Source organism: Convolutriloba macropyga, chromosome 12 (genome assembly GCF_964194025.1).
Source record: "Convolutriloba macropyga chromosome 12, txConMacr16.3, whole genome shotgun sequence".
In the NCBI taxonomy this organism is placed as follows: Eukaryota; Metazoa; Xenacoelomorpha; order Acoela; family Convolutidae; genus Convolutriloba; species Convolutriloba macropyga.
The window spans coordinates 21,721,714-21,793,802 of record NC_134479.1 but is presented as its reverse complement, the minus strand read 5'-3'; the positions used below and the strand labels follow the sequence as shown (position 1 = coordinate 21,793,802).

The 72,089-nt window shown below is 34.5% G+C and overlaps 4 protein-coding genes across 12 annotated transcripts in view; 1 reads left to right on the top strand and 3 right to left on the bottom strand.

Moving 5' to 3' along the window:
* Positions 1-9,836, bottom strand: part of LOC142350926 (uncharacterized) — a 137,720-nt gene extending 127,884 nt beyond the window's left edge. The window contains exons 1-2 of one of the 9 annotated variants that reach the window (XM_075402951.1): positions 9,367-9,836; positions 8,671-9,083 (exon numbers count right to left, since the gene is read on the bottom strand). In XM_075402951.1, coding sequence (XP_075259066.1) covers positions 8,671-8,748 — 78 coding nt within the window. In that variant the 5' untranslated portion in view covers positions 8,749-9,083; positions 9,367-9,836. Of the gene's footprint in view, positions 1-8,670; positions 9,098-9,351 lie in introns of all 9 variants that reach the window. The other 8 variants (XM_075402949.1, XM_075402948.1, XM_075402947.1 and 5 more) reach the window with 8 other exon arrangements.
* A 10,818-nt stretch (positions 9,837-20,654) lies between these two features.
* On the bottom strand, positions 20,655-35,370 carry LOC142350297 (uncharacterized). Its single transcript, XM_075402101.1, has 11 exons — positions 34,907-35,370; positions 31,577-31,730; positions 30,782-30,877; positions 30,251-30,439; positions 29,262-29,423; positions 27,474-27,748; positions 26,211-26,421; positions 25,692-25,888; positions 24,994-25,095; positions 21,439-21,530; positions 20,655-20,917 (listed from the first exon to the last, which is right to left on the bottom strand). Exons 1-11 carry the CDS (start codon positions 34,976-34,978, stop codon positions 20,731-20,733), a joined length of 1,737 nt encoding a protein of 578 aa, XP_075258216.1. The 5' UTR covers positions 34,979-35,370; the 3' UTR covers positions 20,655-20,730.
* Positions 35,371-39,061: 3,691 nt separating this feature from the next.
* Positions 39,062-41,515, bottom strand: LOC142350421 (uncharacterized). The gene is made up of 2 exons (XM_075402268.1): positions 40,315-41,515; positions 39,062-39,927 (listed from the first exon to the last, which is right to left on the bottom strand). The coding sequence occupies exons 1-2, from the start codon at positions 41,513-41,515 to the stop codon at positions 39,062-39,064; spliced, it is 2,067 nt and encodes a 688-aa protein (XP_075258383.1).
* Positions 41,516-44,421: 2,906 nt separating this feature from the next.
* Positions 44,422-48,273, top strand: LOC142350740 (uncharacterized). Its single transcript, XM_075402692.1, has 2 exons — positions 44,422-44,510; positions 47,504-48,273. Exons 1-2 carry the CDS (start codon positions 44,475-44,477, stop codon positions 48,155-48,157), a joined length of 690 nt encoding a protein of 229 aa, XP_075258807.1. The 5' UTR covers positions 44,422-44,474; the 3' UTR covers positions 48,158-48,273.
* Positions 48,274-72,089: the final 23,816 nt, after the last annotated feature.

Here is a 72,089-nt window from a genome sequence, read left to right as displayed (position 1 = left end):
AAAAAGAGTGACCTTGTTGTGTTGCATGATCTAGTAAACAGCAGCATCTCGAGCAACAAATCGAACAATTACAGACAATCTTGCGTGCAAGAGAACAATGTGACTACGATTCAAAACAGACCTCAAGCAATTGCATACTGTCAACGCCCCGGAGTCCCAGATTTTTTCGAAGAGTTACTGTCACTGAGCACTGGAATAGTCTACGGAGTCACGAAGTACCCAAAGTTGATGCGGGAACAGAGACGACAGCTGGAGAAGCAGAGTGTGCTTCATCCCCAGGAAACGGCACATGACACCAACTCCCTGGATTTTGTTCTGCACCACAAAGAAAACTGACAAATTTTAACCAGTAAAAAGTAAAAGCAAGAACCTTGAGAAACGACAGAGGAATGCAAGAGCATAGACGAGTCTAGTAAAAAAGTAGCATAAACCAGGGTATATCTCCTGAACAATCGAATTTTGCTGCCAGGTGGAATTGAGTAAGCTTCCGTAATGCACGAAATTTTACCACAATCATTGCTTAGGAACATTTTCAGGCATAAAAAGATTGTTAAAAGGAACTTTATGTCAATTCTTCGAGTAAGTTAACAAGCCATAATCATCGGATAAATTACCTAAAAGACAGTAATACTAATGATAGTTTTACGTAATTATGACGCTCTGAATTGAATTTTTTCGAACAAGTGGTGCACAGTCTTTAGCGTAACTTCATAGATGAAGAAATGAGCCGTGCGGAAAAAGGAGGTAAATTGTTTGAGAAAAAATTTGAAAAAAAATATGGCATTCGCGGTACAGATGTGACAAAAGGACTAATACCATCATCAGTTGAGTACAACCTTGGAAAGGAAAAGTGATATCACTCTGATTTGATTGGTAGACTACAAACTGGCCCAGCTGTTTGTAAGACAGAGCAGGACTTTGCTGAATTCTCCTAAAAAACTAATGTTACGTTGTAATTTTTTGAAATTCCAAAACTTGTTCTGGACGTCTCATCGTGAAATCCATGACAAAAGTAATCTAAATCTAAAAAGTGCAACAGAAAAAAAATCAGAAAGAGAACAAACTGGAGTTCCATTCAGCAAGTCTCAGAAAAGTCGATGAATACTTCTGAGTCCGGGAACGAAAGTTCCACATCATCTACAAGAAAACCCGGGTTGACCTTTCTTGGCAACCATATCCAAGAACCATATATGGTTCCATACAGGCTATACAAATAGTTCCTTGCACAATCGTGCCATGATTACCAAGAATTGCCTGGGAACATTTTTTTGTTATTCTTCAAACTGAGGGTTTGGCATGCATGCCTGGGTCAATTCAATGATTTGAGTCATCTATCTCAACAAAGTCACATCCATGGTTCCTGTATGGCATCCAAGAAACGATACATAGCATCCTAATTTTCTAAGGCAAATTCCTAGATCCACTTTTTTGGGTTTTTGAGAACTCGGTTCGCACTTGCAAGTTTTAACATGCGGAAATGAACAATAGGAGGCGGTATCTCGTCTTCTTTTGAAAGTGCTACAATAAACCTGGCACCTGCATATGGCGAGTTTTTCTCCTGTGTTTTTCTCATGTAATATGTAAGGCAAACGAGTTATGAGACATTTTAACAAGTTTTGTCTTATCTTGAGCAGCTCAATCCAATAGTTGTATTTTTTGAGGAATAATTGATGGCTCGTTGACAGATAAATTAATAGAAAAAAGATGACTAGCCGGCATTTATCGGAATGTTCAGAGCACCACAACATAACAAACACAATTTTCTGTGTCTATGTTGGAGGAGTTGTTAGTTTCGATTGACACGCAAGTGACACAAATGATCAGAAATTTTTTTAGATCAAACGAAAAGGCCGAGTTAAAGAGACAACTTGACACATAGCGAGAGAATTGTCTGTAAATTTAGGGACAATACGTGTAGTTTCAAACGTTTAAGTCATGTTCAAACACGTAATTTGATCAAATTAATTATTGCGCGAAGGTATTCAACGAAGTGGCAGTTCAGTTATAGCGTTTTTCATGATTTTTTGCAATTACCACGTTTTTCGAACTCAAACAAACAACCGAATTGAAAGTCAACGGTCTCAGCAAACATCAGTTTGAAAAATAGTTTAAAAATGAACAAAAATTGCTTTTCGAAAACCTACAAAAACGACATCAAAGCCGGTGTTTTTTGGTTTTGGGTTGCCTTGATTTACGTCTCGCACGTGTATTGTTTAGGAAGCTTTTTCGAACCAGAAGCTGGGGAGTTTATTTATGATTGCCGCATCTATATGAATTTAAGGAAGCAGTTCGAAGTCATGTTTATAGACTTTAGGGAGTCAAACACATTCTAAACGGTTGTGGCTACGAACAGACCCTATCCAGTAACTCATTAATTGAAATTTTTTTTCGATTTTTTAAAAAAATTCAGTGCAACCTTTGTGATATATTAGCGTAAAAAGCGAGTGTAGTGATGCTTAAGTTCGATCAAACAGTGGCAAGAATTGGGTAAAAAAACAGAAACCCAAAAATACATTTCATCTGGTGTTAACAAAAAAAACAGTAGAAAAAGACAGCTAAGTCGTTGACCGATAGACTTTTTTATATGACAGTTTCTTTTACTAATCGTCATTAGATTTTATTTTAATTAGAATCTTTATCAAACATCAGAACCGAGCTAAGGTTAGAGAATAGTTTTTTATTCAGAACAAAATTTGTGTTTGGCAAGAACAAACGGAGCTGAGAAGCTGGTACCGATTTGTCTTGGTGAGACCAAATACCGACCAACCTTGCAGCTAAACCGGTATAATTGGAAGCTCACGGATCACAATAACCTCTAGCACAAATATATACTTTGCCTTCTGTACTTCGCCTTTTGACTAAGGTTTGATTCAAAGATTTTTTACAATTCATGTTTTAAGAAAAATTCAGAGATAATTTCAATTTGGCTGACATTTTCAGAAAGCGTACCAATTCAATAAAGCTTTTAATCCTTTTTACATTTAAGAAAAACAGTGAGAGGTAATGTAATTATCAAAATTAGTAGTAATCTGAATTCATTCAAAATTTGAAAACGTTTTTGTAACAACAAATTCAAAAAAAACTCTATGAAGAATTTTGTTATAAAATCTGCTGACCTTTGCTGAGATATTATAGAAAACTTATAAAAACTGTAAAAACGATGCGGTGTACTTAATGTCAAAATTAGCAAAAAGCGCAAGGAATTATTATTAGAGCTCTGATTTTTGTTTAATAATGCGTATTATTTGATGTTTTTAGTGTTTCCGGAAAAAATTTCAGGTGTGCATTGCTTTTTGGGCAGCATTTTATAAAGTGTCAGTGTTTTCTTCTGAGATTCTTGACTGCTTTTTGTTTTTGTTTTCCATAATATAATCCAGAGTGATGAGCTGTTAAATTTACAGTCGCAAATTAATGTTTAATAAAGTCGGTCATTTATCAAATAGATACTTCAAGACCTTAATCTGAAGATTTTCCAATTATTTTTAAAATCCTATTTTGTTTGTCTTGGAACAATAATTTTTTTGCGCCAGCTTTACCTTAAAATTGATTTTGCATAGCAAAAAATGTGACCAGTGCCAATTCAAGTGAGCACTGAACTGACAACGAATCAGAATAAGTTTTTGACAAAACTGATATAAACATCATTTATCAACCTTTCGCAAAACTTCTTTTAAAAAATTTTAATCTCAGAGCATTGACTATGACTGTTTCTGCAATATGATAGCACGAAGCTGGTTCTCCGGCCCTGCCTTCAACGGGGTAAACTAAATAAAAATAATTTAAAAAATTGCACATGTTTTATAATTGACGTCTAATTTTTTTATGGAAGAAGGACGTTTCATGTATTTTTCTGCATATGGATTGTACTGCAACAATCATTTGTACACTCAGCATACACTTGTTATTACATAAATTGTATCAATGCAGAGTAATCATAGTCATTAAATTAAATAGTTTGGAAGGTTCTGATGCATTTTTATTGCTCTATTTTGAAGGTGAAGTTGCTTCATATAACAAAGATGTTGATGTTTTCATCATATGTGATTTTTTCTTCAGCTTCTCGGAGTTAAATTAAATTAGTTCTCAAAGCGATTTCAGTTCACGGCAGAAAGATTTGATGAATCGGCAGATTGATCTGCTTTACCAATTTACCAATTTAGCATCGATTTCCAGGAATTATCACAAAATTGTGACAATAATTTTCCGTATTAGCTATATGATGACCTTTTTCAGTAATTGTTCCAGCATTGTTTTCAAAAATGGGGGAATATGTATGCGAGGCTCGCGGTTTTTTCTTCAATCAAATTTTCAGTTTTTGTTTGCGCATCGCAGAGAAAAAAGAAAAACACCATTTTGTAGCCCTCGGGATTTAGTTTTGATTTACATAAAAGTTTATTAGAAAAATGAAAAAGGGGGAACACTTTCTTAAGAAAATTGGAAAAGGAAAAAAGAGCCGATCGCGGGATGATGGAGGGGGTGGGGTGACAGATCGCGTTGAAATTACAGAAAAGAATGAATGGCAAAATTTGTAGTACAATTAGATAAATTGAAGGGTGTTTCCATTGTCAAGAGTAATTCTTAACAGTTTACAGCTAGCCTAAAAACGATTTTAAATATTTGGCCAAAAAATAGGCCAGAAAAAGTTATTATTTTGTTTTTTTTTCCTCAAAATTTTGTTTAAAAAATTATTTTCAGTCTTTTTGTTTTCTGACTATTAGAACGTACTGTAACGACAAATGTTTCTCTGTAAGAACCAAAGCATCGAACAGTTTTTTGGAAAATAGATTTTAGGTGCTATTTAGCTTTTATTACTTGGCATTTCATGCCATATCTTGACCAATCTTTCTTCTTTTATCTTGGTTAGTTTTATTTTCGTGACAGAAAGATCTCACAAATGCGCAATTAACAATTTTTCTTGTCAATTAGCAAAATTTTCTTGTCAATCAACATTCTGACTACATATTAGCTAGATTTTCTAAATCTCACTGTTATTGTTCCGACCCCCACTTTAGTGGGAAGGAAGGAACTATATACTCAACTGGGTTTTTTTTGTTCAGTCAATTTTGGCCAACCGATATATTCATCGTAGAGAATTGTGAGAGGTACCGTTAGAAATCCCGTCCAGCGTAGAATACGGAATTAAAAAGTTTTTTTTGATTTTTGTGTTTTACAGGGAGTTATCGAGGTTTAAAGTTTTGTGAATATTGGACTGTTTTTGTTCACATTTTCAGTAATTTTTGCTAAAGTTTGGCGCAATTTCGCTAATATAACTCAAAATAAGTTAAAATTTTTAACGGCAGAAGGTGGTTTTTACCGTTAGAAATAGAAAATCGTTGCTGATTTGTTTGATTGAAGTTTGTTTTTGGCTCAAACTTTTGATAAAATTTCAAAATTCAAACTTCTTTCATCAAAAATGGCACAAAATATGATTTTTTGGTCCACTTTGCTAAAGTTTGTCACACTTAGTGACCTAAAAACCTTAACACAGACTCCTTAATCCTAAAAAGAGCGCTAGTTGTAGTTAGGTGCCGTATGAAAGTCTTCTGGAATTAAAACTTTGCCGTTTTTTTGCAGATTTAACTCGATAATTATACAAAATCCATCTTTTTTTTCAATATTTGAAGAATTCCACTCAGCTATTTATCTAATTCGCAAATACTTGGAACACTTGGTCGGCTTACTGGACGCGCAACAAAATCAGGAAGCTGTACGATAATATCATGGACTCTTAGAATCAGAGACTTTTTGGTTTCTATTTTGAAGCTGCCTTTTTTCAGAATATTTTGCTTTTGTTTTTTTAATGTTAATTACTGAGAATATTTTTTATTCACGGCTCTGTTAAGGACAACTCCATTTTACGTAACCTTGAGACCGAATGTAGATACAGTTTGTTTTCAGAGAACCAAAGGACTTTATGGCTTTGAGGAAGACTTTTAGTAAAATTTAACTGAATTCTTGTCTTCTGCCTTCAATTGTTATTCTTTTCGCAGCCTGATTTTAATTTTAACCACTCAAAGATCAAAATATCTTCCTCAAGAGGTGCAAGTGAATTTTTTCTATTCATTCGGTTTTTTCCAAATGTCTCTTATGTTATTGAATGTATTTGTTTTAAGGGATTTTCTGTGATTTTTTGATCTTGTAAATTTTTTATATTATTTTAGTCAACTTTTTGCTTAATCTCAGTAAGGACAGGTCAACCTTTCCTCTCTACAGAAAAAAACTAATTTTGTGGCCGATTGTTTTAACAGAAGGTTTTCTTGCTTTTGTTAATACGAGTTTTTTTACAAAATTTTCTGATTTTTGTGCATAATTGCCCATTTTAGCTGTTATTTTTGTTTCTTTTGTAAATTGTCACATTATTTAACAATCTAACTGAAAAAAATTTCACAACGTTTGAAATTGAACAGAATTTTTGTTTTCATAACATATGGTTTGAAGGGCTGCGACACCGTTCTCTTGCAGAAATTGGTAGAGGTTTTTTCTACACTTTATTTGTTATTTTTTGTTGTCATATGCCAAATAATATGTATTTAAAGGTCTCAGTGGCCAACTATAGATAAACAAGTGAACTTAATAACTGACACCGGTAAATAGCTAATGGTTGTTTTGACTTTCGAATTAACTTTCTAAAAAAAAAGAGTGATAGTATTCTTCAACTTATCCCTTTTTGTTCTGGTTTGCGTTTTTTTTCGTATTTTACAATGTTGTATCAATTTCGTAAATTAGCCTCCTTATTTAGAGCTCTTTTTTTGTTTTGGTGAATCAAACAATAATTTTTCTGTTTTTTAAACGTTTTAAATGATGTCTTGAGGGCTTAGATAGTTTGTTTCAGAAGAATTCCGTGAAGTTTAGATACTTTTCAGTTTTTGTGGTTCTTTTTGTTGTCATTTGGTCATAGTCGTTTTACAAAAAGACGATATGATGATCAAAGAGGACGCAAATGGAGATGTTATGTTATCTTGGTTTAATATCTTCGAAATTTAATGGCTTCAAAACTGCGGTTTCATAAAGTTTTTTGTGAAACTTATTAGTTCAGCTTGTATTTAATGTTTTTATAGTCTTATGATTTAGTCTCATTAATAACAGTTGCAATTAGTTTTCCAAGTATTTGCAAGACAAACCATCTACTCTGTTAGTAGGGAACTTTTGTTAGCTATGAATTTTGACAATATTTGTTTTTAATAAAAAAAGAGGTAGATTTTTGAGATCTGCCAATTTTGTTACTGTTAAATTGTAGCTAAGCATCTCTATACACAATTCACATTTATCTTTTGAAATAAAATTTCTCTTCATAACAGTTTCATTTTCCTCAAATGGTCTTTCTTCTTGGAACAACCAGTTTTCATAAAACCAATTTTCGCGATTTTTGCAAATTTGCCCCTTTTTTGTAGATTTTTGATTTGTTTTCACAGTATCACAATAATGGGCATCATTTGACTTACAAATGTTGTCACCTGCAAAAATTGCAAAAGAAGATTTTTATTGTTTTAGTGATCAGCTTAACTTTTAATTGATTGGGGGGACATCATTTTCGTGAAAAATTTGTCGTGCAAATTTTTCGTTTTTGCCTGTATTTGTCGTTCTTTTTGTAGTCTTATGACATATACTGGATAATGAAAGGCCTCAGTCGCTCTCTATTGAGGTTTAAAAGACTCTCTCAATGATTTCATTTGATGCGTAATGTTTCTAATCAGTTCGAATTTAATTCTTTTTTTAAAAAAAGCAATGTCTTAATAAACTTTTGCCGCTTTTGCTCATTTCTAGTCGACTTGTTGCCAAGTCGCATTGAGGAAAAGTCCCATATTTTTTTCCAAAAAATACCGGTTAATCTTCTTTGTATAATTTTTATCTGATGCCCTTTTGATTTGGTTATTAGTGGTTTTCAAAAAATGGACAAGGAGTTTTGGTCGTAATTAATATTTGTAACTATTTGATTTTTATTGCCGTCTTTTCTGGAAGACAACTAAGTGAAAAAAGTAGATGAGCGGGGTCGGAACTTAATGTGCGATCGCACGTTACTGAGCCTCCTTGTTCCTATAAAGACTACTGTTTGGCTGGCAATACTTAGGTTATCTGGACTTTGCCCTGTTATCGAACCGTTTTGGATTAGTTATCGCAAAAATACACGGATACTATAATAACATAAATAGTGTGGTTGATTGGGATGGGGGAATGGTGTGGTTTTTAAGGCGAAGTGTAGAAGACGTGGGTGGGACACAGCAACTACCAGGCTGAGTTCTCAGACTCAAGCAAACTTTGCTCAGTTTTTAGACTTTACCCTCTGCTCAGACCAAACCAGACCGAGGTGACCTCTGATCAGACTTTCCTGTGACACAAAAATTAGCAAAAATTATGCGACCAAAAACGTCTTGGATGAGACCATGACAAACTCACGTGACCCCTGTCCAGACTAAAGTCATATAAAGAAATTTATTAATAATAATATTGCCACAATGGTCGTACCTTTTATGATGTCTTGGTTATCGAATAAGGATCAAATTTGATGACCCAAAAATCAATCATTGATGATTCCCTAGCAATCGTAATTACTAAGAAGTGGCAACCCGGGTAGAATGATCAAAATTCCCAATTTTTATTGCAATTTTTGCCTGGATATAGGATCTCAGCCTGAGTTCTCTGATTTCATGACGTTATGAAACAGACTCTTACCTTGACAAACATCCCATTGAGAACCTGTCGTTGTTGAATTTCCTCTTTTCGTTCCAAAGTCTTCGATTTGAACGACATTCTTCTGATTAATTAACTTACTAACTCAATTATTAACTTCGGTTATCCCGTTAAGTTGATCGAGTTAAATTATATTTAAGAAGGAAGGGATAAAAGGTTAGAACTGAAACATAAGCGAAGCAATAAGTTCATCAGAGAAATTTAGAATCTCGTTTTTTTTTGTCAAAATAGTGATGCGTATTTGTTTTGAGATAAAAAGCGCTGATGTTCAATCTGATCTAATTGGTCAGCTTTCTAAACTGTTTGTTTGACAGTATTTTTTATCAAAATGAAGAGATTTTACAAAGTTTGCTTCAAGTTTCTGAAAGTTAATCGCCCGAGAAAGATTTCTCTCGCTATTCAATAATTGCTTGTAATTAATTTACAGATGTGCGTCATTTTTCGTCCGTTAGTAGAACAGTAGTATGATCAAAACTGGTCATTAATACTAAAAATTACGTAAACAATCCAATGATTCAGCACCTGCTACGTCAACTGTCCAATCATACTGGCTATTACGTAAACTTTTCAATAATAGGTAATATTATAGGACAGTTATCTTCAGTATCAACGAACACTTTTGTTCGTACGAGTTTTTTCAATGCATGAAAAAAACGCACACACTTGTAAATTAAGCACATTAGTCTACTATTGCTTTCGACACTCGTTAATTAAAGTGTGTTTCTCGTAAACATAAAATTGATCCGAATAAATTTGAGAAATCTCGAATAGCTATTCAACAAGTTGTGATCAAGTCAAATGTGCAATTCTAGAATATAGACTCAGTGAACAATCTTGAGTGTTGAATGGAAAAATATGTGCCCTTCAAAATAATCGAACAATGGTTACTCAAATCGTGTATTTCTGCAAATCCTCAAATTGTCAAAACTTTGTAAATCGTGCAAAGTTGAATAGAGTTAAACCCAAATTTTATCGCATCCAACTAGTTACGAATTGTTATAACCGAAGCCGTAAAGTGAACTGATAACTGAATTTAAAACTGAATTAACCCGAGTGAAAACCCAAAAATTTATATGATCGGGTTAAGTAAAGACGGATTTAGAAAACCTTTTGTGAAAGTTAGAAATTTACAGGCCCACGAGTTAGTGCGTAAAGTTTAGAGACTTAATCTAAGATTTGGTTAATTGATGTATGCATGTGTATGTTTGTGAGTTTAAACCCGGGTCAGAATGTCTGAGTTAGGACGGATTCTAAAACAAACTTTTTGTTTGCTAAGAAGACCTTCTAATCAGCTGAAATCTGTCAAAGAAGAATGTTTTCATACACAGACTTGAACAGAGTTACAAAAGATAGAGTTACTGTTAAATGTACCAAACTTCACTGTTCATTGGGATGCAGTTTTTCAAAGCCGAATAAAGCGGAGTTCATCAGATACTGCAAAAAACTCTTGCTCTTGTATTTCAGATTTTCTTCTTATGCAGATTTCTGTTAAGAAAATTGACACGAGATCTGCCGAAAATTAGCGCAAGCAACCTGGAGGTCGGGGATTTTTTTCGAAGGCTCTTTGTGCTAGCTCTGATAGAGATCACATCATCACTTAAAAAATTAACACCGTGCTTAATTTTCCTCCCATCTGATGTGATAAGTTACTTGACAGCTCTTATAAGATATTAATCTAATTTTTCTTACAAGTTATAATAGGACACATTTCAGATCTTGTTAAATCTCATCAAAATAATAAAAGTTTCCTGCTATCGTGAGGTCTGAGCGTGTCTGGACAAAAGAGTCCCAGACAAAATAGTCCCAGACAAAACATTCCCAGACAAAATAGTCCCAGACAAAACATTCCCAGACAAAATAGTCGCAGACAAAATAGTCCCAGACAAAATAGTCCCAAATTACTATTGAAACGATTGTAAATATAATTTATAAACAAATATCAAACATAATCTATGAGTTACGCTTCTGAAGGCATTGATTTTAATTGATATTAATAAGGATTAAATTGAAAACTTTTTCCAAAATATATAATTTGCCAAAACTATGATATAATCAGGCTAATCCTTAATCAATGATATTGAATCGATGAAAAATGTCAAGACTGTCTATTTTAATTGGTGTATATATGTTAAAATCTATGTTTAGTGGGAAACATTTCATCTGGTACTGTTTTTGTCTGCTATCATGCAACTGTTGCCTGGAAATCTTTTGCCTGGCAATATTTTGCAATTCGGGACTGTTTTGCCTGCGACGTTTTTTCTGTTCAGCGGTCTGACAATTATCGCTCAGCAAAAATAGCCCAATGTAGGCGCTGTTTCATTAGTTGACAACAGCGTCTACATTGCGACTTTATATTTTTGCAAAAATTTAATTGAAATTTATATAGAATTTACAAAAACAATGCCCACGGTCAGTCATCGGTGAAACACCTTGACACCTAGCATGAAATAGTTTCAAATCAAACATCTTATACACCAATTTCGATGCTAACAATATGCATTAAATTTGCGAAGCAAGATCACCTACACGCCTTGTTTCACTCTCGTTTTTTCTTCTTTTTTTAAACTATTAGCTGATATGTGACAAAAATTTTGCCAAAATTCTGGAAAAATTTTGCAAAAATACTCAATTATTTGTTGTTCATTTTTGTGAAACCAATGCTGAATAATACTTGATCTTCACAATTGAGCCTACAGATAGATTGACGGCGTGGAGATTTTTAGCATGGAGGTGCATCTTCACCAGCGATATTAAAAGTAAGAGGGTTTCTTTGCGGCATCGTAACAATTTAATATTCAAATTTCCAATATTTTCAAGACAGAGCAAAATTGGGATTTAGATACCATAATTTAAAATTGGGATATCTTGGGAATTTGAACTCTAATTATCTTAGAGGTTCCAAAATTATATTCTGATTTATAGCAGTACGCTTGAATTGAATTACTGGAGGCTATTCACTGGAGGCTATACTCTTGTAGATATCGGACAATTTTTTAAGTCTGGTAAAAACTGCTTCGCTTGATGAATTATTGTAAGAAACTATCAGAACACAGTAAAAACTATTCCGGAAATAGAAATTTTTACTGCGTACGGTTTGATAATTGCTGTCGTGTGAGATTTAACAAAGTGTCGTAGTGTCAACCGCAACAAACTTAGTCAAGTGCAGCAAAATCTGCTCAGGTGACCTTGTAAGATTTGGAATATGTCAAAGACAGAATGATGTCTCAATTCATTGTGGTTATTGGTAAAAAGAATGGTGCCTTTGGGAAGAAGTTCTTAAAGGCTATTTACCATTTTTGGATCATTTCTGTTTTTGCCCTAGTAAACTATGGAACCCCAGATACAGAGCACGTACCACTAAAAAAAGTAAATATTTTTTTACAAAATATGGCACTTGCACATGTGGGGCGCAAGAAGATAGCGACTGAATATGAAGCGCGTTCTCTGTGGGAGCGGGAGCCTTGAATTGATGATTCGATCAAGTCCTTTTACGAACGAACTTATAATCTGATGATCTGTTTTGCAGTAATTGCAACAGCCCACCCACATTGGGCTGCACTAATGTCACTTGATAAAAAAAAGTTCTGCAAAGGATAATAGCTTTCAGAAATAGCTGCCCACAGCTAACACAAATAGATTTCAAAGCTAAAACGAAATGATTTAGTTTGGTTGAAATATCCTGATATAATAAATATGGCTGTGCAAACAATCTTTTAAGAATTTTTTTATTAAATGTTGTAGACGTTACTGTATTCTTTTTGCTCTTCACGATAGAATGAATTATCACTCTGTGCATGAATGATGAAAATCCCGAACTTTAAAGTTATCATCTCAAAAATTATTTAGTCATATATGATAATAATTTAATTAAACTTCTCCTTAGATAAATAGAAAACTCAAAACACTGTTTTTCAATAACGATTTTTTTACTTTTCAGTTTTTGAATGAACGGAAATAATTTTTTTTTTTGAAAATTATGTATGTATAAACTGTGTAAAAAGTATTACTATAAAAATAAACAGAATTTGATACAAGAAACAGTTATTTGATATACAGATAAACAGATATTTGAATTATAAATACGACAGTGCTCACAGTTTTGTTCTTCCTTAAAAAAGCTGGAATTTTATGCTGTTACTTATCACAAAATTTAGGCAACTATTTGATTAGCTTTACGCGCCAACGACAAAAATATTCATGGTAAGAGTTTTGCAATGTCTGATAAGAAAAACTTCTTGCATCTTACTTAAAGGGTCAAGAAGTCGAATACGCTCAACTTAATGTCAAATGCATATGTATTTTATATCTTTTCATTGGAACATTTTTCTGTTTTTTCTTTTAAAATTTGTTGCACGATTGACTTACAGATATTCCATTTTGATGTTCAGCATGGCTGTGATAGCCAGTTTTAAATGTTGCCTCTACTTTTCCAACACTATTGGCGGATTAGAATTTGCCCTGTCCCAAAAGGTTGCGATCCTAAGAACTGTTTTATACTCTTGATTGAATTCACAATGTGGTGAGTGTTAATCCAACACTACCAATATCTAAAATGGGCCTTTATTTGACCAGCAATAGTTTCGCATTCGTTAAATGCAGGAAGAAAAAGGGTTTCAGTACAAGAAAGAACAAGAAGACTGTACAGCAACTTCACTGTTATCAAATTGCACTTTAGCTATAGATTGCTTTGGGGAAATTCAAAGGTACTGGTCAGGGGGTAGACGGTGATGTCGAATTGTGAAGTTATATAATATATCAAGAAAATAACTTAGCTCCATTATCAATAGATAACTAATGTATAAAGAAAGTTTACTATGATGAGAAACGGCACTTGGATTTGTTGATTACCATATCGCTTTTTTGTTTCTTTTTGATTATTTTCCTAAGAAATATAAGTATTTCTCGTTGCCAGGCCATTGGAAACCCTCAATTACAATTCAGTTTGTATATTACACGTTTCTATGTAACATTTTGGGCAATTTCTGAGTTTCAAGCAAAACATTTTTTTCATTTGTGAAAAAAATCAAAAAGAACTTAATTAGATTTGTATTATTCATTTGCCTATTAGTTTTCGTGTTTCATAACGATTTGCAGTGTGTTCGCTTTTACGGGAAATCATGTAATATTACACTAGACATTTTTAGAGTTTGTAAAGAGCTGTTTTCTCTCTATAATGCAGTTCGGCTAATCACTGCATTTTCTCACTGAACACTTTCAATTTGGACCCTAAAAGTCTGTCAGACCTTGGATTTTGAGTTTGCATTACCTTTACACTCTGTTAATCTTACATGTGCTAAACAATGACTGCAATACAAGTAACTTCTAATTAAGGTTGAGTTTGTGAGAAAGTTACCCTACACTGAGCAAACCATAGTGGGTAAAACTTGCAAATGATGACAGTTTCTAATGAAGTTCGGGTTTTGTTGGTACTAGAGCTGGATTGCTTTTGCTCACAAGTTTTCTAGCTTCTTTGAAGATCATTTATGAGAAGCTTGTGTGTGGTATGTATTACTGATATCAGAACATGAAACTGATTACGAAAACCAAATTTTTTAAAGCTAAATCTTGAAATTGGAGTTGATAGTTTGACAAGGTTGATGAAAATTTCCAAAAGAGGAAATCTTGGTTAGCGACATCAGCAGCTCTCTTGGATCTTTTTTTCCCGTTATTGGATGTTTCCATTATTGACCACTCTGAGTATATTATGAGCAAATTATGATGTATCATACAAAAGTGCTTTTTAAAAAAATAATTACAAAACGTTGTGCGGGTGCTTTGGGGCTGCCAAATTGCAAGGCATTTAAATGGTCCATATCGACCCTTAACTCAACAAGACGAAGTTTTCCTGAAAAATGTACATAACTTTTAAAACCGTTCATTTGACTGGCTGCACGTGTTGTTAATGGATAGCCGATTTATTGGAAAGTTGTTGTAGTTTTGTCATGCACGTCTCTAACTGTAAATTAAATTCATTAGACTACAAATTTTTTGTCAGTTGTCTTCAACGGTTTCAGTCGGCCTTGAAACACTTACGTACAAGTTTTAGAATGACAGATCTTAACAGTGCCAGATTTTAGAATACGAAATCTTCCTTTGTACAGAGCCAGATTCTAAAGTTTTCAAACATGTAAAAACGTGCTTTTCATTTGATATTGATTATGCAGTTGTTATAAAGAGCCACAATAAATGTGCACAAGTTGAGGATCTTTTTCATTTGTGCCCCCCAGCTTAGTGGGCGCATATTATTTGCACCTTCGACGCACGTGCCTTTTTTTACACGATGACTTACTATGCAATGGCACGTGCTCTGTAACTGGGGGCGCATAACTTACTGGGGGCACAAACGGAAAAGATCCCTTTTTCATATAAATCAATCCTCTCTAGAGGTTTACCAGCTATCGAAATTTTTCAGAAGTCGTTTCAGCCAGTTTTTATCCTTGTCTGCCATCTCTGATTCAGGAAAATTAACCCTTTTTATTTGAAAAAAAACAAAGACAAATGCATTATATACGAATAGCAGAAATGAGATCATTTCCACTTGGGCACCACACATTACGGTGTGTTCCCCAGTTATAGAGCTTTCTCTATTTTATTCTGAATCACTATTGTTTAATATGTCATAGGCGTCTGGCGGTTGCAAACATTTACCCACTATGCTTGGGGGACAAACGGAAAAATCCCAATATGATTTAAAAGCAAAAATTCAAAAACGGTTCATCAGAAGAGTTTCATTAGGAAAAAAAAAGGCTGACTGTCTGCAAAAGTGATTTTATTTGTCTGCAAAAAAGGATGTATTTGGTCACCCAAATCACCTACAACCTGCCCTCCAATACGGTGCTTAGCGTGGCGGGCATGAGAGAGAAGTTATAATATGTGGGTGTAACTATAAAGAACTAATTGGATAGATGTAGACCCTCAAAGTCGTATTCTTTTCGCAATCAAAAGTTGTAACCACTTTTGCAAGTGAAGTGTTTTTTTACTGAACTTAAACAACGCGTGGTTCAAATTGGTTACGTGCCTCTGCTAAAGTCACTTCAAAACTCTGGCGAAATTCTCGAACTGCTTCGCAGCTCTCAATTAATCCCAGACTTTCTCAGCGACTTCATCAGAGTCACGTAACCTATGCATCTGCCTGTTATAATTTATTAAAAATTCGGATTTTTTCCTTTTGTGCCTCTTCAGTACGGTATGCGCCACCCGCACCGTTACAGAGCACGTACTTACCAAACTAATCGTTATATAAAAATATTACACGTCTTGAGCGATAAGGGCGTTGAACATTGGGGATAGGTGGAAGTGGGTAGGTAGCAAAGAGGTGCGAACAAAATTATTGGGGTGAGTTTCAACTTAATTGAAGGGTTGTGTGTTTAGCATACGGGTGAGTTCTGGGTGGGGTCAAATGAGTGTGTGTGTGTGTGTGGTTGTGATTGTGTAGTTGTGTGTGAGTGTGTGTTTTTGTGTGTATGGGGGGATGATGTAATCAGGTCGAACTCCAAGAATTGCCTTCACAAAAAGGTTGTATGTATTGCCGCTTTACTTGTTTATCAAGCTTTTGAGGACGACAAGACAAATGGTTAAACAAAAAAGTCGGTCAGTCGAAAAGTCAGTAAGTAGCACCAATAACAGCATAGAAAATGACCAGCAGTACAAATATAGTTGATATAGTTTTGACAGAATTTAAAATATAGATAATTTTTGTTGTTAGGGCACTTAAAAACAACGAACCTTAAAAAACAGGAGAGGAAGTAGTTGAAAATTATTATCATCTGAGAAACAAATACTTGACATATAGGAGACAATCAGGGAACCGCCGAAACCTCAATGAAAACAACTGTCGGAAAAAATGACTGAACGAAAAATTTGCTGAAAGTTCTTTCACTCAATTCTTCGAAACCAATATTATCTTTCAAAATTTCAGCCGAAACCAGCTGCAAGCTCAAAATAGTTTTAATTGGTGAAACTAATAGGAAATAAAGTTGATAATTTGTCGTATCTTCTTAGCCCCAAAAAGAACATTTGAAAATTGCTAACAGAATACTGTTGGGACAAACAGTGACAAACAGTGGCGAAAACCATCATAAAATTTACAGAAAATGTTGAACAAAAATATATAACGTCAACATTTCGCGATCATTTTTGAAAATAAGCTTGCGCAAATACAATCTAATATATAGCCGCTGGCAGTCATAAGAAAAATTTAATTGGCCAAGGAATCATAAAAATATCATAAAAACTTCAAAATTATCTAGGTTTTTTAAAGGTTTCATTTAGCCAAATGTGGTCGAAAAACCTCAAAAAGAAACGTAAAAAGCACATGAGTTTTAGGGATTGTTAACAACAGCGATCAGTTGGGTAGAACAATCAACATAACAACTATAAGAATCAACTATAATTTTGTCTGGTTATACCGATTTCAGTCTGGGACCTCATCCTGGATGCCCAATTTTTTTTTCAAAGTTTGATTTCATCAAAAAAGTGCGAACTTCATCAAAAACTGTGCGAAACTTCATAAAAAAGTGCGAACATAAAAGTGCGAACTAACTGGTATAAAGTTACGACCTCGACTCAATCTCACTAGTGGAACAATTTTGACAACCGCCCGAGGAAACATCCAGAGTAAACAACTCGAAAAGGAAAATAAAAATATCAATGGCAAATAACCATGATAAATGATCAGATCCTAGAATCAAAGCAAAGATTCAGTCAGACTTTAATAGCTAACAAAAACTTTAGCGGGCAGATGTGGGAGCAATTGGATCAATAAAGGGAGAAAACTTGAACATTATCTTGTCATTAACTGTGAACTGAAACTACCATTTACTCTTAATTTTGCTTCATCAGAAATTGTTGAGAGCTATCATTAAAAAGACAAAAATAAAGAAGAAAAATTATGACTTGCAGGACTAAGAAAATCACTATATTTTTGACAACAAAAATTTCTAAATTTTAGGCAGGATGAGCGTAAAGCTGAAAACATTAATCAAAACTTATTAAGTTTTCTAGGAAAAGCAATGAAATTTGTCATTAAATAGAAAATTTAACCAGGAAACAGAGCTTAAAATTTCAATATTCAGGTCAAAAATTACCGAAAACAAGGTTTTAAAGTCATTAACACCAATATGTACGAACTGAAAAATTACAAAATTTTAGGTTTCATTGGAAAGCTGCTGACAATTGTCAGTGATGATGCTAAATGGCAATGCAACGAAAGAAAAACTGATTTTTTCTTATATGCCCCTGTTTGTGCTCTCTGGGCACTTTTTAATTGAGTCCCCAGTAGCAATATATTTACATAAAGGTTTACTATGTCATGGCATGTGATCGGTGATGCATAATATATTCGGGCTGGGAATGGAAAACATCTAAATAATCATGAGAGACAATTAGGGGCATCGAAATCTTATCTATTAACCGAAATTATTTGCATTGCTGACGTAGGTTTGTTTGAGAAGCCTATAGTACCTTAATCAGTCTCAGAGAAAAACGAAAAACGCAAATGGGTAGAATCGAGACTTCGATAATTTTTCATAAGAATAGGTTACCACAAAGCCGTAAAAACATCATATCAGCTGTAAAAATTGCAAATTGTTTGACTAACATTTCATTGCAAGACCCATGGGAACTTCCATTGATAGGACAATAGTGACAGGTCAACAAAAGGAAAAATTCAACGTCAAAACAAATTGGTTCGAAAAACCGTATGAAAACAAGTAGTTTCAAATTGATTAAAACATGAAACCATTAACCAAGGAAAAAAATTTTAACACCTTTCAAGTGATTCGCTTTTTTGCTGCTTTTCGTTTTGCCATCATCACAAAAATTGTAAATCCATTTTGGTCACACTAATACTATACAATTGTTTGGATTGTAAAAAAAAGGAGCAATTCAAATTATTTTGATTGTATCTAATGAGATCAAGAAGTGCCTCTTTTTTATTAACAGCTAATGGAAACAGAATTTTGCATTTTTTTAAACTCTGTGAACCCTGATTGCAAGGTTTTGTACGTTAATCAAAATCGGTTTCTTAAATAGGTAGACTGAAAAACAAAAAATGAAAACTTTGAGCACAAATTTCAAACGTTGTACGTATAAATTTTGTGTCCCGAAAAAATCATTAATCAATTTTCGAGATATCTGTGAAACAGATAAGACAGATATGATAATTTCCTCTATGTCAACTCTGAATAAAATAAATTTACAAAATACTCTTAAACGCGTAAATTGATGAAAATTGACCAGTAATGGATTTGGCTGATAGTTTTCTCTATGGCTGGTTCAAAAAGTACTTCTAATTTAAATATTTTCTTTTTTTAATGCAATGATTTTTTGAACTTCTTAGTGTCCCTTTCAGAACATGGGGATTTAACATCAGCTTGTGCTGAAAAATTACCTACCTGACGATCAGCAGAAACGGTCAGTTTTTTAAGCCTTTTCTCAAAGACCAGTGTGCTGTCTGTCTCTCTATTTTTTACTCAGAGAGCGCGTATTCAAATTATACTTCATTTGACCAAAAACGGTTTCCCCGGATATGAGATAATTGTAAAGAAATTTTATTATTTGGCGATAATTTATACGCCATTTGAAAAGAAGGCTAAAAACAATTGAAGGACTTTTGTAATCAATATTCATTTCATTCCTTATCTATTGCCATAATGCATAACTACAACATTTTTGGCGAAAAAAGTACACCAGCATGTCTCGCGTAGCAGACTTGATCAAATTAATTCAAATTTTCGTTTTTAATCTACGTCAATGACACATCCCACTTTGCAAACTAAAAGTCAGATAGTTCTTTTTGCCGGCGATACGGCTCTTAGTGGTAAACTAGGCGCTGACACGGCAGAAGATTTTGTAAAAATATTAAACTGGGTGGCTCGAAACAGCCTTTGCCTAATTAAAACAAAAACTAAAACACTTATTTTTGGCAAGGCAGCAGGCGCCAATCAGGTTAAGCAGTTTGTTCCAAGTACTCAAGTACTGACTTCTGCAAAGTGTTTGGGTCTCGAAATAGACCAAAAATTGAGTTTCAAGGAGCATGCAAATCAGTTGCTGAAAAAAACTGCCGAAAATGTTCCGTTGCTGTATCAACTCAAAAAGTTTTTGTCTTCTTCGGCATTGTTTAGAGCATATAAATCCTTTTTTCAGCCAATTTATCAGTAAGGCATTCTGGTGTACGGTTCTGATAAAAAAAAGTGACGGAAAAAATTGATAGTCAACAAAAACTGTTGATAGGAATTATTTTTTAAAAAAGAAAATTCGAATCGACACTCAATTAGCTATCAACATACACAATACCATTAGTGAGGGAACTTCATATCTACAAGCTTTTGAAGCTTCTGACAGCTGTTTTAAGACAAACACATGCCCATCCAGAGGTTAATAGCTACTTTAGCCCCAAAGAAATTCACACACTTTTTGATCCGGAGAAAAGAAATAAATTTTTTGAAAACTGAAATAAGACTTACAAAACAAAATAAAAAGTCCATTAAAGTTCGCGTCAGGATCCTCTGCAATGTTTTAGTGAAGTATGACAAAAGTCTATTAAAAATATTTTAATAATTGGCAAAAAACAATTAGACTCTTATTTGCATGGTATTAGAGATGTCTAAATATCTAAAAATCCAGAATTACTCGCTATCTTTTGGTAACAGAAATGCTCTCAAAATATATCAAGACACCTCAGAACGGACAGTAATAGTCTAATGGTGCTCTTGCAAACTGATAATAGCTTACTGATTGTTAGTTTATTATGTCATTTTGTATCAGTTTGAGAACGAATTTATTATTATTATTTGTTAACCCTAAATTGGATTCTCTGATAAGGCAGGTAACCAAAGCGTTCTCTTGAAGGTCTGAAAATTGTTGTTGACAAGTTTGGTCCTTGACATCACTATGAGTAAATCAGCTGCGACTTTGGAGCTAGTTCCTCTTACATGTATTAGACAGCCTTTAAAATAAATATACATCTGGCAAAAACAATTCATTATTTGCCAAATTTTTGCAGCGGACTTTTAAATTAAACTATCAATTTAATTATAGACATCATCGCGGAGTTTCATCCGAAAACAATCGTGTAATATTTTGAACTAAATCTCTAACATCAGATAGAGTTTCTCTAGCAGTTTCCTGTGATGACATGAGCAGGGATTGGTTCTTCTCTATTGTAGATTGGAGATCATGGATCTCTTCCGATGTCTTGGCTCCAAGAATGCCAAGGTTCCATGCGTTCCTGAATAACGATCATAAATTTGAATAAGTTCTTTTGTAAGAGTCCTCTAGAGATAAATTTGTCTCCTGTCTTATTTTCTGTTTTCAAGAACAAGTTTGAAAAACTATCGAGCAGTTAGAAGATAACGTTCTTTTCAAGCAGGCTAACGATTTTAACGTTTGACAGCTCCAAAAGAGAGAAGCTTGATGTACCATCGGTAAGAAAAATTTGATGACTTTTAGGTAATAGTAGTTCAAAAACGGTAGATATAGAACTTAAATTAATTAAGTTGAACTTTTATCTGGTTTATTAACTATACTATCTACTAATATTGTTTGCATAATGGTCATACACGTTAACGCATATTCCTCAAATTTTTAGGACTGTTCAAATTTGTTGATAACTTTTGCTAGCTTTAATCTGACACTTTGACTGTTTTTGACACTGTGCTTGTATTTGAAGTAACTAAAAACTATCTCTACCGATCTCAAATCTCTACGAGATCTATTATTTGAACGTCTGAAAACCTAATTAAAACTGACTTTGATTCTTTGTTGAGTTTGTCATCCGCGTTGATGAAAGCGTGACTGATCATCGGAAATTCTCTCTCGATATCTCTGCACACTTTTAGCACCTGCAACAGAAATAAAAAAGTATCTTGCGTTGCGCTAAACTGAATCAACCAGTTCTCAATACGGAATGTAAACTTTATAAATATTATGGGAAAAAAGAATGACTAAAAAGTGGTCCAATCAAGTACCCAGTGAAGTATGTTTTACAATTTTTTAAATAGCAACAAGAGTTGATTAAAGACATTATCACAGGGTTGCTATTGCCTTCTTGAAGTTATTCCACAGTTAGGCTAAGCCTTGACGTTTGATAGCCTCTGAATAGCGATAACAAGGGTGTGCAAATTAAATTAAGTAGAAAAAATATTCAAAAGTCTGATATTAACATTTTAAAACAAACATATTAGTTCAACGCTGTGATTGAAAACTGCATAAAAGTTGTTTTCAGGTTTGCCTAGTTTTCATGACAAGTATTCAAACATTGTCTTAAAATACTAATGAATAGGGAGAGTTTTTAAAAAAATTTTTTTGAATTTCAAGGTTTTCAAAGTTTGCTAGGAAATTTGCAGAATACGAGTTTTTTTTTTGTAATTTTAGACGACAAGCTCTATGTACTCTTTTCGGAAGATTTGAGATTAATCAGCGATTTTTTGTCGTCTCTGGTTGGCCTCCAGGATTCAGACAAAAATTGACCCTCTAAGTGATAGCTTTTTTCATTCAATCGCTTCTCTTCTCCATGAAAAAAAAATAAGATGAACACGATTGATAACAAGACATATAGCGCAAGCTAAAATCTAATATTTGAGTTTTCTCCCACAAGAAAAGATATGAGCTATTGGAGTATTGAAAAAATTGGGGTAAATTACAAAACTATGCAAAGTAAGGAAGAACGTGAGAACTGCAATCATTTTATACTTCTGGTGTATCCTACCGTTTAGCAGGAAGTTTGCAACATGACCACTGCTTTTTGCGAAATTGTTCCAAAAATTTAAAAAAAATTTTGGCTTCTATCTACACTTTTGTGGAAACGATTGCGCATATTTACAACTCAGTACTTAACAGACAAAATTACTTTGGGGCATATGAAAGCAATCACATTTTGAGTTTTGGCTGTTGAAAAAATAAAGCACATCTCTTAATTTGGTATTTTCTAGTAATTCAAACCCCACTCAACTGGGCTCAGCGCTTTGGATCATTGCTTAGTGACTTTTAAATTTCGTGCTTCGTTTACGCAATTTTGTTGAAAAACAAGTTTGATTTTTTAAGAACTTTGGAAAAAATGTCCTCTCTTTGAAAATTTGTGTAATAATTGAAAAGTTTGACTAGAAGAATTGTCCATAGTTAATGATAACCAACCTCAAGAAATGGTTTTCAAAATAACACCTAAAATTTTGGCAAGCACACGCTACTATATGTTTTTCAAGCCTCAGTTTTTATTTTATAAAAAATTGGCTCCTTGCTGAAGTCGATTTTTAGATTTAAAACTTTTGTGTGTACTCTACATGTCTCTTTATTTCGTTTTTGACACAAGACAGCATCTGCCTTTGGATATTTAAAAAAAATTCCTTCACGTTAATTGGTGAAGATCAAAAATACAATTTCAGAAAAAGTTTTTTTAATTATAAAAAAAAGAATTCATTCGAAGAGGAGTGGTCGCACCGAGTTGTAAAGGACGACATGCGCTAATGCAACTCAGTTTGACATATTTATTTGCACTTTTGCATTTTTGCATCTAGAATACGCGTTCCTAGTGAAGTTAAGCATATTAGAGCGTTAGTTTCGTTTTTCATTTCTTGTTTTCTGTTACACTCGTATCGATATACTCCGTTTTCAGCCAATTTTATTTTCAGTTTACTAGTCGATCCCAAAGCAGATGTTTCAAAAAAGGACCAGCAAAGAATCAGCAGTTGGATATTTTTTATCGGCATTACTCTGGAAAAAAATAGCATTTATCGGGTAAAGTTACATAGATATATTCCAAACCTTGATTTAGTCATTAATTTGTTTAGACAAAAATCAGTGGTTTTATATTGTCAATGCTTCCATGCTCATCGTCAGTATTGCCTGCTCTAGCGTATGTTTATGTTTAAATCACCTACATTTTACATTCTGTTAACCGTTTCCCAACAGGTAGAAATCAAACAAAGGACAATAGTTTTTTAATTTAAAAAAAGTTCCTCGCGTTAGTAATTGCGGTCAATACAAATAGCATATTTGCCCCTCTTCACATCTTTAGAGAGCTAATTTTTTCACTGATTTTACCTGTGAAAAATTTTAAGAAATCCAATGATAGGCAAATTGAAAACGTTTGTAAAATAATTTGTGTGGAAATTGGTTAAGTTTTTTAAAAAAACTCAAACAAGTAAACTAAAATAACCATGTGGATATAGTTGCGTGTTGTTTATATATGTATATATATATATATATATATATATATATATATATATATATATATATATATAATATTAAATAAAAAACTTTTCCAATATCTTTCAAAAACTAAATGAAAACTAAGGTTTGGTTTCCTGTTTTGTGAATTGTTTTAATAGAAATAATTTAATTTTGCATCTCTTTTTCTAACGTGTTTTTAAATTTTGCATTTGATTTTTCCTTCCTTAGAGCCCTATGAAGTTTCTTCCAATTTCAAAAAGTGTTCTTTTAGCTGAATTATGACTCCATATGACTTACATTTTGTTGCGCGAGAAAATTTTTAGGTACGTTTGTCTGCGTTAGTTTCAATGTTTGCAATTATTTGGAATTTTTTGTCGTCAAATTTGTTGGGTAGTTGAATATTATCAAAAAAATCTCTTTAACGAAGTTTTTATGCGAACTTCTACATAGAAATTTTTGTTTTCAAGAAGTAGACTATGAACAGTGTCATATAATTGGTTCAAAAGTAGCAAACTTTTATAACCCATCTAACTTGCTTTTTTCCTGCCAATTGAGTATGATGGTAAACTTTGAAAAAAATATAGAACTAATAATCTAAACAGGACGAAGCAAATAATCTTAGAAGATTAAATCTAGCCTTTAAAGGTATTTGATGTCGAACCAAATAATTTGATCTGATGGCTAATGCCTTTTTTGTTGATTTTATAAAGAAATTTTTGTTATGTCAACTCTTTATCAAGAATAAAAATTAAATAAATGCAATCATCATTTTGTGTCAGTGAGTAACCCTTGAATTGACTGTTGGTAACTTACTTTTCTTGAAAACCAATAACTCCTTTTCTTTCATTTTCCTTCAATAAGAGTTAACTTATTTAGTTGCTTATATTGTTCAGTTTCCATCAATTGTTTTTTCAGCACTAGCTTTTTTTCTGCCCCAATTTTTGTAACCCCTAACTGTATAACTGAGGGCTGAAGTTCGTGCAACTTTTGACAAAGTTGTGCAAGTTTAACGTTTCGATTGATCACTTGAGAAACACGTAAAATGAGAAGATGCGACAAAGTAATGTCGCAGTTGTCCACAACAAATCAAAAGTGTGCGTTTTTTGAAGCAGCAGCTTCTGTTAAAATGCCATATACCTGTGAATTGAGCATGTCAATCAGATTTTTGTACTTTTGCTCTGCTGAAGATGACAGCTGAATCTCAAGTCCCCCAGAAGACCCTCTGTCTTTTAATGACATCTGAAATCACCCCACAATGAGTTAAAAATAGCACAGTAAAAGACTGAAGTGTACTGAGGAGATAAAAGTTTTCCGAAGAAAATATTTTAAAAAGTTTTCCCCAATTGTGTTTTCCTCCGTAAAATTTTGAATATTTTAGGTTTGGTTGAAATTGACAAGGCATCATTTTGAATTTACGGTTCAAATATAAATGCTAATGATTGGGTTATAATTTTTTGATAGAAATTTACTATGGTCGATTAAAGTTCCCATTTTGAACAAAACTTTCGTTTTCGAAAACCCATGTGGACCATTTTTTGAGCTTTATAAGACGTGCAACTAGCCATTACGAATTGCAAACACCATTGTTGGTGTGTACAAATTTTAATCACGGGTGGATAAGTTCCATTGGAGAAAGGAAACTGGATCTATTCTGTTTCGGCCCGCACAGTGTGTTTTACGCCCCCCAGTTACAATTTATATGTTGTTATATAGCACGTTACTATGTAAGAAAATAGCGCGTGCGCCTGGGGGCGTAAAAAATATAAGCCCGCTAAGCTGGGGGGGGGGGGGGGGGCGAAACACTATAGATCCAGGAAACTATACCAAAAATTGACCTGAGCTTGGACAACTGTTTGATCACGTATTGAAGTGACACACTGCAATACTGAGGTGCCTTGAGATTTCACAACTCCACACTCGAAACAGGTTTCGCTGAAGTTCACTTTCTGCTTCTCGAACCTCAATCGCATATCTGCCACACGAACTAACATTGGCTCTGTTTGAAGCAAATAGACGTCGAGATCTGTCAGACCTAAACACACACAAAACCGAAATGAAGTACAAAAAAGTTTGCACAACTATATAGCAAGTGAACGTTAGAAGAACCAAATTTGGGAGATAATTATGTCCTCCCAGCTTAATGGGCATATAATTTTTTACACCACCTGGCGCACAAAATATATTTTCACATTGTACCGTGCTATAGAATAAATGGTTATCTTGCAAGATTCTGGCAGAATCTGCCAGAATCTTGCAAGATAACCATTCGAAATCGACTGGGGTATGTAAATAAGGTACATAATATGTTAGTGGAGGTAAGACAGAACACGTAGTAAGATTTTAATTTCAACAACCTGTTAGAATAAATTGATGCTGCACACTAGCTGGCCGATTTCTGGGAGTGACAATAGTGGCCAGAAAAGACTCGCTTTGCAGAAAATCACCGGACTCTTTTCCATCTTCGGCCGTTCTGGTTGACCTCGGGGTCGAGAACTCGAGAGTTGATGAGGTCAGGTTGAGAGCAGATGATTCATCGGGCGAGGCTATTCGGTTGTTAGAAGGAGGCTGCAACAAAAAATGAAAGAGATTGTGAAAGTTTAAATTGCGACTTTTTTGTAGCAAAAATTGTTAGAAGGTTGAAAGAGAACAACTTAATGTAAATTGTGCATAAGATAAGCTTGACATAGCTTGACAAGAAGCTCTACTTGTTCAACGTATACTTGGCTAGAGAAATGAAGCCTTGAGGAACAAGAAAGAACGTAAGAACGGGTTATAAGAGATGCCCAAGTTCGAGAGCTTAAGACCAGTTGGTGTAATTGGGTAGCACACTAGGCTTGCAAATAAGAGATGCTGGTTCGAATCCAGTACTGGTCCATTTTCACAGTAGTTGCACCTGAATAGACCCCCTAACAGGTTATGGGCCCAGACCCTAGTCTCTGAGCTTAACCGCAAAAGAGAGACAATATAGTTAGAAACTGTGAAAGACAGGATGCGCAATTTAAGGGGGAGTGTTAGAAGGTTGAAAGAGAACAACCTAATGTAAATTGTGCATAAGATAAGCTTGAAATAGATTGACAAGAAGCTCTACTTGTTCAACGTATACTTGGCTAGAGAAATGAAGCCTTGAGGAACACGAAAGAACGTAAGAACGGGTTATAAGAGATGCCCAAGTTCGAGAGCTTAAGACCAGTTGGTGTAATTGGGTAGCACACTAGGCTTGCAAGTAAGAGATGCTGGTTCGAATCCAGTACTGGTCCATTTTCACAGTAGTTGCACCTGAATAGACCCCCTAACAAAAATGTCATAAAATACTAAACATGGATAAATATTATCATACATGTTTAGACCTTAACGGATGAAAAGACGGTGCCCGGCCGAAAAGTTGCATGCAAAGACCTGCTCAAACCAATAAAATTATTTTTGCTCGGCCCATGAAAAAACTTTTCCTTGACTTTATCAGGAAGCTCGGCAGTGCAATTTGAGTCAACAATGACACTCCCTATTAGAATTTTTGAATTATTTCAAAAGTCGAGGTATAAACATCGGCAGCACCATGATTGTTTCTATTACGCATAAAATCAGCTAAAAAACAGTAATTACTTTAAAATATTACCAACTTTGTTGATTTTTGGCGGTTGAGTTGGGAACCCTTTGCTAGATTCTCCTTCGACTCTCAAGTTATTTTTCAACAAGTTTGCAGCTCGTTTTTGGATTAAACTCTGGAAAAACTGATCCATACATGATGCAAACTGTTGATGGGATGATTCGTTTTGTCGCGAGATGGCCACACAATCTGTGAATCCTTGTTTTGTAGCTGATGATCTGAATTTCTGCGCAGTTAAATTGAGTTCGTCAGGGTCATCGCTCAATCTGGTCAGATCCAGCTTCGTACCTTAAAAAGACATGCATTGGCTCGCACTTTGCTTTATTTCACGCCGATAAACGTTTGCACTATATCCACATCGGCACCAGATTTTACGCAAGAACTCCGATTTTCCATTTTTATAAAAAAAAATTTCGGAGAATTTTTCAGTAGATAATTTTGACACCTTAGTGCAGACTCTTTCAATCCCTTGGATGAAATTATGAAATTTAAAATGTTATCAACAAACACTTGAACCTGAGGAAACTTCATTGTAAAACCTAATATAATTTTTCTGAAACCTTGTAGGCTTGTTGGTGAGCCAGTAGAATCCATTAATAAAATGTTGAGCTCCCTTAGCCACTTGAGCTCCCGTGCTTCTAATTATTGTGAAGTTAAAGTTAAAGCTAAAGTCCTCATGGATATTTTAGACTAACATCACTAAATGACCGGCGTTTGATTGGCAATAAAAATTTTTCTAAATCGAATAACATTTGTCAATAGGTTACTCAATGTTTGACAGTTATTTTCATCAAGCCTCTATGAAATTTGGGGACACCAATTTAGTTGCCGTGAACAAATTGAACCTTTCAATTTTTCCCTCGAATAACAGACAATGGATCTGAGCTTCTACCTGCACTTGAAGGAGAGGGAGGCCGCGTGCCTGTCTTTTGTTTTGGTTTGTGGGGTTGAATGAAATCTTCATATTAATTCCCATTCGTATTCATATACCTATTTATTCGTTTTTTCCTACTCTTGTTTATTAAAGCTTTGAGACCAGTGCTCGTCCGGCAAATTTTTGTTAATTCTTATGTATTCTTCGGGTCATTGCTTGTGAAGGAATCGGTTGGTCAATAGTGCCCATTCTGGTGCAGTATTTCTCGTTTTTTCGAATACCCTATTTTGTTTGATTTCGCTGTGATAAGTAATTTCATTATTGTTCAGAAGCAAACAATTCATTATTATTATTACAAATGTCCCCTCTCTCCTCTCAAACCGTGGCACAGTCCAATGATGCCAATGGTCAAAATATTTACGTTCAAATTAATGCTTCTGAGTGCTTTATGATTTTTGAAATTGCAGTTCATGGTTCCGTTCGAACTTATTTCTGTTGACTTTGCCATTTGGCAGGCGAAATGAAAGCGTTATTAAATAAGTAAATAGAATTAATTTCTCAGAATAATCATTCAATACATGATGGGAAGATTTTACATCAAATAATCTAACTCTTATAATAATACCCGCATTGATTCACAGCACCAATTTTTAAAGACTCATTTATATCAACTTAGTGACTTGAATTAATTTGCTCCTGTCTGATTAAACTGTTTAATTAAACTTTCCAATATTTCTAACTAAGTTTAAGACTAGTTTCAATCGAAATTCTAAAATGTATTAACATAAGAAAAATGAAATCTGCTTACTCGCAAAATTTCGTACCGGTTGACGCCCGTAATGGTTTTACGGTTGTTGCGTTATACGTAATATACTTTATATATCCCATGAGCTGCGACTATAACGGGAAAAGACTAAAACAATTTACCAATCAATACAACTGGGAAGTCTGATTTGTCATCCACCCCTGATACCCTCTGCTCCGTATCACTCAAATCACTACTGCTACTCTCCTCATCCGATGACGTCAGAACTGATGCTATTACGTCATCCATTGCATCATGTGAATCTTCTCCCCTGTCTGATTTTTCTGAACAACTATGGTTTAAAATAAAAAGCACGCCAGTCAAAATTTTAAATTAGTCGAAGCCTCGATGTTATGAAAAAAAAGATGTGTGTGTATGTGGGGGGGGGGGGGGGGGGGGGGGGTAAAACTGACTCTAGATTGAGGAGCGTAGAAAAGTCTTGACAATGAGATCTTTTCTCAAGGTCAGCCAAAATGTTTTTAAACAAAAAACGGTGCAGCCGTTTAAAACAATTCTTAAATGCTCATTGACATAGTAAGCTTCTGAAATAAGCATTGCAGTGACTAATAGAAGGTGATTAGTTTCCGGAACTTTTTTATTGCTTTGTTGAAGTCAATGGAAGAAATGAATAGGTTTAAAAAGAAATAGAAAAACAGAGCATCGATGTTAGAATAAGTGCCGCAATATATAAGAAGCACTAACAACCTTTAGACAATCTTTAACGGTTTATGCATCAACAATTCTTTTTATGACCCTATTCGAATGTGCTCTCTTGATTTTGGGCATGTTTCTTTTTCCTCCCACTAGACTACGTCATTCTATATTTGACAATGTTTACCTCTTCATTATAGCACCTATAAATTTTGATGAATAGTCCTACCTATGATGAATGAGTTATACAAATCAATATCGGTGCGAGCATATCAAAACGAGCATTATTTTGTTCACACATGGCATAAAACTTTATTTACGGGGAAAACGAAACACTTCCTTCATTTGAAACAGCTCCTGTTATTAAATTTCTCAACCTGGAATGTAAATGAAAGTTGAATGTGAACATTCACATTCTCAGCTAAAAATTATTTCCGTTAGTTGATATATGTCAAGTTACCTGGTTTCCCTTTTCTCCCTTTCGACCGAGGTTTTTGTACGGGAGGATGTGTAGGTGTTGAATGTGACTTGATGCCCGAAGTTAGTAGACTTTGAGTGGCTTTTGTGAGTATGTCTCTCTTCCACGTGTTACTCAAGGTCACTGAGGATTGATCCGAGAGGTCAACTACTATTATCGCACCGTCCAAATCTATTTCAAAATAAAAGAAAATTAAAAATTATTGAGTGGAAATTAATTTTAATTACTTCGAGATTCATTCCACTTTGTAAACTAATATCATTACCTTTCGCATACATTTATTTCAAAACGAAAGGTAACTTTTTGAATAAAGTGATTAAAATGAATCCTTTTTTGCTCTGTGAAACAGAGATGTTCATCTGTTCAAAAAGCTATTATCACCGTCAATACGTTTTCGGAAAATTATTTCTCTTGTTTTCAAACAATCTACTTGTTTACTAAACAAGTCATGCGTTTCTTGGTTTCTTCAATTAGGAACTTTCTTAAGCATTGTTTGCTGACTGACAGACTAACCTCGATAGTGAAATTCTTTCAGTTTCATTGGAGTATGTTGGGGAATTTCTGTTATGGACACTCCGATCTTCATTGCATCATTCACCAATTTCTGTTCTGAAAAGAAGAAACCAGATTCAGGATCAAATGTCAGAATCTCAGGAAGAGGTATCTCTCATTTTGGCCTCTTAGACCATTTTGTTCTCACACTAAGGGGGGGGGGGGGGGGGTAAAGGCTGCACGATTCACGTGTTAAGGACAAAAGAGGCTCGCAATTTAAATGTCTGGAAACCAGAAAATTGCCGCAACAATTTTTGATCAGATATAATTTTGAGCTGGATGGGCTACCCAAAATGCTAATACCAAGTGATCAGAGAGTTCTTTAATGGAGTCCGATATGATAAGAGCCAAGTCTGGAAAATATAAATGCAGTATATACTCAATCCTGATAACGTATAGCTACCCGGGCCGAGGTTTGGTCAAAAAATAGTGTAAGATTAGCGGTGAATAGAGGTGAAAAAAACTTTTTTCACCGCAAAGCGCCCGCATCTTTTTGCGTTGAATGCGGTGAATTTTTGCGGTTTTTAGCGGTGAAAATTTGTTTTTCACTGCATTTTGCTGGTAGCGGTGAAAAAAATTTCACCGCCTAAAAGTTTTTTATCACCGCATTCATCGCACTGAACGCAAATCTTACACTTTTGCTCAAATTCACCGCAAATCTTACATCCTTTAGCGATTTTTAGTGGTGACACCTCAACCCGGGTAGTAGTTAGTTAAGTATTTCGTTATATCTGATAAAAAAATTTCGTATCTTACCAAAAGTTGAGGTGATTGGTTGCTTCGTGGGCTTCGTCCCTGTTCCGAACCCTCTTCCACAGATTGCATTTACAACTGTTGACTTGCCACAATTGCTATCGCCAACAATAATTAACTTGAAGAATGGAAACTGATCACGCTTTTCAACTGATTCGAGGCACGAATGTGAGATCATAGTGCTTTGTAGTCATTTTTTTGCCTATATAGAATACCTCACATGAAAAATATATAAAATATTGCGCAAAATGACTAGATTGTATAACGTTGAAAAGTAATATTGAGGCGGCCTTGCTCGAGGGCAAACTTGGAACAAACCTCAGCATATGATTGAAAATATTTTCTGTATTACTGATTTAAGAATGTTTTGAGGGCGGCTGCAAAATAACAACTTACGTCTCATTACATTTTCTGATTTCCAAATTTTGTAATTGTAATTTTGCAACGCGTTTTTTTAAAAACTTAACAACACAACATTTTTTCTCAATACAAACACAGATGGAAAACTCGTTTTTCTGATACAAAATATCGGATCAGTTCTTGACCTCTAAGAGAAACGACGGGGATTAGCACAGGTGTTTTTTGCACAGAAAGTGATCTAACCTACTGAATTGGAAAAGGTACGACAGGAGACAAAATGGGATAGGAAGAAACATGAAAAAACTTTGAGATATCTCACCGTTGAAATGCTCTAAAGAATACTTCAAAATTTCAAAATAATATTTCGTTTTTTTTCAGCCTGCCTTTGTAATCCTCTTGAAACTCTTTTTTAGGCAAATTCTCATCGCAATTTAAAATTCTCATTGCAAGTTATAGGAAAGTTTTCATCGTAACCACATAACCGAAATAATGTAATCGATTGATTTTAGTTTTCCAGATTTTTGATACTCCTGCATTTTCCCACAGATGTTATTGACAAACTAAATTGAACTTAACCAGAAAAGAAAGCCAGTATAGCGTAACGCGCTTAACATCCTTATAAAATTTGTTGTTTGGAACTAAAACAAAATTAAACAACGTTTCGTTCAAATCTTCAATATCATCACTCCGTCTTCTCTTTTCAAAGAACTCATACGTCTGAAGAAGATTATTCGAAAAAAATACTACATACTTTTCTTGGAGAAATATTGTCCAACAATTTTCATAACGTTGGAACAAAAAATTTTGTAACAGGAAAAACTTTCCTTAACGTGAAAGCTTGAGCCTATTAGACCGTACTCATAAAGATTATGAGTTGTAGTCTGCCACTTAAGCTAGAAACGCGAGCTAGCAGAACTCACGGAAAAAGTTTTTCCGGTTATGCAAAAATTGAAAGTAGATTAAATAGGGCAAACATTTTTCCAGTCTCAACCAACTCTCCTGTCTGTTTACGACTTCTATTTCTGAAAAATTTAAGCAATTTTTTTTTACCAAATGGCTATTTAAAAGACAGCACAAAGCAAAGATACTTGGCAAGGTGCGTGTGCATATAATGATCCGAGCAACATTTTGCTCAAGAAAATTGAAGATAATATTTTCAAAAAACGAAGGTCATAGACAAACATAGATTCAAAACTGAAAGTCTTGTCAGTTGTAGAAAATAATAATTTAAATATGGATAGTTGCGAAGCGATAGCGTAACAAAATTGTTTCCTTCATAATTCAAAAAACGGGGATTGCACTGAACCACTGCTTTTTGTTCTATAACCTGTGCACATTTTTTTCTCCTTTTTTTAATGTTACTGAGAGGTCAAACAGCAGGCAGTGGTCATTTTTAAACAGCGGGAGTTAATGAAGCAAAACGTGTTTGAGTGGAACTTTTTTTTCCTTCAAATTGCTCCCAACGTTGATTCAATACGCTAAAATTTTGAGTGGGACTTAACATTCGGGGAGTTATTCCCATGCGCCGCAATTTGATTTCGCTGCTTTTGCTCCTGAAATGATTAGAAATGACATACATAGTTGAACTTGTTTGTTTCCATCAATGTGCAGCTAGTTGTTTCTTGAGTCTGTCTTTGTGTTATAATAAAATAACAGACTCTTAAGTTTTGGCCACGTTTTACAGTTTTTGGGCCTTTTCTTGTGCTATCCCTTAGTCTCATTAATGAAAAACAAAAACTTTTTTAAGCCATTTACTTTTTTTCAAATGTTATCATTTAACAGCCTCCAGTTTCAGTATCTTGATTTTATTAATTAGTTTGCGTCTTTGTTCAATGGTTGTTAAATTTTGACACCACTTGTTTTGACACCATTTTAATTCAAATATCTGTGGATATTTGAATTAGGTTTTTAATTGTTTTCCTTTTTTCTTGTTTGCTGTCTTAATCTCACGAAAAACAGTTCTCCGTGCACCAATCGAAACGATTGATTAAATAAGCGTTTAATTAGCAGTCGTTAAGGGGGAAATTAATCAGTACGAAAAAAGGATACATTAAAAAGGTAGTTAAGAAGGAACTGTTCAGATTTTTATAATGCAAAACCTGTAACTTAGGTGTGTTTAAAAACCAGAAGGACAACTTTAAATGACTTGTTTTAAATAACATGAAACAAAAGTTTGAATTGTGGCTGAAGAACTGATTTTGCAGAAAAGCCAAATGAAATGAAAAAGAAAATTGGAAAGTTGATTTGGCATGTTAATTCTGAATTGGGAGAACCTGCAAAATCAAAATCAAACCATCAAAATTAAACATAAAATTGCTGCAAATGAGTGGAAAAACTTTTTAATGATGAACTAGGCTATTCAAACGAATTCTTGTTGTAGGTAATTGTAGAAATTGAGGGTGTAAGTATAGCTAACATTACTTGATTTGGCGCCAAATTATGATTTTTGGCCAAATTAGTAAAGCATCTGTACAAAAGATTTTAAAAAACGGGGTCGCAAAAGCACTCTAGTAATTATTATGTTCAAATTATTCAGTATTAAATAATAGAAAAGTACTTAACTTCTTCAAAATTTTGCAAAAATTTAGCAGAATTGAAAAATTCATCCAAAATAGAACTTAATAAGTGTAAAAATTGAAAATTTCACAAAAATTCAGTCTTCTATAACCCCTCCAGAAAAAAAAACAAAATTCAGAAAAACTTATAATTAATTTTTCTACGCTTGGCAGGCTCTCTATTATAACTATTCAAAATTTCTATTCAACTTTCTACTTTCTTTTATTGATCAACCAAAATTGACTGAACGAAAAAAGAACAAGTTGAGCTTACAGTTCCTCACCCCCCCCCCCTCAAGTGGATTTGGAATAAAATCTGGTTTGAAAGTAAGGAACTATAATTATAAGAAAAAATCATAAATTTATCACCACTAGAAAAATTGTTGCACCGTTATGTCACATGTCACATTCCTGCGTCTTTCTCCGAGATAATGTGTCGAGGACTTTTCACACCGTTTATCGCCCCGCCGTCAGAGGAACAATTGCCCATTTAAAAGGAAAAAAAAACGAAATAAAAGTAAAATAAAGTAAATCAGAATCAATATCAATTCAACCTATAACGCGGACTAGAGCAGTAATAAATGATACTCGAAACAATACACATACGACTTCTGAAAGTTAGTAAAGTAACATAACTAGACTTTCATAAAGTGTGGTTCAAAACAATAGAACTAAATTCTGAAAAAATTCGTGCTTTTTTTGTAATTTGAGACCGGTTATCTGGACAAATAAATAAATTTTGAATCGTTCTTTCTCGTTTTACGTTTTTCATTCTTTTTCAAAAGCGCATAAGCAACTCTAATACAGTATGTGGCGTTGTTTAATAGACTGTTCTTAACCATAGTAATGATTATATAATGTACACATCTGCTTAGAGGCTTATAGTTTAAAGCATTTTAACATTCTACTTGATTGTGTACATTTTTCTACAGCTAGTGTAAAACGTAGAAAACGGAAGAGTCAAGCAATTCAATGCAGAATGAGATGATTTTCACAGACAGGCATCTTGGGGCCTTTCCAATCCCGTACCTAACCTTCAGAGCATCAGTACTGAATCAGGAGAAATTCAAGGAAATTTAGGTTTTCAGTACTGAATCAGAGATAATTCAGAAAAAATTCTGACTTTGTCTGATTCAGAGAAAATTTAAGAATCAACTTTCTCTGAAAATCTCTGAATTTCTCTGAATTAGAGCAAAATTAGAATAACAATTTCTGACTAGCTCTGATTCAGAACAAAAATCAGAAAGTTGTCATTATGTAAATAAGTTGCAATTTTCTCTATAATCAGTTTTAAAATAGGTTGATGTGGTATAGTGATATAATGCTTTTTTTCAGGGATTTTTGGTCTAAGATCAGTTGTAGAGTCTAAGTGAACTGTGAATCTCAAAAGATTTGGTCAAAATGTGTTAATTTGAAAAAAAATGATGCCATGCTATTCCTATAGAGTTCATTCCAGCAACTGCAGAACTGCCGGTCCCCAGACGGAATGAAAAAGGAGGAGGTTAAAAACCGCAAAGAGCATACTGGAAAATCTCAAAAAGTAAGTCTTTAACTTGACGTCAGGAGATTTCCGACAACCTATTTTATAAATTTCTTCAATTTCTACAGGTATTGTATTAGTTTAAATATTTTAAGAAACTGAGAGCGAAAGCAATGGTAAAACCCAACTTGGCTCATGATTATAGTTATGAACTTTCCCTAATTCAGAGAATATCCGAGTCTGAATGAGAGTCTGATTCAGAGTCTGAATCAAAGAAATATCAGAGTCTGATTCCGAAAAAAATCAGAGTCTGAATCAGAGTCTGATTCAGTACTGATAATTTCTGAATTTTACTCTGATTCAGTATTAAATTTGCTTTTGAATTAGGTACGGGATTATTATCCCACTACGACACTGCAGCCCCCTTTATACACTGTGATACAAAAAGCTTCAAACATCTGAAGAGTTATTAAAAATTGCAATAAATATGAAATACCGAATAATTTTGAAATCAAGTCAGTTCTCTATATTAAAGGGTCATTATGCTTTTAGATTTTTAAAACATACTTGGCTGTTTAAGATTTTCACAAAGTTTCTAACGTCATCTGAGTCTAATTTCCCAAACAAGATGCTTGTATTGACAAACCAACATAAACGGCAACGTTGGATGTCTAGTAAAGCCCTCAGCAGAAACCAACTATAATTGAGCTGTTTGTATCAAATCGAATTGAATCCGGGTTGAGATCTTTGTGTGAATTTTTGTAAGAAAAGCGGTGATTGCTGCGAATGCGTTGAAAAAGTATTTCATCGGTTTTCACCGCATTTCTTACAAAAATTCACAGCTAAATTCACCGCATTTCTTAAAAAAATTCACCGCTTTGATTTTTGTTCTAATTTAATGTAAGAAATGCGGTGAAAGCGGTAAATGCGGCCAAAAAAAAATAATTCACCGCATTTCACCGCATTTCTTACAATAATACACAGCGAAATTTACCGCATTGGCTTTCCAATGTCCCAAGTTTACTGAATCTTATTTATATTCACAAGAAATATCAAAGAAGTAAGTGACTGTTGGCGTTCGAACCCGTGTGAGGCAGCTTCCTATTTGTAGGAATACTGAGACCGAAGAGAAAATAAACATTTCACCGCAATTCAGCAAAAAGATGTAAGAAATACGCGGTGAAAATTTATCTTTTTCAACGCATTCGCACCGCATTTTTTACGAAAATTCACCGCCAAACCTCGACCCGGGAAGATCACATAAGCAAAAGATGGATGTTAGCGAAGCGAAACAAACTAGATCGACCATTAGGGGAAGTGAAAGGACTAAGTAGTGATTAATTTAAAAAAGCGTAAATTATCTGAAAAAACAGAGAAGATGTATTTCGGAATTCTGATTTGAGAAAAGGAGATTAGAAAGTATTAAGTGAATAGCCAGTAGAGAACGGGTATTTGCAGCTAACGTCCAAAGTGATGAAGAATGCACAGCATCGGATGAAAGAATTTGGAAGTGAATGATTGTAACAGCGGTGAAAAGATAGAAAACTTTTTTTTTAGACTGTCATTGTCAAATCAATACCGAAATTAATCGAAATAGTTTTTTTCCGAAATGATTTATAATGAACTTTGTTTTAGCGCAATTACAGTTCCATTGGGCTTACTAAATTAACGTGACCAAACCCTTTGTCGGTCACAGAGAAAGCAAGATAAACGGCAGGAACCGAATGCCTGGCGTGCGTGCCCGCCTGGTTTTCCCAGTAACCCTCCAATTTTCTGCTTGTGCTGACATACACAAAAAGATTAGACAAATTGCCTCATGCCGTCATCTGTAAGTTGGTTACTTTGAGTTCGGTAATATCGCCGATTAATATAGCCCAACGTACTCTGTCAGGAAAATCGAATAATTAAGGGTTTGGTCCGATTCTCGAAGGCGCTTTATCTGATTAGCGATTATCCAATCCGACACCTGATCACTGGTAGGCACCACAGATAATGCTTAATAGATGCAATTGTTGGGATGATGAGCAGTGCGTTATGTTTCAATATAAAAAAGGGTGACATCAAGAAACAAAGTTATAACTGACATGGGAATTAAGCATTAAAAGCATTTGGATAGGACACTCCAAATTGAATAGAACATCTCACCTAATTTAAGAACACCCGAGCAAACTTAAATCAGTGCCAGACCCAGTTGTTTCAACAATTCTGCAATCAGCTCTTATTCTAGTGAGTCACGGGACAGGCTGGCAAATACGGAAGCACGGTTAGCACTGTTGGGGCTGCCGAGAGGTGGTAATAATTTTTTGACATATCGGTTGCAATTTTTCAATTTAAAAATTTTTGTGGACAATCTGTTAATTGGGCTTTATCAGGTAGACTACCTTTGTGCTGCTTATTTATTAGGGTACGGTAGACAACTTCATCGTTCAGGACTGACTTTCGCTCTGAAAACGTTTAAGGTCTATTAGAAAACTCTTCGTGCTGCTGAGTAATTTAAGGGACATGGCCGAGAGATCTTTGTGGTGCGAGATTCTATTGTAGGTGTCAACATTCATTATTATTAAAACAATTTAGGTCCTGAAGGTCACCACCAATTTTGGACAAGTCTGTACACGTAGACCAAATTTTTGGATGTTTGGATTGGTATTTTGTCCAACCCATCAATTTTTTTGGACTAGAAAGGTTGGAATCAGAAAGTGGTTACTGTCAATCTAAGAGGCCAACCAATTAGATACACTTCAAAAATGGTAGTGGTCATGGTATCTCGTACCTTGAGGAGTAGCAAACATAACTTAATGAGGGAGGTTATTATTTTTTTGCTAAAATGAAAACTACCCGGTTTTTGCACCTCTTGGATGCCACTGCTTATAGCAGTCCTACCACTCTTTATACCTTATTTAAACAGAAACCTCGGAAATACATTAGGTTGGTTAATCAATTCACGTTGGCCAAGAGGTTCGGCCATTTTGACGGGTTTAAACTAATTAAGTGTTTCTCGCAGTAATTATTATTATTATTATTATTATTATTATTATTATTATTATATTATTATTATGACTTCGTGGATATGCCACTGGGATGTTATTCCCGCTGTTAGGTTCTAGGGTATGCACGACAGTTTTCACAGATACAAATGAATGTCCATGTGCAAGGATTCTGCTCATTCCAGTTCCTTTCCAAATAGCTCCACATGTATTCAATGAGTTTCCTCTTCAGTTGCTGCTCACAGAAGAAGTCCATCACTTTCTGGATGACGTTCACTCGGAACCCCGTTCTGTACCAGAAGTTCAATCTCTGAACCTCATATTTGGCCTCTGGGAGTGCCACTCTTTTCCTTCTGTCCTCTCCAACAACTCGGATTTCTGAGAATTCCACATCATACTTGCCGCTCAGAAGGCTACTAAACATCAACAGATCTTTCAATACTTTAAAATAAAGTGGTGCTAGTAGATTCGATTTTAAAATAGCGTCCTTGTAGTCAATGCTCCCGCAGATCCATCTCATTGCTTTCTTGTGGAAGGATTCCATGATCTGGTATTCAGATTTTCTAAGTTTCCAGCATTCCGATGAGAAGAGCAGGATTGGTGAAAGAATGGTTCTATACAAGTGTACTTTTGATTCCTGTGGTAAAGCCATAGAAGTGTTTCGTCGCAGAAGGAACAGTGACTTCACTGCTTTGCCGACTCGGTGTTTAGCATGGTCTCCCCAGTTTAGATGCCGATTTACAATCAGACCAACATCTTTAACGAGGTCCTTACTTTCAATCGGGTTATTACCAAGCATGAAATGCATCTGGTTCAGGGACCTTGGTCGATTTCCAACTTTAAATTCGGTTACAGAGCATTTCTTACTATTGAACAACAGATGATTTTGAGCACTCCAATGGTGTAAGTTATTTATGTCCTCCTGTAGCTTCTGTACTGAGGTGTCATCTCCGTTGAATATCACCTTGAGATCATCTGCAAAGAGCAGGGCAAGTGAAGAAAAAACAACATTGGGAAGGTCATTTATGTATATCAAGAATAGGAGCGGGCCAAGGACAGATACTTGGGGGACGCCTGCTGTGATCACGAGGGGTTCGCTTTTAACATTGTTGATTTTAACTTTTTGGGTTCTACCGCTTAAGTAGTCACGTACTAATTCAAATACTCCCTCAGACAAATCAAGTTGTAGTAATTTCCGTAGGAGCTGGCTGTGTTTGATCTTATCGAAGGCTTTCGAAAAGTCAAATAGGACAAGAAAGTTCACGGAATGTGCAGATCCAATCACTTTGTAGATTTGGGTCAAGCTGTAGAGTAATTGAACAACAACAGAACGTTTCGTTCAGAATCCGTATTGGTAATTACTTATCTCTGCTCCGAAGGCTTTCATCAGTGCTCGAAACATGAACTTCTCGAACAGTTTTGAGACTATGTTCAGCAGTGTCACGGGACGGTAGTTGGATACTTCTTTTCTATCATTGTCTTTGAATATGGGTGATACGATGCCAATTTTCCATTCCGACGGAAACTTCCTTAGTCGCTTGATGTTCGCAAACAGATTTTTTAACGATGAGACTACAACGTTGAAAGTTTTCCTCAGGAATACTGGTGGGATTTCATCGTTTCCGCGGCTTTTGTTTGGGTCTAATCGCTCAAGTTCAGCCCTGATCTCCGCTTCACTGGATTCCAACTGGATGCTGCCAAAGCGATGTCCACTTGGAGGTTCGAAGTACTCGTAATAATCATCTGTTACAACAGACGCGAAAAATGAATTGAAGAGTTTCGCTTTTTCTTCATCCGATCTTGCTTCACAGTTAGTGGCTTCTGATTGAATCATGGGTGGCAAGTTGTCTCTCTTCAAACTTTTCAAGTACTTGAATATTTTCTGCTTGTTTCTCGTGGCGAAGAGAGATTTCTTATACTCAGCTCGATTTTCGTCTTGCATTCTTTCGCAAATTTGCGACAGTAGTAATAACTTCCTTGATTGCTGAGAACCTTTCTTGGCAATTTTCCTTCGCTCTGTCGCCAGTTGGTTAAGATGATGAGAAGTTTCCTGGGTGATCCACGGTGAATAGCTTTGGCGTTTCTTCGTTCTTTTTGGGGTGTGCCTGTCAATCAGCTCGAATAACCATTTGTACCAAAGACTCGTATTGACGTCGATATTGCTATAGCAATAAGGCTGGAAAGGGTTCGCTTTCATCTCGGTAATAACGGAATCAAAACTGCATTTGCAGTAGCTATAGTACTCGCGATGTAGTCTCCTGCTTATCCTCTCCCTTATCGCCAGGTTCACCTCAACTGGGTGGTGGTCAGAAAACATGTCAAGGTGTGCAGGTGCAACACTGTTGATCAAGGAGTCCGTCGATGTGAATACTAAATCCAAGCATGATGATGCGGTGGTTTTAAAGTCTACGCATTGTTTCAGGCTGCTTTCAACGACCAGGTTGATAACTTTATTTTCATAGTCATTGGATGATTGATAGGCTCCCCAATCAGTTTCGGGCATGTTGAAATCTCCTGTTAGAATAAGATCTCCAATACAATGGCGTTCCAAGAAAAAGAACATGTCTCCGATATGCTCTGGCGGGATCTGGTACTTACTACTTTTTGGGGGATTGTATAAAACTACGATCCAGCACGGTTTGTTATTCTCGATTTTAACAATTTTTAGCGATGTTTGGATGCTCGGAGGAAGGCTGCTAATATCTATTTCTGTGTGCTTTATTTCATTTCTAATTGCAATCAGAACTCCACAGTGTGCTGATATATCTCTTACGGCTCTGCGGTCTGCTCGTCTGGAAGAAAGAGTTCACTATTCCTGACATCTGGCGTCAGCCAGGTTTCAGTCAGGAGTACTATGTCGTACTAATGGCCCATTGTCAATACTCAAATTAAACATATCAAACAATATCAGCTGAATTTTTGGTGCCATGAATTTCGTTGTGCTGTTTGCGCAAACAAATTGTTTGCTTGTTTCAAATTAATTGCGGTTCTTCCTACAAGCCTAGCGCAGAAATTTCTGACTTTGAGCGAAATGATAATTGATCGATGGGCGTAGTTCCTGTGTTTTTAAGAGGAAGAGGCTCTTCTTATGATCATTAGATGTCGCTGCGTTAATTTGCGGGAGCGACTCAGCAAGAAGGCGAGAATAGTTGCTCTAACTTGAAGTTACTATATTTTGGGCAAGACTTGCATGCGAAATGATCAAAGGCTCTGATAAATTGTTAGGCTTTCAGGCATCTGCAAAAATTTTTTCGCAATTAACTGGATGCACTGGCAGTTCGCGGTTTTGATGACGCGAGTAAATATGGTTGTGTTGTGATGGTTGCTGTCTGTTTTTAAAGTAACGATAAGGAAAATTTGTTACCTGTGTAGTTTTGTTGGTTGTGGTTAGTGCTGTATCTACTTCTTCTCCAGTCTTGAGCGAAATTGATGCAGTGTTAGTGTATTCGATTTAATTACTTTCGTTATTCTCTCAGTTAGCTTGTTTACATACTTTATTTAGTCAATTTTTGTAGACTGTTTTGATTGAGCCGAAAGAACAAACAAACGGGGTTGTAGTTGAGAAAGAACCACCTAAAATTACTCTTTGAAATGTGAGATTGAGACGCTTGCTTCCGTTCGGGGCGGTCTATTACATTCCGGAATCTTACTAAAATTGCTCACTGCTCTGCAGCGCTCTAACCAGAGCTTCGATTTTGAACAGAAAATTATTAGGTGACCCAGTTTTTGCAACCAGAAACTTGCCTCTGAATTTTTTTCCATAAAACTCTGGTTGTCCATATAGTTTTTTTCGGGCCTGAAATTACAATTATTTTTCATTTTTATTTTTAGTGTATCCTTTTATCCTTTTTACTCTCATAAACTTTTTCATTTCTTTTTTTAAAGTTGTTGGGTACCTTTTTTAGTAGCTATTGAGGGATAAGGGGCTAACAGCAGCTATATATATATAAAGTTCGCCAGAAGTAAGGTTGGTAAACCAGTAATGTATACAGAGAAGAAGAGGTAAAATGAAATTTCTTCCTAATTAACCTGACCGATATGCGACACAGCTCTCTTCGGTTGGTTTAAACAATCTCACTAGTACACGACAATGGGAGACAACTGGAACGTAAAACAATTCAGGAACCAGAAAAGCCTGTAACTGCACTTTGACTTGACGATGTTCGAACAATCTGATATATCAACTCACGATTGATTCAGTGAAGACAATTGCCAAACTCACTTGAAAGAATCCATAAGAATTTTAGAAGACTTATAGTTGTAAGTCATCTCGGGTTAAACTCTTTTTACTCCGGATAAATGCAGTAGACAAAAATCTATTTTATGAGTTTTCTGCCAATCACAAAGAGAGAAAACTTTGTTTCTTTTCCAAACAATTTGAATTTTTAACTCTAGACAGTGTACCAAAGTTTATGCACTATGTGCATGCTGTTGACGCGGTAATAATTGAAGTTCTTCTTCAGTGTTTTGTCAACTCATTTTGTCTATTGGAATGATGTAAGTTGCGCTCAGACATTAGTAGCCTTCTCTATAGAACTCTTAAGGCTGTAAAAAGAATCCTCTCCTCATGTGCGTTAGTTTGAAATCAATGTGAATAGGTATCAAAAATAAGATCCTGCTTTTCCTCGAAGTCTTTTTGAGTGGAAGTATTTTACATACCCCGGATGTTGTAAATGAAATTGAATCTAAAACACTAGCATCTTTTGAGAAATGGGAAATTTTTTTCTACACAGGAATGTAAGGTCAAAGTTGAAGTGCTTCAATTAATCGTTAAAGAGGACAACTAGGACTTGGGGAAGAAGTCCCGGTTTCCGTTTGCGCTCGTCTATAGTCTGTGGATTAAGTGATAATCATAAGTATCATCCTGTATTTAGGAGAGAAGAACATACTAAAGTTAGATTTACGAAGCAGTAGCTATCTGAATTGCGTTCGTGTTGAAGCTCAGTTTATTTTAATGTGGCTCAGAAAGTGACAAACAATTGATCACAGATAATAAATGTTGGACTTAATAATTAATGAGTTACTCTTTAATGACAGCTTTTGTGATCAGTTCATTATATCGGATCATGCTTGTGAGTTTTCCCCGAGAATTCTGAGAGATATCTTAAGTTCCTTTTGAATATCCAATATCTGAAACACTGACAACCGTTATGAAGGAGATTTTGCCTACTTAGCTAATTAGATGAAATACTATGCAGAGTAGAATGTATCGTTACCATGCTTGTAAAAAATATTCAAATTTATATTTTTTGTTTCCCAAACTGTTTTGTTAGAATCAATATGCCACAAAAACTTACCACTATACCACATATATTTCCTGAGAATATATAATTCAACTGTTTTCTAACACATATAATTTTGTCTTTAAAGAGTTGCTGCGTATTGATGTATTTTTTTTCTAATAGAAGTATATTTTCTGAGTTTTCTAAACGGCGTTAAAAGTATATTTGATAGTGGTTTTCACATTATGTGAACATAGTCTTTCATTTGTGTGGTTAACATACTTTACATGATTCTCAAAAATGTCTCAGCACAGCTCTATGAATTCGTCTGACCAGGTACAGTTTATTATTGGTTACTTCTTTTTTTAGAGTTAAGATCAATTTGACATAATTTTTGGTATAAAGTTAAATTTTTGAGAGACAATCAAGTTTTCCCCCGTTTCAAAATCTAATCAGCAAACTTCGTGTACCTACGAGGATAGAAATTAAATTTTTGTATGATATTTAATTTTGAGAGCTCTCAATACTCAGGTTTGACAGGAGGTCCTTTTATGAAAGTGAATTATAAAACTAACAAGGCGGCTCGGTAATGTGCGATGGCACATAAGGTTCCGACCCCGCCCATCCACAATTTTGGCATAATTGTCTACCAAATGAGGAACAGATAGAAAAACCCAAGAATTATTTTTTGCGAATCCCAAAAAAGCCCAAGTCTTTTTCAAAAAATTCTCTATGAACGATAAGATAGCCTCCAAAGCAAATAACTCAGTGGAGTAAAAATTGATGCATTAGATTGCTGTAATATGTCAATATTAAGAAAGCGAGTCAAGACGAACAGCAAAACCAAACAACAACAACAACAAACATTAATTACATCAAAAAATTTATGTCCCTATTAAAAACTAAATTTAATAACAAAGTCAACATACCGTCAGATAAACCTAAAACTAAACAAAAATAACTTAGAAATCACCAGAAAACATATGCGACCAGTCCATAAAAAGGTTTGGTAATAATTATACAAAAAAGAACAAAAACAGTAAAGTAAAAAAATTAACTTATTTTTTTGAAACAGTTAACTTCAAAGTAATAAATACCATTAGGAATCAATTATTATTACCACAAATTTACGATTACTACTGCTTCTATAGAAGGGCATTAGGACCTGTCCTTATTCATTTTTTAAAGCGGCTAAAAAGAACAACAAAGAACAAACAAAATTTCAATTGAATTTTGCCAGAAAACGCTGTCAAAACCGTCAAGCCAAATTTGGCACTCAAAATATATTTGATTGCGCCTTCTTCAAACAGCTATAATGTGGTACGTGGCCATTCCTTAGTAAGACTAGGTAACAAGTAGACAAAAAAGCGAAGTGTTAAACTATGTAATACTTTTAATTTTTTTTCGAAACAAAATTACATTCAATGTCATGAAAGGCATTAATTACAAAATGAGCTATTTCAATAGGGTCGTCTGTTCATGAAAAGGAAGCCCTTGAGACCTGTAGTTATCCAGAATATTTCTTGCATCTACAAAAAGAACGTCAAATATGACAAAAATCAAATTAATTTACTTTTTTTTTAATGAAAAACCGGTGTCGAAGCCAGTAAGGTCATAACAAATTCTTTAAGAAAAAGATTTTGGGACACCAATCCCTTTTAATCCCTTGACACCCATAATGTCATATTTCACCTGTAATTAACTAACGAGATTAGGTAACAAAAAGAAACATAAAAAGAACAAAGTTGCGAAGTTAAAAAGTTTTTTTTTAAATTTTGGAAAACGATTGTTTTCAAAGTCATGAAAGCCATCAGCTATCTACTAATATCAGAATATCGGTTCCTCTATTTTTCCATGAAAAGCCAATGAAAGCTATCACTATACAGGAAATTTCATACGACCGAAACGACAAAGTATAAATGACAGTTAGAGACACAATTAAAAAATTCAATTGATTTCTTCAAGAAAGAGGCGTCGAGGCCGTTAAAACGATTATGTATAGCTTTCAGGATTTTAATATGTTCAATTGTGCCTTATTCTGAATGCTAATAAGGGGACTTGAGAACTGTCAATAATGTGATAATGTGACAAAATTAGAAAACGTGAAAAACTGGCAAACATCAAAACAAACAAAAATCTGAAATCTTGTATTATCAAAGCCAGAAAACAATAACTTCACGCTTAAAACTGCAACCGAGAATAAATGTTAAATCAGTAGAAAGAAGAAGCAGTCTTTCTTTGCTGACTTTAAGCTGGAAGTTGAACAAATTAAGAAAAAAAATAGAGGAAAAGTTAATTAATCCATTGTTTATTGAAAAGTCAATTATTTTTTAAAAAAGAAACGACCATATACCTTCAATTAAGAAACTAAATGCATTAACTTGGAGCTGCTTAGCAAGCGAATTGGTTGGACCTATCACTCTTGAGCTTTGATTTGATATGTTCTGTTCTTTATTATTAGAAAAAAGTCTCTTTTTTTTTCAAAAAAAAGACCGACTAATTACAACCCGATTTTTTTGGATTGTAACAGTCCAAGAATCGCCCAAAACTAGCCCTGCTAATACTTATTGTCTGTAAGGAACAATTGATTTTTCGAATGTTGTAGATATAGACAATTTGTTAGTTGATAACTCAAAATAAATTCTGCATTTTTGATAATCAACGAGTAAAGTTAGCAAAAAACGGCAAAGTTTTAACTACAGTGCACTCTCAGCGGACTCTGAAGTAGAAATAGCCCCCCTCTGAGTCTACAAAGATTGTATGAGTGTTGTTTGGGGGTGTACTGTCGGCAAATTTAATCAAAGTGAACTAAAGTAGCTTATTTCGTGCTGTTTTTGATAAAAAAGGCTAAATTTTGAAATGTTTATCCAGATTTTTCGACCAAAAAAATTAAATCAAAACAATCAACAATGCTTGTTCGTCTTCAAAAATAAAATCAACGACACTATTCTTAAAAATTATAACAAATTTTAGCAAAATTGACGAAAATTTAGGCAAAAATTCAGGAAAATGTGAATAAAAACAACGTGAATTCACTCTTCTTTTCTCAGAAGTTTAAACCTCGATAACTCCCTGTAGAAAACGAAAATTTAAAAAAATCTTTTTAATTCCATATTCTACGCTGGACGAGCTTTCTAATGATACCAGTCTCAACTCTCTACGATGAATATATCGAGCGGCGAAAATTCACGAAACAAAAAAAAACCCATTTGAGTATATAGTTCCTCCCCCCTCAAGAGGGTCGGAACAATAATCTATTCTCTGAAAAAGTTTTTTTTGTTTATTCCGGAATATGGTATTTTTTGAGCTGTACTTGCTCTATTTTGTAGTCAACTGGAGAGAACCTCACAAGTGACGACTGGGAGTCAAATGCTTCACAAATGGAATTGATTGACAGCGAATCTTACCATCCGTCAGAACAAGGAAACGATAATGAAACCATACGCTATCAAAAAATTCCATCAACATTTGAATTTGGTGACAACACCGACACTGTTATTGGAGGACCGATGCGACCCGGAACTCCGGTGAATCTGGAAATGGTTGACCAAACGGAACGCCCTTATCGGCGAAATTGGACTAGAGACAACAACAGCAGCAGCAACAACAACAACAACAACAACAACAACAACAACAACAACAATAGCAACAACAAAAATAACAACAACAATAACAACAACAACAATAACAACAACAACAACAACAACAACAACAACAACAACAACAATAATAATAATAACAATAACAACAATAATAATAATAATAACAGCAACAACAACAGCAACTGCAAGAAGAGCGACAACTTACCAAACCGAGACATCAATAACCAAAATAACAACCTTTGGAGCTGTCTCATATGGTTGTTTCTGGCTTTTCTTGTGGGTATATTGCTGATTTTTTGTGGGTATATTCTTGTGGGTACATTTTCCTTTAATTTGTCAGAGAAATTGGACACGATACATCAAAGGATTTGGAAGAGATGACTAAAAATTATACGATTGAATTGAAATACGAATATAGATCTAGATGACGTTTCCCGGCTGAATATTTGCTAAGATGTTTTTAATGTATGGAAAAAATCTGACCGATAATTTTTTTGTTTTCCACCAGTTTTTTTAAATAATTCACTTGATTCAGAAAAGTTAAAAAAATGTACCTTGAGAAGAATAAAAAGAATTTTACTGCATTCTCTAATTAAGTATGTTTTAACTTTGTCTTTAGACCCAGAAGACAAAACCTTCCCTTCTCATTTGGCTTTCATTTTCGATGCTTTTATACAGGTGCTCAGTTGTTTTTTGGCGTAGTTGCCACGTTGAACGTTGAGAACACAATTTATTTTTATACAAGACTGCTGAAAAGGATTTTTTTTGCGTTTCTCTGCACTTTCAGCTCTTTGGCAATAAATTTAGGTTCACACTCTTTTTTTATCAACAAACTAGGGAACACTCCACTGAACTGACAGCTGTTGTGGAAAAATATGTCTAAATTTAAGTGTTGATCCAGCAATTCTAATTGTCGCATCCGCTTGATTTTCAAACCATTAGGATCGCTGGTGAAAACTAGTTTACATCAGAATGTGGTTCAAGCGAATTTCTTATATGTAGAGAGTCTGTAATCAAGTAGGAGAGATTTAGTTTGTAATTGCGTAAAGTATTCAAATTGTTGGCATGCATTGTTAAGAGAGTGATGAAGGAAACTTAAGAAAACGCTCAAATTTTTGCCGTACAGAATGACTAAGTCGAATGACAAAAATACTCTAAAATTTTTCAACAGTTAGAAATAATTGTATGACAAAAACGCTTTGTGTACGGCGGGGCATCATTCCAGGGTAATAGATATTACCTTGGAATGATGGCAATCAATTCGAATTGCAGAAAAAATGATGAGCCAAAAAAATTGTTTTTTTTTCAATCACAAGTTTACGAATTCAGAAGATGTCAACTACCTCCAATCTTATCAGTATAAGTAAGCAAAAATTCCTTTTATATATTTAAAAGAGAACATCGCATCGATGAAAACGAAGACAACTGTTGTATTCCATAAAACTGTCGGAGTGCTTAAAATAAAATCAAGAAAACTTTATATGAATATATTATTCATATTTTGTGTTTCGTGCTGACAATGATCAACGAACTCAAATTCGTGCTATTTTTGAGTTTTAAGAAATATTAAATTTAAATTGCTATGCGGAACAAAACTTTTTTAAGTTGTTCTTATAAGGACCTGAGTCGAATGTCCGTCCCTAAAGTCCTTCAATTTTTTTCTCAGAGTGTGGGGGGGGGTTTATTTGTACATGGAGGAGGGGGGGGGGGGGGTGACGTAAGAGGGGGTGCAATGGGAAGACTATTGAGGAACTGAACCAACTGGCCAAAATTCCGTTGTAAGAGTGGGCTGCAATAGGCTGCAATGGGGTGACTTTTGAGAAACTATTAAACTTTGTTAGAATTGGGCTGCCAAGGGAGGTGAAATGGCGTATGAGTGAGGGGGATATAACTTGTTCAGAGGGGCTTGAAAGGTGTATGAATTTGGCTGCCAGGTGGGTGGGGGGGGGGGGTAAATGGTGTTAGATTGAGGGGCTAATTTGTTGAAACGGCGTAATTCTAAAAAACATTATTCATAGAGATAAATCATCAAGAGTTTGACAAGCATTGATGGTCTGGAGGCTAAGGAGAACCAGCTGAGGGTACAGAGGTTGTGGGTTCAAGACTGACAATTATGGGGGGGGGCTATTCCATGAGGGGTAAAATGATGTAAGATTTGGGTAACTTGTTGAGAGAGGGTAATATGGTGTAAGAGTTGATATGCCAAGGGTGAATAATGATGTAAGAATTGGGCTGCAATGGATGGGTTTTTTTAAGAAAAATGCAGCTCAAAACACTTACCTTTTTTTGGGCTGCAGTGGGCTGCCTGGGGGGGGGGGTGTTAAAATGATGTAAAAGTGAGGGGTAAAAACAAATGAACCCCTACTCAAATGAACCCCTACTCAAAAACTAACCACCTATGCAAAAGTCTGGGGGTGCTTTCTCCTTTCACCCTAACACTAACATATTTTTACCCCATCGAAAGACCAAAATAATGCAGGAGTGGAGGTTAGTTTATCTTTATCCCTTCACTCTCACATTAATTTACACCCCTTGGCACCTTGGCAGCCCATTGCAGCCCAAAAGATGTAAGAGTTGTGAGCTAATTTTTTCTAAATAATCCTCCTATTGCAGACCTACTCTTATATCTTTTTGGTCTGTTAAGGGCGTAAAAGGTTGAAGGAACAAGGAGGTAAAAATCAAATTAACCCCCACTCTTAATTTTTTGCTCTATCAAAGGTGGGAAAAATGATGTAAAAGCCTGGGGGTTGTTTCTCCATTAATCCCTCACTTCTACATCTTTTTACCTCCTTGTCAGACCAAAAAAGATGTAAAAGTGGCGAGATAATTATTTCTACCCCTCTTTCTTTCAACATTTTATGCCCCTTGGCAGCCCATTGCAGCCCAAAAAGATGTAAGCCATGTGAGCTGCTTTTTTCTTAAAAAATCCACCTATTGCAGTCCCACTCTTACATCTTTTTGGGCGGAAGAATTTGACCTGGGGAGCATCCTGACTCCTAGTTTCCTTTATTGAGAGTTTGGGGTTTTCACGAGGGGAAAACAAAATTTCAAGACAACTGATTTGCAACTGACAAATAAGACAAAAAAAATATTTTTGGGCTCAGTATTTTTATGATGTCAGATTTTTCGTTAAGGATCAAATTGATCTAGAAGTAATCATTTAAAGTGAAATTAGATAGAACCACTCTGGCAGATCCAAGCCAAGAGCAAAGTGATGTACTTATGTATTCAAACAATGATGAAAAACAGATCCTTGTAAATGAGATGCAATTAACGAAACAAGAAAAAATGTGTCATAGCTCAAATATTTCTATTCCTTAAAGTTTTTTAACAAAAGAATTGCCGTAAGAGTAATGGCCTTGGAAGATTTTTGAGAATAGCCTGTTATCACAATTAATGAACTATCTCAAGGTGCAAATTACCATAGAAAGAAACGCGCACTTTCATTTTAAAATAGTAGGGCTGACGTGAGTTAAAGGAGAAGTTATTTTTTATTCTTTTGGTCTGATCATGCTATTTAAGTCAATAATTTACGTGTAAAAAAGAAAGCATCAGAGTGTTTTTGCGTAGAAATTAGCAGATTAATTCATCGGCTGTTGAAACTCACTATGCCTCTATCTGATTGACCGACAATTCCCACAAACTCACCGAATTATCTTGGCATAAACGTGACAACAATTAACATATTTTTCTCCAATTTCTGCAGCAAAAAATTTCTTTTTATTTATAGAAGAAAAAAATTATTATGAATTATTCTACCTGTTTTTTGAAATCTAAGCATCCACGGGTTTGATGACATTTGATCTTTTGCTTTTTGGTGGCGTCACTCGTTGGAGTAAATTGTTCTGAATTGTTAAAAGTGAAAATTACACCAGCTTGCAGACAGTTACTTAAAGTACTGAAGAGATTACTAAAAATTGATAATATGATTGTAAGAAAAAGTGGAAATAAATATTCCACAGCTAGGAAGAGCTTCTCAAATGAGGCGTTCAAGGGTTCTGATACTTTCAAACAGATAGTATGATCACAAAAGTTTTTTTTTCTGAACACATCGGAGACATATATTATTGATTCACAAAAATTTAAAGCTGAACTAGTCGAGACTGAATTGTCATCAAGCTAAATACTGTAATGCTTTTTGGTAATGCTTTTTCAAAAAAAACGAAAAAAATTCAAATAAACGGTTTTAGGCAATATCCAATTTTTGGTAATGCTTTTTCAAAAAAAACGAAAACAATTCAAATAAACGGTTTTAGGCAATATCCAATTTTTTGTTTATGCGCATTTCTGATGTCAGTTTTTATTAGAGCACTAAAGTGCCACTTTGAAAGTCCATTATGACAACTAAATTTTTCTGGATCGTAGTACATTTTTGCAAATCTATTTTTCTCTCAATTGAATCTTGATTTCCATTTTCATTCTTTTATCTTTGAAACAGAGATTCTGCACTCATGTGACCTAAGAAAACCAAGTTTTTTTGCAGGAATTTTTTATATTTTTCTCTGATGTTTTTTAAAAAAATACTTTCAACCTATGTGGAGCTCAAACAAATTTTAATGATTCAAAAACAAACTCATAAATCACATTCAATTGACTTCCTGGATTTGTTATGCCGATCAAATTCTAAGGGTTTCAGCTGATGATGTTATTGGTCTTTACATAATGTAACAAAATTGAAAAAGATATTAAGGTTTATTTTTCTGTGAATAAAAGGAAATGTACTTGAAAAATTGTTTAATTTAAATTTGTTCATCGTAGTTGGACAATAATGCAGTTCTTTTAAAAAATTGCTTTATAATTAGGAACATTGGTGTTGGAAAAACATCAAATTGTTGTTTGTTATGATGCCGATTAAAGGGCCGATATGGGCACTTTTGCGCAATGTTTCAGACTTGTATGATCCGATTACATACTCATTACGTACACGTGCTCAGTTTCTTTCTATTGCGTTTCTAACACGATGATTCATTACCAAGCGCATTGAAAACTTTTATGAGTCCATTCCCGTGCTGAGAAAAAGCCAGGTTGATTTAGGAATTATTTTTTGTTATAAGAAACGCTCTTTTCTTAGTTTTTTGTGAGGTAACTCTCTTATGGTGGCTTTTTTGTTTTTATTTGATCTAATAGAGGAATTTATATAAGAAAAGGTCCATGCCACTGACCTGTGAAGTAATCCAAATCCTATTCGAAGTACATGAAAAAATTAGTTTTTTTTTAGTTTGGAAATAATTAGTTTTTGTCATCTAATAAACTTTTTAACAGATTCAACAAATACGCAAGACTCAATTAATAGCTGGGCTGTTCATTCCACTATGTATTATGGGAAAGTTCAACTGAAGCGTTTTCGGAAAAGAACCAAGTAAATAATGACCTTGAATTATTTTCAGAGCAAAAAGCGAATTCTATTTTCAAAACTGTAAAAAGATAATACTGGTGATCTGAATTAAACTGATGAGAAAGGATGATTAAGTAATAAATGATTCTGGTAAAGATTCAATTGTAATCCTACCTTCAATTTTTTATTCACCTAAGGAAAAATTAGAGCCGAATTTGGGGACCCATGATATCAACGATTTGAATGGCATCCAAACAAACATTAACCAAATAGGTAATTTTCCAAAGAGATGAAACTATTTTTTGGTAAAACCCGGACTTAACTATATCGACTAATTATTTGTTAGCAGTACACGTGCGGCCTTAGTTGAACCCCAATGGAACAAAATTTTTTGATTATAGTTGTGTTAATCGGTCATAGAATAGAGACAAGTGAGTTAATTAATCTCGGTTGCTTTCTCAGTGAGAATATATTGTTGAAACTATTGTATCCCGGTAACTATAGTTCGTCGTTAACTCAACTTAGAAATTCAGCTATTGTTTTCCTAACTTAGATCGGTTTTTCGGGGTTTTCACATTTGTATTTAATAATAATGGATTGAACATTTACTTGCATAACATTCGCAGAAAATTTTAATTGCTTGCTCGACACAAATGGAAGCTCAAGCTCAATGTTGATTAAATTTTGCTGATCCTTAAGTAACTTTGATATCTTTTCACGGAAAAAGGATAAGGTCTATCGATTTAGTAAATTTTCTCCACATCATCGTTAGACGACCTGACACTTTACGTGCAGCCTCTTTTATTCAAATATAGTTGAGTTGGGTGACTGCAAAAAATCACGATAAACCAATCATTAACTAGGTTAGGTTAGACAATAGGAAGTGTGTGAACACCATAAACGACTGTGGGCATCACCCTGATAATACATTTCTCAAATTGGGCTAACCAGTGGCGCTCTTTCGGGCAGATGAATATTGGCGCCCATCTGACGGTAGGGCTGCCTACTTATAGAAGAAGTGCAAATTAGGTTAACTCATAAAGTATTGAATGTAGAACCAATTACAATATCCAAAATCTACTGTGACCCTTATTACCTCATTACCTGATAGGCAAAGACTTGGTGCTCTGTTCAGGTGGGTTGAAACTAGTGCGGCTGGTTTGTGGAGTGTACAGTGATGAGCTCCTCGCGCCATCTTAAAACATGTTTTAAATATATTGGTTTATCAAGTGTTTACTTTTTTCAAATGGGAACTTTGAATCCCTCTCTTGGAGTCAAAATTTCTCTTCTTAAGTAAGCAAATTCTTAAGATATGAAATCAACTATTTTAAGAGAGAGACTTCAGGACATATAACTGTCTGAAATTTTATCATTTAAAACTTCAAAGAGTTATAATGTCTTAACAATTTCAAAAAAGGATTGAACTGAAAGCTTGGTATAACCCTGGCTTCCTGTTAGGAAAAAAACTTTTGCCAAGTTACAGTCACTTGCTTTAGTATATTACTACAAGGTGTTGTTAGAAGTAGACGTGTGGAATTGTGAATAGAACACACCTCCAACCCAGATTTTCAAATTTTGTATCGGCACTACAGAAGATAGCGTGATTTTTTTACTGAGTAAATTGGGAATTTCTTGAGATAACTGAAGCAGCAAATTTTTATAGCACCGCCGTTTTCCCACAGTCCTTCATTACACCACCCAAGACGTTGAGAGTTGAAAGATTCGAAATTTGGAGTCCGCTAGGAATGTCAACAATTGTGACGATTAAAAAACGCAAAGTCCTGCACATTTGTTTGAACAGCTATGCATTTGGTAGAAATTAAAATCTTCCCGCACCAATTTTTCCAAAGAGTGTGAGGGCAACTAGCCTAACCATAGAGAGTGTTGAATGCGCTTAAAATCCTTATCGGCGACATTCCGAACGCGAGGATCGCTCACATTGAGTTCAAAAAGTCACCAAAAGTTAGAGTTACAGTCGATTCCAGTTTTCAAGGAGAGTTCATAAGTTGGCGGAAGCAGATAATAATCAAATCCACGCAACAAGAAGAGTAGAAGCAAACAAGGACAATTTCATGGACGGATTCTTTGGCGATGTAATACATTAAATAATCCAGAAGCCATCATCAAATCGGAAGCCAATGGACAGCAAAGATTAAGGAAACGACATGATAGATGAACAATTATGAGTAATAAGAAGATGAAACGACAAGCGCTGACTGTTGAATCCTCAACCTCAGTTTGTCATCGACTAAAAAGCAAGACTATAGTTGGCTGAAAATCAGGCCAGAAGTGACGCATAGACAGATTATGGAGAAGATTTGTGGAACGCAGACAAGATTCCTATCAGGAGTGATTCCACACACTTTTTAGAGCCGATGTCACAGATGCAGTGCTACAATTGGAGGAAGTTCGGCACACAGTACAAACAATGCCCCAAAACGAAAAAGAACATTTGAGTGTTCAGGAGATTTAAAGTACAGATGGTTAACCAATCGTTAGGAATACTCTACAACGAGCCATTGAAAAACATTTGAGCTGTATCAACAAAATTCAATCTGAAACAGTTTTCCGAGAGACAATGTAGATGATGGTTGATCTTGACAGACAAAAATACAAAGCATTAGTAGACAATGGGAGCAATGTTACTTTTCTATGGGCGACAGCATTTTTGCTTTACGAAAAAGTTACCAGGCTGAGACCTTTCTGAGAACAAACTTTTCGGGTCACCAATGATCTCTGGAGAAACATGGCGTTTTCATCGGGGAGATAACGTTTGAGATCAGTTTTAAAGTCAAAGCCAATCTCCTGGTGACCGCTGGTCAAAGTTGTACCATTGATACTGGGAACTTAAGTGATGGAAGAGATCAAAAGATCTTTGGTCTTCCCTTACGAGCAGCTTTTGATATAGAAAGGGTTTCATCTTTCGAATTTTCTAAAAATATCTATTCAAGTACATCTTTGTGGACCAAAGGAGAAGCCAATGCTGACCAATTTGAAAACACGGAATTAGAACCAAAGAACTCTGCAATTCTTGAAACAAATCCAACGCGATATGGAGTTAGAGCACTTATCTAGGTTGATCTTTGATTATATCACACTCAGAATTCTCCAAACACTACATGAGTCCGTTTTTAATCAGTTAACACGGAAGCAAATACGGAAAAGAGGACGTTCTGTCAAGTCAGTGAAGCATCTCAAAAGAATTAATGGCCGCCGAGAGACAAAAAATTTCCGGAAGATACCTGCAAGTTAAGTCTTTAGATAATTCCCTCGGACGAATTAATCTAGGAACAGCTGAAATCTTGAACGAGAAAACGAGTATCCAACTTCATGAAAAATAAACTTCCTGCAATTGGCACAGAGACTCCATGCACGTCTACGACTAAAGTTAAGTGGGCAAACGCAGAAAAACATCCAGACAAAATGGGTCAAGATATTTAAATTTTAGGCAGGCAAACGCTCTATCACAAGGCAAGAACTTTGTAGCAATATTGGCCCTCTGAAATTAGATGGAACTTGCTGATGGCGTGCTGTACATGAGTTGGCATGTGGAAGAGACAATGGGACCTGATAGCAAACTTTTGTGCCATAAGGACTCTGAGAGACGGTTCTGGAACTTATTTTTGACTCCCAACTCAGTAGAGTCTTTTTTTCAATGACTTTGGATAGTGCACGATAAAAATTCTTGTGGTTCAAATCGATGACAGAGATGAAACTAAAATGTAAGAACGGCAATGTGTGTCAAGCACACAGCACTGCTGGGAGGAGAAAGAAAGCACATCATCAGACAATCAATGTGAGGAATCGCTCGAGGAAAGCGACAGCAGTTACCTTAGGAGCTGTTTCAAGAGCAAAAGCTTGCGGAACAAAATACATAATTGTGTTGAGCTACTATGTCAGTAAGTATTAGATAAAATCATTTGAATAGATGCAGTTAAAGTGATAGTTGAGAACTGCGTTTTGACGTTAGGATCACCTGACATACTGCACACCGATGAAGACACAAGTTTCTTCGGCGATATGCTGCCGGAAATAAGCAGAGTATTTTGAATTAAAAACAAACTAACAGTTCATACCTCCCGCCGGGAAACCTCATTGTAGAACGTCACAACCGGGTCAATGCAGATGGAAATTGAAATGGTTGCACAAATAATGGGAGAAACTGTGAGCAAATGGTTCCCAATCTGAACTTTATGCACAATACGACGATATCCAAAACAACAAGACAGACTCTAATTTCACTTGTATTTGGACAAAAAAAAAACAGGTACACCTTTGATTAAATAATCCCTGAAGCGCATTGCCACGGAGTTTTGAGCTACGAAATCTAATGGCCGGTTAATGAACAGTTCAGAGAATTACGTCTGAATGCTATCGAGAAATTTGGCTGCAGACAAAAGAGAGAGACAAAAACTATACCAGAAAAACGTTTTTGCAGTCGAACTGAAGCCGTACCAGTGAGGGATAATTGAACCCAACAAAGCAATATAAAATCTAATTCTTCCATTGGATGGACCATTTTTGATAAAATTTCATCTAAACATAGTCCTTAGAATGAAATCACACAATTTCTAACGATTCGAACAAAAAAAAATGGCGCATAACGCGATACAGTCAGTTTGAGGCAACCAAAGAGGAAGAGGGGCCATCCAAAACGGAAACGAGATTATCTCTTAACAAGAGACAGCGAGTACCACCAAATACAGACAGCGACAGGGAAGTGCTGAACAAAAATTTGAAACTTCAGACCAATAGTAATTTCAAGACGACAAATCAGAACTTCCCCTAAGAACGGATAATGGATAGCAAAGATTTTTTATGACATATTCACTTAACGCCGGATAACAAAAAAAGATCCCATTGAGAGTATCAGGCCAGCGGATTATGGCATTCAAGAATAATGCGCACCCTAAACTTCTAAGCATGTTCCCAATGACATTTAAAAACCATTTGTGACGCCAGCTAAAGATCTCAGATCCAAGTCTATTACCAAATATCTCGAAAACCCTAGGTTGGCTAAGAGATCTAAATTAAGGAATCTCCACACCGAGAACTAGGCGATCCAAAAAGTCTCGTGGAGATTCTCGCATTAAAAAACAGACATTGTTCCCACTACATAGCAAAAAGAGAAGAAATTTTAGCTGTTCAAAATAAATAAAAAATCACAATGAGTAAGTCTTCTCAAAATAAATTTGATAAACGTTCGTTAGGGAAGATAATAGAGAAAAGAAAAAAGCTTTGGTTGTTGGATTATATGAAATATTTTGGCATTTACGTGGAAAAATCAAGGTATTTATCTGTTAATTTCCGCTTGTTGCCCAATTTTTTTTACTTCAGCGACTTTTTTTTAACGAAAACAGTTACAACCCTGTTTTTTCTCCTGAATATATAAGTAAAGTACTACCTAGCGCATCTCGGGCAGTAACCAATCAAAAATGCTCCAATGAACAAGATTGGTTACCTACTCTTGCAATACAATTTCTCGGGAGCGCTGGACCTACAGCTCACGTTCTGTTTCAGCCTCCAGCTTGGGTTTTGGCTGACTCATATCTAACTGCTGACATCGTGGTACCGCTTACCCAACCTGTTGGAATTAAAAAAAAAAACAAACACGGAAGAGCACCATGTTTCGCAGCAACGAAGAATTGAACACTCTACTCCACAACCAATTTAACAAAAAATTTTTATTTATTCATAGCGAGAACAAGAAGCAGAAGAAGAGAGAGCGGGATTTGCCAAAGAATTGACATCCTACGTAAACTGAAAAACCATTATGCAGCAACAACGGTGTTTGCAATTGCCGTTTGTAATGGGTGCTAAAATTGCTATAATTTTGGGAGCATTGCTCAAAAATCTAGAATGCAGACTTCTCTCACTTCTAATATTTGTCATAGTTCCAAAAGCAGATGGAACATGTTAAGGGCAGGTTGCACAATCTGGAATTACATTTTGCACCTCATTGATAAGGAAAACAAATCAATCCATATACAGCCACCAACCGTTTGCTGCAAGCATGCTGTTCTATCTGACGGATTAATAAAGTCAACATTGATTTTACTCGGAGTAACAAAAACATTTTTTTTGGGTACATTTCTGCGGAAACAGTTATCTCTTCCTCCTTTAAGACTGCAGCTTAAATTATAGTTTATTAGTAATTAACAATGCGAATGTCAGCGACTACGGGCTTCTGGTCACTATGACTACTCCTGTTTACGGCGGAGAGCCAATTCACAGCGCTTACAGGCAATTACAAAATCAACCAACAACTCATCGAAGGCGTAAAACGCTGAATTTGGACGGGAATTAATGATTGTGTCCAGAAGTGAAGAGAATTATTCTTAAATAAGGATTGAAAATTTTTTTCACGCGTAAGGAAACGGAAGCCAAAAGTTTGCAAAAAGAAACCAGTGTCATTGGTGATTGCCAAAGATTCAGCTTTGCTTATCGGCCTTACTCCATGAGGTGGCTGATTTGAAGACCTGTGTACGAGAAATGAAGGAATTGTTTATTTTGCAAGCAGCAATCTCCTTAGCCAACTCCAAGTATGTTTTATGTACGTTTCTGTACAAAATCATGTAAAAAGAGCAGAAGAAAAAATCTAGTCAAAAGAATGGTTGCAACAATTGTCTGGTGCATCTTCATATTAACAAGCAACTGCTTCACCCAACAAACGGTTTGGCAATATTAACCGACTCTATAGAATCTTTAAAGCAAATGGGATCAATAACCACACTCCAAACTCCAGAAATTTGTCAGGCTGTTTTGAAGATCCCAAAATTATAAAGAGTCACTCCAGAGCCACAGAAGAGAAAATCCGACTTGAACACTGAAAATGACTAGATCAACAATCAAGGATCGCCATAATCTTAACGCCACAAATATTTAGTGCGAGGGTTGACAATGTCGGACAACTTTTTAATGGGATCAATTTTAAAAATTGTAAATCATGAGTCAATACTACATACACTAAGCTGGACGCACTGTTCGATTTTTCAACATGGTGCCATGCGTTTGTATTTTCTGCTGTCTTGGTCGCATAAAAAATAAAAATCTTACAAGACGACAGAACACTTTCACAATTCAACAAACAACAACCAAAAATATAACAGAAATGAAAAACCGCCTGAATATAGACTGAATTTAGTTGAGATAATGAAGATTTAAGATCAAGTTGTAACTCAATTTGTCGTACCACAAAATTTAATAGTGCAATCTACTAATTGTTCCTTCCTATAGCGTAATCGGATTTTCGGTTTTATATTTCACGGTATTATAAAATTCAGGAGAACGGTTTAGTTCGTTTGGGAAAGATGTAGGGACGTAAAGTTTAACTCAAGTATGATTCAGAACAGAACTAATTCAATAATGATTTTAAAATTTTTACCATCGAAAGCTAATTTTGTTGATCTCTATAAGGATAATAACATTGAAGTATCTTAAGCTGAGGATAACGACTGAATATTCACAAAAATTTTTCGAAAATGATACAATGATAGATCAAAATTAAGTTGCCTTCAATCTAGAGAAAATCATAGAACCGGTATTGGGGACTTAAGACATCAAGGTCTCGAATGATCTTCAGGGAAACTTTATAAGAAAGACTTTACCTGAAAACATTACCCAACAGTACCCATATGATTTAAAACTTTTTGATAAAATCCTGATTTATATATATCAAAGAAAAATAAGTAAGCAGTATATTCAAAAGTAAAGCACTGTTGGGTGAACAAAACTGTAATGATCAACCAATCAATGAAAAGATTAAGCTATGAAAATAAAACTAAGATGACTGCAGAGGCGACTGTGGGCATCACCCAGACCATTGATTTCTAAGAGTTTTAGCGGGCTGCGCTTCTTTCTGGAGACGATTAGTGAAAATACTCCGAGGGCAGGGTCGTCTTATTTTATACGACTAGTTAGGGTTACCAATGTAGGTTGGACAGTTGTACCAAGTTGACTCACCAAGGTCTGCGGCAACACTTAGCCCTTGATGGGCAATGTCTTAGCGCTCTGTTCAAGGGGATTAATACTGGTCTAATTTGGTTAAGGAGTTAACACTGACAAGCTCTACGCGCCATCCTCAATCCTGTCTTAAGTATATTGGTTGATCAAATGTTTAATTAACTGAATTGATACTGACGTATAGTTCTCTCTCTTATAATCATCAACTTCTTTTGATTAATAAACAACCTTTTAGGATTTGAAATCAACTCTCGAAACAGAGGCAGGAGGTCATTCAATTAAACTTTTAATCGAATTCAATGTTATAACACTTTGAAAACTTTAAATAAGAATTGATGGTAGGGCTTGGTGTGACATATTATTGCAGTTAAGAGTAATAAAATAGTGAATTTACTACTCCTCCCTCTAGTTTTTTCCGCCAAGATGTTATTCTAAGTAGAATTGTTGAATTCTGAAAACGATAGAACTTCATCCTAGTTTTTCAAATCTTATACATTAGCCTTGTTTTCAATCCCTAAATTGCATTCTTTAATGGACTTCTAATGGAAGCTTTTTCAAATGTCCAATAACTAACAAAAATTTTGTCTGACGGATTGTCATAGAAATTACTTATCAAAAAATGGAGTGCGAGACGAAAGAGATTGAGTATCGAAAACCACAAGTGTAATGTTCCATACATATCTAGTTGTTCATGAACTGTAACATTTTACGAAAAACTGTAACTTTTTTGAAAAAATGTTACACTACCAGTAAAAACGCTACAGTGCTATCACTGGTAGTGCCAAATTTTTAAAGAGTTTGTTAACGGGCAACGAAAATGGGTGATAGTCTTTGAAGCTCTTCAATTGTTTTCAAATCTTCGGTAATTTGACCGTGCTTCGAATCTCACGAAACACTTTTTTAATCAATTCAGCCAGTCAATAATTTCCGGTTGGGCTCTGAGAAAACTAGGGGACAAGAGAATCTGGCTCAGATTGAAAAAATGGTGAACCACCATAGTTAAATTGTCCTTTATCTAACCTTTTTTGTTTAAATTGTCTTTTATCTAACTTCTGTTCTGTGAATTTATTTAACGTCGCAGATATCAACGAAAATAAACTTCTTTCTCCTTTTCAATCTAAAATCAATACCAACAGATGGTTCTTATTAAACAGAAACAAAACAATAGACGGATCTGAAAGCTAAAAAGTGGCACACACCGACGCTTCTTTGCAGTTTATTATTTTGAACACAGCTGAAAATGACGAGAAAATTTTGGAACTTTGAGCAATTTTAGAAAAGTAAAACCAACGAAAATGACTTTTGGTCAATTTTATTATATACAACCATCTGAACTCAGGTAGACTTTTTACACCATATAACCATATACTCACAAAAAAGTTATAAAAAACTGAATCACAGTTCAATTAAATCAGCACTTGCGACAACAAAGCACGTGTATTTTTGTATTATGCAAGCTCTTAAAATTTTCGGATGTAACTATTTTTGAACTACTAATTTATGCATTGCTAATATGTTTGCGTTAAGTCTATCAAATCAATTCATTATACTATATTTACATGATACAAACAAGCAGCTAAGAACAGTATTGTTTAAATGAACTGAAAATTCTGAAAACGTGAACAAAACTAACGAGTATAGCAGAATGGATGGAAAAGGCAACTCTGAAGAGCAAGTGTATGCGGGAAAGGTATAATTTATTGTTTCTATTACAAATTTAGAGTTTTAGTGATGCTGATAAGAATTCAAATCCACCTAACCAAAAAGAGGATGAAATGAGCTCCAGTTTTAGTAAAGAAACATACCCCTGCTGACGAGACCCAACAAAAACGTTCAAATTAGTGTGGAAAATGACCATTTTCGATCGGTAATTTTAGGAAATGATTTTTTTTATTGTTTTCGATCGTTTTTGATAGGTAAATCTAGGAGATGATTGCTTTTGACCGTTTTTAGGAGATAATCGTTTCTGATAGTTTGTTCAGGAAAATACCGTTTTTGAACGTTTTTGACAGTTTTCGTGTTTGATATCAACGCAACCGAAAGCCTGCATACAAATTTATAACTAGGGATTATGTGACACTAGTTAAGGGGCATCAATCAAGTTTAACCCTTTTTGAACTGATTTTTTCTTTGATTAATCTTAGACGAAATTTCTAGCAATTTTATAACTCCTGTGGTCTTTTCGTTTTATGCGATCTTTCGCTTGACTAATTTTGCGTTCAACCAATTTGACTTTTTGTCCTGAGAAATGGGCATTAAGTGCTCCGAGAGCCTTTTAGTTTACTAAACTCTAAGAATACCATTGAACGAAACTGTTTTGGAGACATAAATTTATGGTGTGAAGGAGGGCTCTTAGAGTTGGAACCCCCTCACTTCACTCGCTCCCCTCACATTAGCCCTCCCCCCGAATCCCCTTCATAAAAGCTGTGTACCAAGGAATTGCATCATTTTTATCTTAAATTTTGTGAACCAGAAACAATCAAGCTTCTATTAGTTCGCAGGAGGATTGTTTGAAAGCTGCAGTGGGTAATATTACTCAAAAAAGAACTCCCGACTTGAATTCGGCACTACTAGTAGGTTAGGGTGCTGAAATTAAAAAGTTCAGAATCAATTTTTATGAAATGCGAAATAAATCGACAGGATAGAATCAATAAAGAGAATAGTCAAAACTCTGAAGAAAACTGAAAACATTGATAGATGAAGTTGTTGTCGATCTTATAGAAGAAAACTTTTCGTCATTTTTGCAATAAACTTGCAGTTATGTCTCCAGTTCATCTTCAATTCACTTTTTGAACTCTATTCGTTTCTTCTGAGATTGATTGTGGTCAAATGACATTGCAGTTGACCTAGGAGTGTCATAATGCAAAAGTTTTTTTTATTGGAAAGAGATGATGCTTTTGCAGATTTTAGATCTTGCGGATCTTTTTAAGTCTACTGTGCATCATAAAAGCTGTGTATAAAGCTACTAAGCATCATTTTTGTCCTAACTTTTGTAAACCAGAAACAATCAAGCTTCCATTAGTTCATAGGACGATTCTTTGAAAGCTGCAGTAGGTAATGTTGCTGTAATAAAAGAACTCCCACTTGAGTTCAGCAAAAGTGTCGGGTTAGGGTGCTGAAATTAAAAAGGTCAGAATCAATTTTACTGATTTGCGAGGTAACAGAGTAGGTTTCAGTAGTGCACTTAAGAGCTCTTTAGCAAAATTGTTCAGAGGTACCCTTGTTCTGAGGATGATAAAGTTGGTGAAGAAAAATATACTTTCTTAGTTGTCCAATTTTGCGCTAAAATATTCTTATTTATAGTTTTTAAATAAGCAATCTTCCGATACCTGTTATGAGAAAAAACGGTTGCGCTCAAATATTTTCCTAAAAATAACGGTTCAAAAACGGTTATATCCTAACAATTAACAATCAAATACGGTCATCTCTTTATAAAATAACGATTAAAAACGGTTATATAATAAAAATTAACGGTCAAAAACGGTAATCTTTATTATAAAACGATGGTTAAAAATGGTCATTTTCTAAGCAAAAACGATTGAAAACGGTTATCCCCTTAAAACACGGTGAAAAACTGTCATTTCTTACGTTTAAAAAAAAACGATCAAATAACTGTCATTTCCTAAGTAAACAACGGTCAATAACTGTTTGTCCTGAAAATAACGCTCAAAAACACGATTTTCTATATTTTAAAAACGATCAAAAACGGTCCTCTCTTTAATATACCGCTCAAAAACGAGCACTTCCTATGTCAAAAAATTGATCAAAACCGTTCAAGGCAAAAAAACATAAGGGCTCTGCGCGCGTTTTTCCCTAAAAATACCGATCAAAAACTATCATTTCTTTTTTTTTATTTGTGTAAAATTTCAACTGGGGTGGCATTTTTTTTTACCACATAACACCTTTAAACAGATTGGGTTATTTTTTCAGAGTGACGTCACATTCAACGTTAAGCTTGACAGGGCACAGTTTAGTGTCAACCAAATTTTATGCTTTGTTTTGTTAATGCCTTTCCAATTGTTAGATGCCGCTTCAAATATGAAAGGCACGTAATTGTTTTCGCCCCTAAATTTTTCCGCAAATCAAAATAATTATAGCTATATTATTCAAATTAAACTTGCATTTTCTGTAAAAATGAGGTAGCAAAAAAATTTCTGATAGTTTTTGAGGCAAAATCTTGCATCACTACTTCATGTATAAATCAAACAACGGCAATTGGCTTCGGCTGTATATTGCATAGCAGTTGCTTCTACCCGCCAAATAACCAATTACAACAGCTAATTGCAAAGTTAGTTATTCAAATGGCTATTTTGGCGCCGTCAATTTTGTTATTGGAAAGTTCATATTGCTTAAATCAACCCATTGAAAAACGTCAGGACGAGAAAAAGAGTCAGTTTTAAGAAGACCAAACTATTCTCAACTCGAGAAGGAAAGAAAATCATGCATCGCTTATGTGCCTTTATTTTTCAAATACTTCATAAAAATAAATCTAACCTCACGAGAAATTATGATCAATTTAATTTTTTATCAGATTCCCGTAGCAAATTTGAGACTTTTTGTTGCATTTTGTTGCTGTCTTCCAAATTTCTTAAACAGTTTTTGGTTAAAATTTTTGATCCTAAGAAAAGTTTTTGTTCATACCAAGGGAGATTTCGTAGCAAATATTAAAGCTGTGGAGCTATGCAGCCAGGATGAGCGGTGCTGGTGGCAAACCCACTTAATACGGTAGCGTATAGCAGATTCGACGAGGTAGGTCATACCACACGCACTAAAATAGTTTTTTTGGCCACTTATTGAGATTGGGTTTAGCCGACTACATGTTTTCAGATTATATGTAGCCGACTATTCGTATTAATTACTTAATTTAGGTATAGAAGCCTACGTGTAATAACTTTAGGTAAAGACGACTACAAGTAATTAGACTAGGCGTAGACGACTACCTGTATTAGGACCAGTTATGACAAACCAGAGTCACCCTATGACTTTGAACTCAAAAACAATTTTCGAAGATTTTTCTATATAATCATTACATTTTTGTTGTGGAAATATTTTTGTTTTCCCTTGTTTCTTAAACTCTATAATCGTTTGCTGTATCGACTGAGACAAAAACATTGCTGAGACCAAAAAATCGTTGTATCGACTGAGACAATAATAGTTATCTGAAGTCTCCATATTAAGTAACACAGATTCCGTAATTTGTGTAGAGCAATTCAGAGGAAAAATACTGCATCGAAGTGTTCGCGCAGAGCACAAAGCAAGTTTTATGATGTTACATGATTTGTTTTTAATCTTTCAAACTAACAAATGGATAAGTTTTGACAGTTCAATTGATCTGAAAAATCAATGTCACCATTCTAACCCTTTGAAAAACCAAAAACATCTTTCCAGCGTATAATAATTATTGCGTAATTTTAACTGTCCTTTTTTCGTACTTCTCTGTTTACTGAATTTCAATGTTCATTTTTCTGAACGTTAACTGGGGGATATCGACAGAGATCAAAAGTGTCAAAGACATAGATTTTTGTAGATTGTGGTGCTACATCTAGATAGAATACATTACCTTCCTTTATTTCTGGCATAGTGAAGTATAAGATAGTTTTGCAATTGCTGCAGCCCAAGTTTTTTTGTTCAGGTAGAAAATTTTTTTAATTAACTGCCTATGAAAGAGTCCATCTCTCAATGATATAACTCCCATCAATTCTATTTAAATTTTTATTCTTTGCTCCCCGTTAAAGTTATATGTTTGAGTTTTATTTGTAGCAAACTTAACTTAAGATCAGAACAAAGGACGAATCGAGCCCCCGTTTTTAGTCAGCTAAGCATGATTACAACAGTTTCTTGTCACCAGACGACATTTTTAGAAGGTTTAGACAAATCTCTTTCAGATTGTCACATTCAAAGTCAACAATAAAAAAGACAGGGCGCAATCTAGCGTCAATCAACTTTTAAGCTTTGTTTTGTTTAGTCATTTTGATTTCATCATTGGTCTGTTACAAACCGTTAGATGCCGTTATTGGTATGAAGGGCACGTAATTTTTTTGACCGATAATTTTTCCCAAACCAATTTAGTTATACTTATTTTATTCAAATTTGCATTTACTGTAAAAATGATGTAGCAGAAGTAGATTTTTGAGAGTTTTTGGACGCAAAATCTTGCATCATTACTTTAAGTATTTGTAAATTAAGGGCAATTGGCGTGGGCTGCGTATTGCATAGGAAGTGCTTCTACCTGCCAAATAACGAATTTCATCAGTCGCTGTCAGTTACTCAGATGACTATTACATAGGCGCTGTCCATTTTTTTATTTGAAAGTTTCTAGTGTTTAATTCAAACTTGCTGAGGAATAATCTGAACTAGAGAAAGAGTCAGTGTTTTTTTCCGTTCAATACTCTAAAGAGCGAACAAAAAAGAAGGAGAGCAATGTCATTGCTTTACGAGAAGAAAGGAAGGTCAGCGTGCTGCTTCGGAGCAAACTATTTTTTTTTCAATTACTTCAATGAATAAACCTAACCTCAGAAGAATTTATCATCAATTCAACTATTTATCAGATTCCTGTACGCAAATTAGAGACGTTTTTCAGTTTGGCTGCATTCAAATATTATTGAAAAGTTTTTATTTTATATTTTTTTATTCCTCAGTGGATTTTTTGTAACAAATGTTTGTAGCTATTTACCTAGAATGAGTGATGTGTTAAAAACACTTATAAAGATAGCGTATAGCGGACACCACGAGACGGGGTTGTATCACAAGCCCTAAAGTAATATATATTGGCCACGTATTAAGATTAGGTTTAGCCAACTACATGTTTATAGATTAGTTGCAGCCGACTTATTGCAATAGTTACCTAATTATTTATAATGGATTACGTGTATTAAGATTATATGCAGACTACTTTATTTTAAGACGTCTACATTTACTAGTACTAGTTATAATCAAAAAAGGTCTTCTAATTAGGAATTGAGCTTTAATTTTGAAAAGTAAACGTTGTCGTAAATTAAAATCTAATTTGCAAAAAATCACAGACGGAATTTAAATCAAGTGCACCAAAAAAAAACTTGCCAAAAAGCGAAGTTAAAAAAATTTTAAATTAGAAATTTAAGACCAAATTATCCAGGGTTTGGGCATTGATCTTTTTCTTTTTAGTTGAAATGCAGCAAAAACTGAGTACATTTCACAAAAATTTAGTTTGTTCTGCACAAATTGTTGCATCATTCTCTGATACTAAATACTTTTTATTGTAAGTAGTCGAGTTAGGAATTTTGCATATTGGAAAAATCTGTTGATAGGGACAAACATTATATATTTTCTTCTGATTTCACTTTCGGAAAAGTATTGACAAATGCAAAAGCTGAATTTTGATAGATATGCAGCAATATCTGCCAAAAAACCATATAACTAAACTTTATCTCCTCCGAATTATGAATTGTGTCGAAGCAATTGTTTCAGAGAAGTGTTTTATTGTCAAGGAATGTTTTTCTGTTTCAATAATCAATTATTGAAGGTATATTCTTGTTCTACAGAAATAATGTTTAACCCTCTTGTCAAAAATGTTGCCACGGATGTTGGGATAAAAACACAATTATGAACACAACCAGAAAAGTAAAAAAAGGAACAAGAGAAAAATTATACGAGGGAAATAATTGCAGGTTGCCGATAAATATATATATATATATATATATATATATATATATATATATATCCAATGATTGTTCCAATACACCAAAAACAAATAACATCTAGAAAAAACGAAAACACAAAACAATTCGTTGACTCAAAATTTTCGGTCGATGTTAGCATCTGTTTCAAACTGATCTATTCCAATGTTGAGTGTTTTTTCTTGTTTGTTTAAAAATTTTTTCGAGCTTTGGAGATAGTGGCAAAAAACATTCGAATCAAACACTTTCACCTCTGAAATCAGAGTAATATTTTTTGCTGCAAATTGCAGTGAAGTGAGATTAAGTTCAAGTACGCAATGCCTTAAGAGCAGATATCTCTTTATGTAAAAGATAATTTTGCAGAAACTTTCTGTTCTTCGGTTGTTATTTAAATTCTACATTCGTTAATGGTATCGATTGAGACAAAACATGCCGTATACCATTGTCGGGAAAAATTATTTACGACTTTAAGATTTCTATTGATTATGGGATCTTATTTTAGATTTTGACAATTCAACTGACCTGTAGGGGGAATGTCACCATTCTTAAGCTTTGAAAAGCCAAAAGATATCAAACCAGAGTACTATATTTATTGTGTAATTTTAATTGGTGACTTTTTTGTGAAAAAACCACGTATATACGACACCACGTGAGAAAAATGTAACACAATCCTAAAATAGTAAATATTGGTCACGTATTAAGATTAGGATTGGCCAACTACATTTTTTCAGATTAGTTGTAGCCGAATTATTGCATTAATTACTTTATTATTTATAATGGACTATATGTGTTAAGATTATATAGAGAGACTACTATATTTTAGATTAGACGACTACATGTACCAGTACTAGTTATAACCAAAAAAGAGCTTCTAAATAGGAATTGAGATTTAATTTGGGAAAGTAACTGTCGTCATAAACTAAATCTACTTTGCAAAAAAAATCTTAGACACAATATATATCAGGTGCATCAAAACAAAAAACTTGGTAAAAAGCAAAAATAAAGTATAGAAAAACAGAACAGAAGAACCGAACCATCAAGGGTTTGTGCATTGATCTTTTTATTGTTGACATGCAGCAAAAATTGTGTAGTATTCACACAAACTTATTTAATTCTGAAGTAATCGTTTCATTCTCTTATACTAAATATTTTCTTGTGATTAGTCGAGCTAGAAATTCCGAATATTGGAAAAGTCTTTTGATAGGGACAATCATTTTACATCACCCTCGGATTTCACTTTTGGAAAAGTGTTGGCAAATGCAAAAGCTGAATTTTGATAGATATGCAGCAAAACTTACCAGAAAACAAGCCGTATAACTAAATTTTATCTCTGAATAATGAATTGCGTCGAATCATTTGTTTCAGGGAAGTGTTTTATTGACAAAGAGGGTTTTTCTGTTTCAATAATCAATTATTGAATATATATTGTTGTTCTACAGAAATAGTTTTTGATCAGTCTTGTCCATGGATGTTGGGATTAAAAAACAATTATGAACACAACTAGAAAAGTAAAACAGGAACATAAAATTATACGAGGGAAAGAATGGCAGGTTGCCGATAAAAGTCTATACCTATACACACACACACACACACACACACATATATATATATATATATATATATATATATATATATATCCAATGATTGTTCCAATACACAGAAAATAAATAACATCCAGAAAAACTGAAAACACAAAATAATTCGTTGAATCAAAAAATTTCAGACGATATTAGCAATTTTTTCAAACTGATCTATTCCAATGTTGAGGGTTTTTCTTGTTTGTTTAAAAGTTTTTTCGAGCTTCTGAGATAGTGGCAAAAAACCATTCGAATCAAAAACTTTCACCTATGAAATCAAAGTAATTTTTCGTGCAGCAAATTGCAGTGAAGTGAGATTAGGTTCAAGCATGCAATGCATTAAAAACAGATATCTCTTTATGTAAAAGATAAATTTGCAGAAATTTTTGGTTTTTCTGTTGTTATTTAAATTCTATATTCGTTAATGGTTTTGATTGAGACGAAAAATATTTTATACAGTGTTGGAAATCCTTATTTACGACTTTAAGAATTCTATTGATTATGGGAAGTTTTTCCATAAAGTTCCTTTTTATTATCAGAAACCGAGGGATATCGACAAGGAACAAAAGCGACTTAACCATAGAGTTCTGCATCTGTTGATGCTCCATCCGGATAAAAAAAATTACCCTCTAAAATTTTTGGTATGGGATGAGATAGAACTAGTAGTGTATAATAACTGCTATTCAAACACTAAAAGAAATATTCAAAAAAATTGCTTCCTTAAAAGCCTTTTTGAGAATTAAGATTAAAAACCAAAAAAACCGCCTTACGGCGGAATTTTTGGCTTTCACGGTTTTCTCACACTTGGCTCAAGAAAACTATTCGTAAAAAGCGAATTCATTGAATAGCACTTATTAAATACTACGTTAACAAAAAATTAATACTAATATAAACAAGCTTAAAACACTAAAATCAGTCTAGAAATGATTTTATTATAAAATTAACTAAAACTGCTAATAAAAACACAAAGTTTTACTTTACTATAATACTAAGCAAAATACAAATATTAACCAAAACCGTCAAAGCTATAACTATTAAAGAAATTGGAATTATATGTTGACATAAACTGATAGGGATTATTATGTTGACATAAACTGAAAGGGAGAATTATGTCGACATAATAAACCTTAATAGTATCAATTCAATGATAACCAATCAGAAACTAGAATTCTTGTTTTACTGGGTGTAGTTGTTAAACGGCGGAGCCGCTTTACTCATTCATCGAGTCAAATTAAGTTGCCTTTGGCAAATGGATTTCGTGGGTTTCATTCCAAACCAACGTATCCCCCACCTAATGAATTACTATGAAATTAAGTGTTTCAAAAAAATCAATCACTACTGTGATACTGTATGTGGAACAAAGTGTGATGTACATGCAGTAAGAAACCCCATTCTGAGATTGTTGGAAATGCTCTGACCATTTTTTTAAATTAAAAATAATTTTATGATTAAAAAATCTAACAAAATTTCATTTTACATTGTGTAGAATGAATTTTAATACATCACCATTAAAATCAATTGGTCTACTATTTTATCTCTAACACTAAATTCAATATACTCTATTCTATCTTTTGTAACGTTTTGAAATAAATCATTTGCTGGATTAATAACTATCATATAACCGTGCGGTTCAATTAGATTGAATATGTGTAATATGTCAAAGTTGTAACCATTATCTTTTAATCCAGATAATATATTGCAGTTTATTTTAATTGTTTTATGTCCTCTTATATCAACAATATTACTGGCTGTTTATTTACCAAAATTTGACACTCGTTAATTAA

What these genes read in the sequence shown, in the direction of transcription:
- LOC142350297 (XM_075402101.1), bottom strand. Translation starts at nt 34,978, where the DNA reads ATGGGCAATTGTTCCTCTGACGGCGGGGCGATAAACGGTGTGAAAAGT. An exon ending in GAAAGAATTTCACTATCGAG is followed by an intron (nt 30,440 to 30,781) that starts GTTAGTCTGTCA and finishes ATTTTGAAATAG; the next exon opens with ATTTGGACGGTGCGATAATA. An exon ending in GCATCAATTTATTCTAACAG is followed by an intron (nt 25,889 to 26,210) that starts GTTGTTGAAATT and finishes GTGTGTGTTTAG; the next exon opens with GTCTGACAGATCTCGACGTC.
- LOC142350421 (XM_075402268.1), bottom strand. Translation starts at nt 41,515, where the DNA reads ATGTTCTTTTTCTTGGAACGCCATTGTATTGGAGATCTTATTCTAACA. An exon ending in AGCCTTCGGAGCAGAGATAA is followed by an intron (nt 39,928 to 40,314) that starts GTAATTACCAAT and finishes TGCTCTTTGCAG; the next exon opens with ATGATCTCAAGGTGATATTC.
- LOC142350740 (XM_075402692.1), top strand. Translation starts at nt 44,475, where the DNA reads ATGTCTCAGCACAGCTCTATGAATTCGTCTGACCAG. An exon ending in CTATGAATTCGTCTGACCAG is followed by an intron (nt 44,511 to 47,503) that starts GTACAGTTTATT and finishes TCTATTTTGTAG; the next exon opens with TCAACTGGAGAGAACCTCAC.